General features: G+C 40.0%; 5 protein-coding genes across 16 annotated transcripts in view; 3 read left to right on the top strand and 2 right to left on the bottom strand.

Annotated features, from left to right (window-relative positions):
* Nucleotides 1-22,194, bottom strand: part of LOC123514775 (diphosphoinositol polyphosphate phosphohydrolase 1-like) — a 41,324-nt gene extending 19,130 nt beyond the window's left edge. Inside the window, exon 1 of one of the 2 annotated variants that reach the window (XM_045272935.1) lies at nucleotides 21,075-22,194. In XM_045272935.1, the coding sequence (XP_045128870.1) occupies nucleotides 21,075-21,515 (441 nt within the window). In that variant the 5' untranslated portion in view covers nucleotides 21,516-22,194. The remainder of the gene's footprint in view (nucleotides 1-21,074) is intronic. The other variant, XM_045272934.1, reaches the window with a different exon arrangement.
* Nucleotides 22,195-22,456: 262 nt separating this feature from the next.
* Nucleotides 22,457-28,881, top strand: LOC123514774 (inositol hexakisphosphate kinase 3-like). 8 transcript variants are annotated; one of them, XM_045272931.1, is made up of 6 exons: nucleotides 22,457-22,553; nucleotides 24,421-24,500; nucleotides 24,980-25,242; nucleotides 25,432-25,679; nucleotides 26,138-26,313; nucleotides 26,613-28,881. In XM_045272931.1, the coding sequence occupies exons 2-6, from the start codon at nucleotides 24,450-24,452 to the stop codon at nucleotides 27,297-27,299; spliced, it is 1,425 nt and encodes a 474-aa protein (XP_045128866.1). In that variant the 5' UTR covers nucleotides 22,457-22,553; nucleotides 24,421-24,449; the 3' UTR covers nucleotides 27,300-28,881. The 8 variants fall into 8 exon arrangements, with proteins under 8 accessions (XP_045128866.1, XP_045128860.1, XP_045128861.1 ...); XM_045272925.1 differs by having other exon boundaries at nucleotides 22,458-22,553; nucleotides 25,429-25,679; XM_045272926.1 differs by having other exon boundaries at nucleotides 22,486-22,553; nucleotides 24,418-24,500; nucleotides 25,429-25,679.
* A 7,339-nt stretch (nucleotides 28,882-36,220) lies between these two features.
* Nucleotides 36,221-45,549, top strand: LOC123514991. Of its 2 annotated transcripts, none has more exons than XM_045273297.1 (7): nucleotides 36,221-36,489; nucleotides 38,098-38,248; nucleotides 38,754-38,945; nucleotides 39,370-39,487; nucleotides 39,807-40,135; nucleotides 40,452-40,568; nucleotides 40,862-45,549. In XM_045273297.1, the coding sequence occupies exons 2-7, from the start codon at nucleotides 38,105-38,107 to the stop codon at nucleotides 41,594-41,596; spliced, it is 1,635 nt and encodes a 544-aa protein (XP_045129232.1). In that variant the 5' UTR covers nucleotides 36,221-36,489; nucleotides 38,098-38,104; the 3' UTR covers nucleotides 41,597-45,549. The 2 variants fall into 2 exon arrangements, with proteins under 2 accessions (XP_045129232.1, XP_045129233.1); XM_045273298.1 differs by lacking the exon at nucleotides 36,221-36,489 and adding an exon at nucleotides 36,658-36,904.
* A 2,639-nt stretch (nucleotides 45,550-48,188) lies between these two features.
* LOC123514989 lies at nucleotides 48,189-59,505 on the bottom strand. Of its 2 annotated transcripts, XM_045273296.1 has the most exons (7): nucleotides 58,957-59,505; nucleotides 57,106-57,244; nucleotides 56,388-56,473; nucleotides 55,577-55,681; nucleotides 54,452-54,598; nucleotides 50,562-50,598; nucleotides 48,189-49,294 (listed from the first exon to the last, which is right to left on the bottom strand). In XM_045273296.1, exons 1-7 carry the CDS (start codon nucleotides 59,011-59,013, stop codon nucleotides 49,272-49,274), a joined length of 594 nt encoding a protein of 197 aa, XP_045129231.1. In that variant the 5' UTR covers nucleotides 59,014-59,505; the 3' UTR covers nucleotides 48,189-49,271. The 2 variants fall into 2 exon arrangements, with proteins under 2 accessions (XP_045129231.1, XP_045129230.1); XM_045273295.1 differs by lacking the exon at nucleotides 50,562-50,598.
* A 1,411-nt stretch (nucleotides 59,506-60,916) lies between these two features.
* Nucleotides 60,917-67,052, top strand: LOC123515038 (protein JTB-like). 2 transcript variants are annotated; one of them, XM_045273423.1, is made up of 4 exons: nucleotides 60,917-61,328; nucleotides 62,645-62,799; nucleotides 64,005-64,098; nucleotides 66,429-67,052. In XM_045273423.1, exons 1-4 carry the CDS (start codon nucleotides 61,273-61,275, stop codon nucleotides 66,589-66,591), a joined length of 468 nt encoding a protein of 155 aa, XP_045129358.1. In that variant the 5' UTR covers nucleotides 60,917-61,272; the 3' UTR covers nucleotides 66,592-67,052. The 2 variants fall into 2 exon arrangements, with proteins under 2 accessions (XP_045129358.1, XP_045129359.1); XM_045273424.1 differs by lacking the exon at nucleotides 60,917-61,328 and adding an exon at nucleotides 61,397-61,530.
* Nucleotides 67,053-71,135: the final 4,083 nt, after the last annotated feature.

The raw sequence follows: 71,135 nt of genomic DNA, 5'->3' as shown, positions 1-71,135 counted from the left end.
TTTTTTGTGCTACGCTTTTTGCCTTAGTTATCACAGGTATGGTGTAACTCGGCATACAAAAAGCGGAGGCTGAAGTGAGCTCATCAAGTGTCGCACTATACCAGATGTTAGGAGGAGGAGGAGGAGGAGGTAAGAGAACTCTCGCAGGTGCATAAATTAAGGACATTTTTTCCTACAATTATGAAGATTTATTGGTTCTTCATCATCTACGATACATTCTATCGGCGCCATAAATCAGTGTCAGTCATTGCTGGCACGACACCAGCGATGCAGACAGCGCGGGGCACCTATTCTGAATGGCAGGCCAGCCTCCACCACAGATACTATTGAGGTCACACGCTGGGGTCCGAGGTGACTGCTTCTTGCTGTACCCAGAGCGTCATATGTTTATCCTTTTTTCGAGGTTTATGCCAGTCTGCTTTATAGATTTTTCTTTCCCCTCCCTCCCTCCCTCTCTCTCTCTCTCTCTCTCTCTCTCTCTCTCTCTCTCTCTCTCTCTCTCTCTCTCTCTCTCTCTCTCTCTCTCTCTCTCCGTCTACTGAAATCGTTTGCTCTCTCATCACCCTTTTCAAGGCCAGGTCCTCAAGAAAGCTTCTCCTGTTAATAATCTAAAAATCTTCTTAATATGTCACCAGAACCGTATAAAAACACATTTAAAGAACCGCTTCACTTCAACTATAGTCTGGCTCGAGGTGAGGTACAGAAGCGTTTTAACACATGGATCTTTGTGTTTATCATGGCTATCATCACTTTCCTGAGCAGAGAGAGAGAGAGAGAGAGAGAGAAGCGCTGAGTATCTTGGGAGCACGTGATTCAAGCAAGCGGCCCCACCACCACCACCACCTCCACCACCACTACCACCAACACAGCGCCACGCGCCGCTACTGAAGAGTGTGCAGGCGAGTCAAGGCTTCTTGCAGTAGTGGCGATTCTTTAGTGTAAGTGATGGGGGTCGCGTCGCCAGTCTCCCTCAGCTAACGATTCAAGTCACGCCCTCCCTGCATCCCAGCCTTCACTCACTACTGTTGGCTGTGGCTGGTGGGCGAGGCTGTTTATTTCCTGTTTATGTTTGTAAGTGATGATAGCTGCTGTGTGTGTGTGTGTGTGTGTGTGTGTGTGTGTGTGTGTGTGTGTGTGTGTGTGTGTGTGTGTGTGTGTGTGTGTGTGTGTGGGATCGGCCGCGTGTGATCCTATTTATGGATATTATTTTGGCTGGGGAGGAGAGGAAGAGAAAGAGAAAGAGGAGACAAGGATAAAGTTAGTACCTTGCACACATACATGCGCAGATCAAACAAGAAGAAGAAGAAGAAGAAGAAGAAGAAGAAGAAGAAGAAAAACGAACTACAAAGAAAAAAAAATTTTAAAGACGCTGAAAGAAAGAAGGGATAAGGAGCACAGGAACAAAGGCTTAGGTAGGGGGTTGGGGGAGGGGAGGGGAGGGGTAGGAGGGGCGCACATTTCCCTTCTCCTCCCCTCAGCCACAGCACCTTCCACTTGTCCTCGCAGTCCTTTGCCAATTTGTCCTCCCCTCCCACCTACCCCCGACCTTGCTGTTCTCCCCCCATGCAAGAACTTTTGGCAGGGGGGAGAGAGAGAGAGAATTCTGCACGACAAGGAGAGGACGAACAGCAGGTGGTTAAAATGGAGGAAAAGTAAAGTAAACACATACACACACACACACACACACACACACACACACACACACACACACACACAGAGAGAGAGAGAGAGAGAGAGAGAGAGAGAGAGAGAGAGAGAGAGAGAGAGAGAGAGAGAGAGAGAGAGAGAGAGAGAATCATCAAACCAATACTAGAATTGTGAAAATATCCTTAAAAATTTTGTTCCCTACCTTCTCTCCTGTTTTTTCTTTCTTTTTTTTTTTTCTTTCTTCCTGTTCCTGTGCACTTCCTCTCAATAAATTAACTGAAGCACCACCACGAAGAGGTTTAGTTGGTAATGTAGGAGCTGGGCAGGTGAAACTACAACACAACTATCATAAAAAAAAGTACAAGCGATAGGATTTCAAAGAGCAGCAAAACAACAGGTTCAACTAAGGCTGTTTGGTGACATTACTCAGCATTATTTCTGGCTAGGAGCACAGGGGCAGCTTAAAAGGCTTCTCTTTTTCTCTCTGTGGGTATTTCTCTCGATTGTGGGTTTTTTTATAGCCATTCTTAACCCGTTCAGTACCATGACAAGTCTTGACATTCACTCTGGTTACTATTTGGCAATCTTACACAGCTTCTGAAACTCATGTGGGGATTAAAATTATGAGAACTCTGGATCATTAATCTTCTGACTTCCACAGACCTTTGCTTGTGTAAATAAAATCGTCTAATCATACCGGAAACTCAAATTAAAAATGTGTCACTGTACTGAAGGGGTCTAAATATCTCTGTAGACCTACACGTGACATTGCCTATATAAGAAAAATTCCTACCTATCCCATCCCTATCCATCCATTCATCTAGTCTTCTTCTAGGGTTCTTTATTGGCATGGTGCTAAATATAAGACTGGCGAGGCTATTCCAGTCACCTGCCGCTCTGTTTGAGATACTCTCTGTGAATGGCCATCTGTCTCCCAAGGACGAGTGCTTGCGAGGAGGTGGGGACGCCGAGGTGTCTTGCCAGTCAGGTGACACCGAGGAACACTGCGGAACTCTCTCTCTCTCTCTCTCTCTCTCTTTCTGGCAGTGACCAGTGACTGTACTGCCCAACAGGGGACCCAAACTTTTGATGGGTCTATTTTTGCTCCTTTGGCTTGTCATCTTTGTATTGTTTACTCAACGAAATATTTGTTTTCCTAAGTTCGTCAAGGGACAGTTTTAGTGAAGTGTAGCCGACTGGCGGGAGGGAAGGAAGGCCACCAGCGAGAAGCCAGCCACGGGAGATGGACCTCAGCCACGAGCCACCGCACCCTGTCGCTACGGGACTAGATGTTTTATGTCCCTACACACACACACACACACACACACACACACACACACACACACACACACACACACACACACACACGTTGCGCCACAGTCACGCTAGGCCAGCCAGCCACCAGGCACGCCACCTTCAGTCCGGCGGAAGTAATTCTAACACAGTGTCGTCAGCTGACAACACTTTTTTCTCTCTTGACTTAACGCAGAGAGAGAGAGAGAGAGAGAGAGAGAGAGAGAGAGAGAGAGAGAGAGAGAGAGAGAGAGAGAGAGAGAGAATCGCAACACTATCCATCCGAGACCCATTATGTCAGCACAGTTAAACATTGTGTTGTCCCGGAATAAATCTTCTCCATCTTTGTGACTTGTCGACGCTCGGTGAACTCGTGGTGTCGCCAGAAACCTACTTTACAGGTTAGGCCTAATGGCTTCCTCAGGCTTCCCTTACTCTCTCACACACTCCCCGTACTTCACAATTACTAGAACATTGTCACAAAGACCATTAAATAACTTGTAAATTCAAATACATGTTAATAGAAAAAATAGATGTGACTACTGTATACATTATGTGTTGTGGCACTGTTATAAGTCTTCACGATATTTTTCATCATGTAATAACTTCATCATGTAATACTCAGCAGGTATTCTTAGTAATGATGGGTGTCTCCAGGGATAAACGGGATAAGAGTCAAGCCACACACTGATCCGACACACTGAGAGAAGGATGGACAGCGAGTGCAATAAGACTTTATAACACGCACAGAAAAGACAACATTAATGGAGTGTGTACGTGTTTGGCAAAGAAAATTAATCAAAAAGAAAATATCATACAAGTTTTTGGAAAATAACAGGAAAGGAAAGGAAAGAGAAGGAGGCAAACAGAAGACCCAGGCAATGCAGTGAGAGAGGACACGTGAGGAGAGACAAATATAAAGGCTAGATAGACGTTGGACCAACAAATGAAAAGTATCATCTTGGTTGGCTTCGTCCACAAGAGATAGAGACACGTATTCACAATCGCTTTCCTCTCTCACGACGACTATTTTCAAAGGCCAGTAAAGATGACAAATGCCTAACTAACGCGTAATCCATTGAGCAATACAAACGTAATATTGTTGGAAAGGAATGAAAGGAATTGTAGAAGTTACGTTCGTATTTAGAAACGCTTTGCTCTCTCTCATCACTATTTCCCAAGACCAGGAAGATAATTAGCCGTTTTCTTAGGAGTATTAATCCCTTCGATACTGGAACACATTTTTATTTTGCGATTTATGCAAGATTAGACCATTTTATTGACATTAGGGTCTATGGAGGTTAGAAAATTGATGGCCACAGTCTTCATTATTTTAATCTTTCACATGAGTTTCGAAGCTGTATTATAAAACCACCAAATAGGAAGCAGAATGAATATGGAAATGCGTCATGGTACTGAAGGGGTTAACCAAGCATGTTTCTCCAGCTGAAATGTAGAACTCCCGTTAAAATGTCACTAGAATTACAAAAATAATTGAAAAAAAAAAAACGTGTAACTTTAGCTAGGGCCTTTTTAATGTGGTTACATGAGGTACGACGCAAACATGTTTCAGAATACCAACAGGCCAGAGTGTGACCTCCTTATCACCTCCACGTCACCGACACACACAGCTGCCCGAGTCTCTTACGATCTAATAATCAATAAAACCATCTCTCCTCCACTCATTATCTACAGAGACCAATAACCTTTAATTATTTGCCATTAAATCGAGTCTCCAATATTTTTGCTCACTCTCTCGCTCTTAAGATATTGTAATGAAAGTTACTGGTGTTTTCAAAGGTAGTTTTTATGTCTCCAGTGGTAGTTTAACCCCCTTGAATACTGAGACGCATTTTTACCTTGAGTTTTTGGGTATGATTAGACGATTTTATTTGCATTAGGAAGGGTCTATGGAGGTCAGAAGAATAATAGCCAGAGTCTTCACTATTCTAATCCCAACATGTGTTTTTGAAGCTGTATAAAGTCACCAAATAGTAACCACAATGAATATGGAAACGTGTCATGGTGCTGAAGAGGTTAACAATAATTTTACTCCTCTAACGGGCTTTAGTGTAAGTTGTAGGTGTTTAACGACGTTCTGACAATCTTAACAGCAATTTATTAAGAATTCTACACGTTTCACGGTCTCTAGATACCGTTATTAGTGTTTTGTATAATTTTGATGATTTTAAAGATGGGATTCTGCATGTAAAGTGTTTCTAATATAACTTATTGGATATTTTCAAACATATTTTCATCATTCTAATAGTTTATCTCTCTCTCTCTCTCTCTCTCTCTCTCTCTCTCTCTCTCTCTCTCTCTCTGCTATTGTGGGATTTCGTCTTCTACCGCCAAGTAATGTCATTCGTTCCAGTTCCTGTTACGTGACTCTTCTCAGAATTCCAACTTACTCAACACTCTCAGCAAAAAACCGTCGAAAATAAGCCTTGTCTTTTATTAGTCCACCATGGCCTCTCCGCTCCTCCTCCCGCCAGAAGACAAGAAGAACAAGAGAGTAGAAGAAGGAGAGAGAAATGAGTAGACAGCATATCGGATTTAATCACACACATCTGCTCGCGCCGCTGCCATCTGATGACTCACACCCTCAAATATGTGAAAAAGAAATAAAGAATAACAAATCAGAAATAAAAATGAAAATATAACACAAATACAGCTACTACTACTACTACTACTACTACTACTACTACTACTACTACTACTACTACTACTAACTAATAATAATAAGAATAAGAATAAGAATAAGAAGAATAAGAAGAATAACAAGAACAAGAAGAACAAGAACAAGAAAAAGAAGGAGAAGAAGAAGAAAAAGGAAAAGGAGAAAAGGAGAAGAAGAAAGAGAGAGAGAGAGAGAGAGAGAGAGAGAGAGTGTGTGTGTGTGTGTGTGTGTGTGTGAGTGTTGATCAGGTGAGGGACTGCTAACAAAAAGTGTCCCAAGGCAAGGTTGTTTTGGGACGCAGGTGTGTTTACTCTCTTGGTTGGTTTTCGGTGTTATTGTCGTTGTTGTTTTTCTTGTTCTTTTTTTTCCGTCATCGAGATCCTTATTGTTCCCTATTTCCTTATTTTTTCGTCTCCATCATTATACTTTCTTTTTCCTTTCCTCGTTCTTCTTTTCCTTCTTGTCATTTCTCTCCCTCTCCATAATCATATTCGTTTTCATCATCATCATCATCTTATTCTTCTTTCCCCATCATCTTTTTTCTTCTTCTTTTCCGGTATCATCACCACAGTCTTCTTCCTTCTCCTTCTCCTCTCGTTCTTATAAAACCTTCCATGCAACTTTTTCCAACCACAGCTGAGAAACGGTATAGGTTCAGAAAGGCCTTCACCTTTGCTGTCCTACGTCCCTTAATTAATTAACAACTTGAGCACCATGACGCGTTTCCATATTCATTCTGCTTACTATTTGGTGGTTTTATACAGCTTCAGAAACTTATGTGGGTGATTAAAATAGTGAAGACTGTAGCCATTAATCTTCTGACCTCCATAAACCCTTCCTAATGTCAATAAAATGGTCTAATGGTACGCAAAACCCAAGGTAAAAATGTATCCCAGTATTGAAGTGGTTAGGATAGAATAGATAGCGTAACTTATCACAGCCTATAGACATTATCAACACGTCTGCTAATGATTGCTCTTTCTTCGTGTTTTTATCGATTTGCTACGAAATATTCAACAACACTTATATGTCAATCTCTTCATGTATCTCGTATTCATTATAGGTTTAGTCCATCAGCGAGAATAATTTACGAAAAACCGAATACAGTTTTCTTTTTCCTTAATGCAGTGTACAGGTAATGTTGGTAAAGGAAGTATTTCAGTCATCAAACCTTCCCACCCTATCCATATATTTAGTGTCTGTCCTCGAGGCCACCTTATATGTAAGAGCCAATACAGATTTTCTCCCCTTCATGCAATCGCCATTAATGTCACCCTAATGCAAGCGCCGTCCTTGTACGTCCCTACTCTCCCAGTCCTGACCTCCGTGCAATCACTCCTCCTGTCACGGTATCACAGACATGCCGCTCCCCGCACGGGCTCAAGGTGAAGGTGTAATTGAAGAGACGTGATACTGAGATACTGGCGGAGGAAGTGAAAGTTGAGAGGAAACAGTAACATAAATAGAATGCAGTACAATAAAAATAACGATGGAAATATACAAATGAAGCATCACCAATGGCCTGCGTATCCATTATTCGTTTTGTCTCTTTGCAATTTGTTGGTGAAAGCTTCCGTATTTGTGTAGGAGGCGGCAGTGCAAACCACGCCGCGTCACGGCCTCAGTTGTGGCGGCAGCATGACCGCGCCAGACGAGGAAACCCTTCAAGCTCAAAGCTTACCTGTAAATGGGACGCTGTAACCTATTAACACACACACACACACACACACACACACACACACACACACACACACACACACACACACTGCGTAATGTAGTGGTTAGCACGCTCGGCTCACAACCGAAAAGGCCCGGGTTCGAATCCTGGGTGCGGCAAGGCAAATGAACAAGCCTCTTGATGTGTAGCCCCTGCTCACCTAGCAGCAAGTAAATCGAGGGGCTGTGGCTTCGCTTTCCCGGTGTGTGGAGTGTGTTGTAGTCTCAGTCCTTCCCGAAGATCGGTCTATGAGCTCTGAGCTCGCTCCTAATGGGGAAGGCTGGCTGGGTGACCAGCAGACCACCGTGATGAATTATACGCACGTCACCACTTCTCGCTATCCCACTGTATTTCAACGCCTCATCAAGCAGAATGATGGTGATGATAATGATAATGAGCGGCGAGTCAAGCCAAGAAAGTGTTTAGCATCTTTAGCCAAGACGTTTTGCCTTTCGCAGACATCGCCACGCGCGCCGCCGCCGCCGCCGCCCCTTGAGCTCGCCATGACCCGGCAGGCCTTCACCCCAACACGCTGTCCACCGTCTGGGCTGCGTGTTGTGTGGAGGCTTCCAAATGGTAAATACACTCAAGTATTGACACAAGATACTGATGATGGAAACGATACGTGAGTAGAGAAAGGACAGACTTGCCTCTCCCTCGATACGATTGAGGTCAACTTGTACACATATTGACACAAGATAGGTACTCAGATGTCGAGGGAAGCACCGTAGCGTGCGCTGAATATGATGCAGCTGAACGACACGTGTACAATGGAAGAGATCGCACTGACAGCCAGATATAGACAGACTGCCACACCGGCTGAGGTTCACTCGAACATTGACACAAGATATTGAGGAGATGAACACAGTATCGTGCATTGAATATGACGCACCTTCACAATGCACGAGTATAATGAAGCAGATCACAGGAATACCCACACAAAGACTGTTTCTTCCTAGATACTTGGTGAGTGGGGATAAACTTTCCTCAATACCGTCCTTCCTATAATGCTAGTAATCAGTATACATATAGAACAAAGTAATGGAAGGAGGCTAGCAAGGTCCTGGAGGTCTATTGGTGCCAGTAATCCTTCTGTGACCTTTTGTACGATTGAAGGCAACTCCATTAGGACAGTGCAGTTGTTTAAGTTCGTGTCAGTTACCAATGACGTGAGGGCAGCGAGAAAAATCTGTCTGAAGGTCCTTGGGCTGAAAGGGTATAGGAGGTCACGAGTCCTTGGAGCAGCACTGGAGAGTGTCTGAGCATGACAGATATAGCCCGCCAGGCCCGCCCCTTCACACCTCAGTGTCAATGTATTGTGCCAAGTAGCGCTTTCCGATTTATGGTGGCCGGCTGCTGCTGCTGCTGCTGCTGCTGCCATCCCGCCATGACAGAATGCTGACTGTAATGATGCAAGTGTGTGTGTGTGTGTGTGTGTGTGTGTGTGTGTGTGTGTGTGTGTGAAAAAATTGACAAACAAGAGAGAGAGAGAGAGAGAGAGAGAGAGAGATTTAATCACGATGAATGTATTGCAATTGATGGAGAAAGGATAGTTGAGAATGAGGCAGCTGCTGTCATTATCAAGCAGAGAAGAGAAGAGAGGAGATGTCTCGAGGATAACGGACAAATAACTCTCTGTACTACACAAAGGAATATTACTGATTACTTCAACAACTCTGGAGGTAAACTAAATTTGCTCTTCTCTTCCCTACGTCTCACTTATTTAGTATTATATGGTGAAATAAAAAAATGTAGGAAAGAAAACAAAATAAATGGGATATAATGTGAAAGAATAAAAAATAAGTATGCTCTCTCTCTCTCTCTCTCTCTCTCTCTCTCTCTCTCTCTCTCTCTCTCTCTCTCTCTCATAAGTTGTTTTACGGTTTAAAATAACAAATTACGAGAAAAAAGCTAAAAAATGTACTACATACCATGAAAATACGAAAAAACAGTATATCTCTCTCTCTCTCTCTCTCTCTCTCTCTCTCTCTCTCTCGTTCGCGTTGTTGTCCATAGAAAAAAGTAAATAAATAAGTTGAAAAAAATGAAAACAGAAAATGGAGCATCTCAAGCCTAAAAAAAATAAATAAATAAATAAATAAGTATAAAAAAAAAAGAAAAAAAAAAAAAGTAAGTCGGGCCCCACACGGCGCTCAAATTCCTGGTGGAGGAGGATGTCTTTTGGCGGCCATGGCTAAGGGCAAGACGGGCCCCCTCCCTTCCCTTCCCTCTCTTGCCTTCTCGCTCTTCCCTCGCTGTCACGTGGCAAACATCCATAACTGCAGGATTTTCCCCCACGTCCACCTTCAATGAACCATATTCTTAACACTTTCGGTACTGAGACGCATTTTTACCTTGATTTAGTGGATATGATTAGACGATTTGATTTGCCATGCGCGACTAAACTTTCAAAAGGCTATACACGGGTTTTCAATGGTGCTTTTATGGTTCTAATGACATGTTAACAAGATTTATTTATACCATGTGGGGTTTTTCACGGGAAAATATGGGCTAAAGGGGATACTTTTTGGGGTACCTCCTATCTCAAAGCCCACCCGCTAGGAAACCGTTGCCCCGAGTGAGGAAGCCCAACCTACACTCGGACCGTGGACAGGATTCAAATCCGCGCGCTTGGAGACCCCTCGGATCCACTGTACCACGGCGGCCCCACGATTTCTACATTGTTTCGAAGGAGATACATTCTTGAAAATCCTACAAGAGTTTCCCCACGTGCACCTTCAATAGACCATATTCTTAACACTTTCGGTTCTGAGACGCATTTTTACATTGATGTTTGGGTATGATTAGACGATTTGATTTGCCATGCGCGACTATACTTTCAAAAGGCTTTAGTTGAAGTTATACAAGGGTTTTCAAGGGTGATTTTATGGTTCTAGTGATAGATTAAGAAGATTTCTACATTGTTTCGAAGGAGATACATTCTTAAAAACCCTACAAGAGTTTCCTGACGTGCACCTTCAAAATACCATATTCTGAAACACTTGCCACCATTCACGATTACTTTCAAAAGGCTTTGGTTGAAGTTACACGCAGGTTTTTCAAGGATGGTTTTAAAGGTTTAGTGACACATTGATAAGATTTTTACATTTTTTGAGAACCCGGTTGATCATCTCTGTGGTGCTTGAAAAGAATTGTTGTGAGAGAGCGAAACGTTTGTAAATATGGGGCATGAAGGAAGAAAGTCAGTCTTACTCGGTTTAGGTTGGAGTTAACGGGTTTTCAAGGGTATGTGGACCGATTAACAATATTTCTACATTGATAAAAGAAGATATATTTTTTTGAGAACCCGGTTGATCATCTCCGTGGGGCTTGAAGAGAGTTGTGGCGAGGGAGTAAAGCGTTTCTGAATACTGAGCAAAGAGAAAGAAGGAAGTCTTGCTGGGTAGGTTGGAATAACACGGGTTTTCAAGGGTGTGTGGACAGATTAACAAGATTTTTACATTGTTAAAAGGAGATGCATTCTTGAAAACCCGGTTGATCATCTCTGTGGCGCTTCAAAAGAGTTGTGGCGAGGGAGTGAGTAGAGAGGAGGAAGGAAGTCAGTCTTGTGGGGTAGGTTGGAGTTACACGGATTTTCAAAGGTGCGAGGACAGATTAACAAGATTCCTACATTGTTTTAAAGGGAATACATTTTTTTTTTTTTTTTTTTTTTTTGAGAATCAGGTTGATCTCTGTAGTGCTTGAAAAAAGAGTTGTGGTGAGGGGGTGAAGCGTTTCTGAATACTGAGCAGAGAGGAGGAAGGGAGTCAATCTTGCTAGGTAGGTTGGAGAGTTGGAACAGACGTCTAGACAGTTGACGGAGATGAGCGGGGAACTGAAGGTTAGGGAGCTTTTTTTTCTTTTTCTCCTCTCTTTTTTTTTTTTATTATTTTTGGTCCCGTTCTCTGTGGAATGTGCCGCGTACTTTGAAACGCTTTGTTCTCTCGCCAGGACTATTTCCAAAAGCAACGAAGATAAAGATTGAGATAAAGTTAGAGTCTCGTGAGTGTTGTTTCTCTATTGAAGGTACAAAGCTATTACCCTTTAAGACAGGTAAATAAAAACAGGAAAAAGAAAATTGAAGACAGATGAACAGACAGACAGACGGACGGATAGATAGATACATAAATAAACATATTAACTGTCATTTATCCATAACTATCACTTATTGCCTGAAAATACTGTGTAAAAATTCTAATGTCTTTAACTCCTTCAGTACTGGGACACATTTCTAACTTGAGATTTGTGTACAATTAGAGTATTTTATTGACATTAGGAAGGGTGTATGGAGGTTAGAAGATTAATGCCCCAGAGTCTTCACTATTTCAATCCCCACAAATAAGTTTCTGAAGCTATACAAAATTACCGAAGAGTAAGCAGAATGGATAATGAAACGCGTCATGGTACTCAAGGGGTTAACTATAGTCCGTTAGAAGTGGTCCAGATGAGACCCTGAACGTTTGAAAATAAAACTTTTTTTCAGATAGGTTAAAATTAGCATAAGGTAATGATAAGAATATATATTATAGATTAATTTACGAACAACACTTTAGTATTATTATTACCTTACACAAAAAGGACGAACACACACACACACACACACACACACACACACACACACACGAGGCAGTAAGGAGAGGATGGGCAGTAAATCCAGCCACATTGACACCCTCAAACCTCAGACCTTCACCGCAGCACTGAATGAAGTCACCACGCATCACTTCACGTTGCTGCTTATTATACACCTCGCCCGCACCTTTCCCTCTCCCTTCCTCGCTATTTTGTCTCTGGGAAAGACGAAAATAGCTTGCAGACCCGCGCCCAACCCTGTGTCCTTCCCCCGTCACCACCAAGGGGGAAAAACTTATCTTTCCCCCCTGGAGATGAATGACCCTTGAGTTCCTAGTAGGGCAGCCGGTGAGGGAAGGAAAGTCGGGGACGCGAGCCGCCATCCGTCAGGCTGTCAAGTACGCAGTGCACCGGAGCATGTGTGAAAATGTCCCTAGCGTGAGGCAGAAACAGCCAGTCGGGCCAGGCGACGCTATATTTGTATAGGGAACCGAGCCAGGACGCATTGTTTGTGTAGAACCAGTGAGTACTCTGAGGAGGTACTATACGAGATCGAGATAAACAGCAAGGTATGTGAGACTGACGAAAACAAACGACTGTGAAACCAGCAGCACCTCCTATTTGTTCACGGGCTTACCAACATGGAGAGCGCTTTGGTTAGAGAGCTTACGAGAAGACTGTGGTGTGGAATCGGTCCCTGAAAGCTTGTCCCGTGATCCCTGTGGCGTTTTGAGATCAGTATCACCGTGTAGTACAGTCTGGAGTAAGAGCGTTTCGTCCTTAGAGACATTAATTAGACTAGTCCTTTCACACTGAGTCAGCGAGTGCACATTTGACAGCAGGGAGTTAATTGCTTATGGTGTGTTTTTTTGCTGCAAGGTTGTACACTCGTACCTATTCATATTTTTTGTTAGTTCTGGCGTATGTCCCTCCTCCAGGATCGGAGAGGCTGACAGAAAGTAAGGTGTACGTACGTGTGTGTGTGCGTGCGTGCAAGAACGCGTGTTTCCCAATCTGGTTTCACAGTTTTGCCAGAACAAGTCCCATCTCATCCTCTAACTGCGACACACACACACACACACACACACAGAGAGAGAGAGAGAGAGAGAGAGAGAGAGAGAGAGAGAGAGAGAGAGAGAGAGAGAGAGAGAGAGAGAGTACTTCTAACCATGACACCTCAATAAAGCACGTATACATTATTGCCACACACACACACACACACACACAGTCCTACCCGAAGATCGGTCTATGAGCTCTGAGCTCGCTCCGTAATGGGGAAGACTGGCTGGGTGACCAGCAGGCGACCGAGGTGAATTACACTAAGCAGAGTGTCGCACATGGCTGAGGCCGCCACGCTGCTTCTCGTTAGTCTAAACACTGATGTCAGCACCAAATTCTACCCGTCTTGACGCTTTACCTACCAACAGTCAACCGCCCGCCCGCCCTTCGCCTCTTCTCCTCGTGGTCTGTATTCTTACGCTTAAGACTCTCATAACTATTTTTAACGGCCAGCGAGATCATTAATAGAGTTTTTTTTTTTATGATGTGTTCTCGCACCAGTGATAAAGAATTAGAGTAAACCTGTTGCTAAAGTCACGAAAATACTAAAGCCTGTATTCTGAAACGCTTTGCTCTCTCACCATCATTGTTTTTAAAGGCTACAATTAAAGATACTCGTGATTTTGAGTACTTTTACTGTTCTGGTAATGGATTGGCAAGATTTTTAGTTTATTAAAAGGAGAAACTGTCTTGAAAATCCTGCTAGTTGTCTCTGTGGCCTTGGAAAATTGTCGTGGTGAGAGGGGAAAGCGTTTCTGAATACAGGTGTAAAAGTCCCTTATAACTCACAGACGAGGTTTGAAAATACGGACACAGCTTTCCATCGACAATGACGTGGTGCGTTTGGATGCCGTAAGTCACATACACGAACAGAAGTTGCAGAAATAATAGCACCAACACTAACACTAACAGAAGCGCAATTTTAACCCCTTCAGTACTAAGATGCATTTTTTACCTTTATTTTTGGGTAGAATTATACGACTTTATTGGCATTGGAAAGGGTCATGGAGGTCAGAAGATTAATAGCCAGAGTCTTCACTATTTTAATCCTCACATAAGTTTCTGAAGCTGTATAAAGTCACCAAATAGTAGCCAAAATGAATATGAAAACGCGTCGTTGCACTGAAGGGCTTAAGATCTTTTGGGGAAATTGGCTGGTACCTATAGCGGACCATTTCTCAAGCTTCTCTGTTGCGCATGACTAGAAACACTGCGACTAAGAATGAATGAGTAAATAAAAGTGGTGATGATGATGAGGCTAATGACGACGATGATGATGACTGTGAAAAGCAATGACAGCAATAAAACACAGGCCAATACAATAGATAAATGTGTGTGTGTGTGTGTGTGTGTGTGTGTGTGTGTGTGTGTGTGTGTGTGTGTGTGTGTGTGTGTGTGTGTGTGTGTGTAAAAGTGTGCGTGCTCAACTCTGCGGTAAATAACCCCCAATTTTCCGTCACGTGACTCTCCTCCTCCCCTCCAATCACCTCCCCCTCACCCCACCCTGTCTTTTGAATAATAATGAACTAATTGACTTCTGGCCTCAAACTAACTACTCTCAAACGGCTGAAGTTGAAGTTGTATAGGTTTTTAGGAGTCTTTGTTTATGATTATAGTGACAGACTGACAAGATTTCTGCATCATTAATAGAAGAAACACTCTTGAGAACCCGGCTAGTCATCTCTGTGGCCTTTGGAAAGAGGAGTGATAAGATGGGGAGGTTACGCAGGTTTTTAAGGCTGTTTTTTTTTCCGTTTTAGTAAGAGATTAAAAAATATTCTTGCATTGTTAACTCTTTCAATACTGGGATCCTATTTTTATCATGAGTTTTAGGTATGATTAGACGATTTTATTCACATTATGAACTATCATTGAAGGTCGGAAGATTACTGGCCAGAGTTTTCACTATTTCAATCCTCACACAAGTTTCTGAGGCAGTATAAAATCGTCAAATAGTAAGCAGAATGAAAATGGAAACGCGTCATGGTACTGAAGGGGGTTAAAAGGAAAAACACTACTGTAAACCTGTCCAATCATCTCCGTGAGTTTTGAAAGTAGTTTTAGAAAGCAAATGTATTAATATCTCCTCGCACAGCAACACGTGATCATGAACTGCGCTAATGAAAGGCAGAAGGAAACTTATGCACATATTTCCGCAACGTGAGACCAATAAGTGGAAGTCCTCGCTCTCTCAGCCATATTCAGAATTTCCCAAGGCCACAGAGACGATTAGCCGGGTTTTCAAGGCAATTTCCCCTTATGATAAACTAGAAATATTGCCAACCCATCACCAGAACCATAAAAATACTCTTAAAAATATATTCAATTGGAGCCTTTGAAAAGCAGTGATGGCGAGAGAGCAAAGCGTTTCAGAATACAGGGTTGCATCAAGGCCACTGCAGACTCGGAAATCACGTCACCGCCTCGCTCCTCCGTCCATCTGTTGAGCGCGCGTCATGCAAACACTTCACTTGGCTTGAATCTATACGCCATTTCATAAGGAAATCTTTAATACTGACAGTGCTTCGATGCGGGAATGCCAGGAAGGAGAAAAACAGCGTGCATTATACAGTCAATGTGTGTGTGTGTGTGTGTGTGTGTGTGTGTGTGTGTGTGTGTGTGTGTGTGTGTGTGTGTGTGTGCGGCGTCTCCTTCCGTCACAGTGCCCATGAACCCAAGTTGCCCGACCAGTTTTTGTCATCACTCATACCTTGTTGTTGCGCGCCTATTGCAGGAAGTTTATTTATCCTCCTATTAACATGTTTACTATTAGCTTATCATTTGTTATTTGTAAAGTTTAAATGTCACACTGTTTAATTGAGGGGCTATCAAGATGTTTCCTCTCCTGCCACCAACAAGAACTATAATAATGACAATTACTACTACAGTTTGTTAATGAGGGCAGCATAACAAGGTCTCAGATATGTGCTGGTGTGAGTAGCAAGGCCGGGCAAATACCACAAGGCTTCACCAAACAGGTTCAATCCTTATTCAAATGCTACTTGCAGGGAATCATCACAGCCAGGTGTAATATCAACACTATTTACACACGGTCTTCTCCTGCTGACCTTGCAGAATAAATTGCTAAGTTAGATGTGTGTCTCATACGGTGTTTTTCCTGTTGACAGCTCAAAGGTAATGATCAGCCAATATCTATACACAGTGATTTGCAGCAGTCTCAATGCATACTTATTCACTTAACCTCTTGAGTACCATGACATGTCTCCATATTCATTCTGCTTACTAAGTGGTGATTTTATACACCTTCGGAAACTCATGTCGGGGATGAAAATAGTGAAGACTGTGGCCATTAATCTCTTGACTTCCACAGACCCTTCCTAATGTCAATAAAATGGTCTAATCGTACGCAAATCCCATGGTAAAAATGTGTCCCAGTATTGAAGCGGTTTAACTAATCTTCACAAATCTGAATCTCTTCTTACCACTTATACGTGATCTTATTTCGTTTGCCTTCTCAATACATTCTCTGTTAGTTTGCTTTATTCCACGAGCTGCTCTAGGCAATTTCCAATAAAGTAATCCAACATACTATATTCACTAGTACTGGTTCGTCATTTTTTCCCTTGACCTTTCCATCCCGCTATCTAATGCCTGTGTTGCTGCGGCTTCTATGCACACGTCGCCATACCAAACACCTGGACCATGAGCTCGATCTTATCACCATCCCACTTGCTTCCCTCCATCAGCCGCTATAAAACACTCAGAATCTTAGTACAGGAAAGGAAACCGAAGCTATTGATCCCTTCAGTGTTTCCAGTGTTTCACATTATTCTGGTTACTATTTGTCGATTTTATACAGCTTCATAAACTTATGTGGGGATTATAATAGTGAAGACTGGCCATTCATCTTATGACCTTCATAGATCCTTCCTCCTGTAAATAAAATCGTCTCATCACACCAAAAGTTCATGATAAAAACGCATTCCAGTACTAAAGGGGTTAAATCTATTTCTATTAGAGAAGTGTTGGGTAAGAAGGGATCTGGTAGAGGAAAGTATGTGGTATAGGAATATAAAAAGATGATTAGCACATTTTTTTAGGATAGGACAAGAAACAATGGATTGATGCTTGATTAAGTTTCACCCTAAGAAAGAGATAAGTAACTGGTTCTCAAATGGAGTGGAGTCTCTCATCATCATAGTTATTAGTTACCACACTACAAACAGAGAATAGGACACATACCTATAATGAGATGTCATATTTCGGGAACCGTATACACTACTAGAACACACACACACACACACACACACACACACACACACACACACTAACTAACTAACATTATCTCTCTCTCTCTCTCTCTCTCTCTCTCTCTCTCTCTCTCATTCCATTCCTCATCCACATCCTCTCGTATATTGCTACGTTACTTCCCGTTTCTTTCATCCTTGGAAGCGCTGATGTATCATTAGGCCACCAGGAATGCATGTACCCCGCCCCCTCTCTCTCTCTCACTTTCCATAACCTAACGCTCTTCATGTTCTATATTCTGGTTTTACTCCAAGCTGGAAGGCCCCACCACTACCACTCGTACACGTGCGCCAATCGAACAAGGAAGACAGTGCAAGTGTCAGCCCTCTCTCCCTCCCTCAGGCACCGCCACCTGATCGCCCCGTCCCCGCCCTCGCCTCCTCTTTTACCCTGGGTCTTTGCCAGAGCCTTACACTCGCAAGATGAGAAAGAGAGCGAGGAAAAATAGGAGGATGATTATTTACACAATTACCAGCTGTGCCACCTCTGTACTCAAGTGAGAGCCGGGATATGGGACAGGTGAGGCGAGGTAGTGGAAGGTGTGTGTGTGTGTGTGTGTGTGTGTGTGTGTGTGTGTGTGTGTGTGTGTGTGTGTGTGTGTGTGTGTGTGTGTGTGTGTGTGTGTGTGAGTGTGTGAGGGGCGGGAAGGTCTCTTCACCAAGGCCAGCACCACACACCACGCACTGCACACATTAATATCATTACAATTTCTGCAATGTTTTTCCTCTGTATGAAGTTGATGGACGCCTTTGGGACTTGTGATATTTCACGACTCGACTCGACGTGCTTGTGTTATAGGTTAAATAAAAGAGAAAGGAACACGACTCTCCAGACAGACCTTGGGAAGGAGACCCCATCCAGTGTGGGATGACGCGGTACTTCCTTGCCACTGCTCAATAATAATAGTAACAAACCTCCCCACTATTGATCTTTCTCCCCTTTCAAATCACGGTTTATATATTTTTTTTAGACAAATTTTGTATCTCTATCATGCAGTGTTCACGTTGGTAGTTTGGTGAGCGTCCCGTTAATGGTGAGGCTTCCATGGTGAGCTTCCTGCCCCACGAGGCTCGTTGCTGGACGGCGGGCAGGTCAGGGTGCCCGAAGCAAGGTGTGGCACACTCCACTGTGACCCTCACTCTTACTTCCTCTCTCTCTCTCTCTCTCTCTCTCTCTCTCTCTCTCTCTCTCTCTCTCTCTCTCTCTCTATATATATATATATATATATATATATATATATATATATATATATATATATATATATATATATATATATATATATATATATATATATATATATATATATATATATATATATATATATATATATATATATATATATATATATATATATATATATATATATATATATATATATATATATATATATATATATATATATATATATATATATATATATATATATATATATATATATATATATATATATATATATATATATATATATATATATATATATATATATATATATATATATATATATATATATATATATATATATATATATATATATATATATATATATATATATATATATATATATATATATATATATATATATATATATATATATATATATATATATATATATATATATATATATATATATATATATATATATATATATATATATATATATATATATATATATATATATATATATATATATATATATATATATATATATATATATATATATATATATATATATATATATATATATATATATATATATATATATATATATATATATATATATATATATATATATATATATATATATATATATATATATATATATATATATATATATATATATATATATATATATATATATATATATATATATATATATATATATATATATATATATATATATATATATATATATATATATATATATATATATATATATATATATATATATATATATATATATATATATATATATATATATATATATATACATATTTATTTATTTATTTATCTATCTACCTACCTTGTGTGTGTATTGACTGACTAGCCAGAATGCATGTTAGACTATCACAAAAATGTTCAAAACCTAAACAACTTCCCAGGAGACTGTCAGATGTAAACTGTCGAGATTAGACGTCGAAAGGTTTGAGATTGTGTTCCTATGTAGATTATTATGTGTCGCGCAGCAGTGCCACACCGCCACACCACCTCACCACCAATCCGTAACGAAGAACGCACCGCTGTTGTCATCCCAGCCTGTCTCAGTTGTGTGATTACTCTAGTGTGCATTTGAGAGATTAAAGTTCTCTTGCAGTATATAGGTTGCAATGTGTACCAGTGAGCTCCTACACAAATCTGAGTGATCCATGGTCAATAGAGAATATCACAGCCACTATTGATAACTTGATAATACAGTATTAACAATAAGCAAACTCTGTGACTTTCTACCTACTTCCGTATATTTTCCCCTGTCTCTGACCTGAGCTGTTTCAAGAGGGAGGTTTCCAGACACTTATCTTCAAATTTTGGGAAACTCTTTTGACTATGGTCTTCGGGGACGTCTAGCATCTTCGGTGAGCTTTTCTTTATATATTTTCTTTTTATTTCCCCTGACCAAAGTTTCTACTTATATAGAAAGAAAATGAATAGTTATGTGCTCTACAGTGCTGCCTGTGATGTAGGTTAGCCAGCGTCTTTCTTTGACATCATACACAGATTCCACCATGACGCTTTTAACCTGCAATTATGCAGTTTGGCGTGGCGCGCATGCCAATCCGTGTAGCTTCTTGCTTGGGATTCAAATCACAGCGTGCCTGAACTCCGAGGTCAATTGAAGAAGCCAAAAAAGAGTTGGCAGTAGCAAGGTGAGCTAGTGATGGGCCGTATTAGCAGAGGGCTGAGGTGACAGTAGGCCGAGTGGGCAATGGGTTGAATTTTGTCATGAGAAGCTCGCACTTGTCTGAATTGACTGACAGTAGGCCCCGCGTTGGTAAAGGGTTGAGTCAGCAATGGACCGAAACGGAAGTGGACCGAGTTGGCAATGGGCTGGATTTTGATAGGGCGAGTTGGCAGTGGGTTGAATTGACAGTGGGCCGAATTCACGGAAGATAAAGTCGGCAATGAACCTTGCAGGCAGTGGGACAGAGTTGGCAAAAGGGCAAGTTGTTGATGGGTTTTAAAAATATTGCGGTGTACTAGTGAGTAGTGACGAATACTGTCCTTTCCGGAAGCTGAAGTCACGAGTAGAAAGGGAAGCATTAGGAGGCGATGTCCCACACTTTGCAACTGAAAGCGACGAAGGGATGAAGGTAATGGTTATCCTTGGCATTAGTGAGGTGAATGGGATCAGAACACGGAACACTTCATGTTAGGCAACGTGGTGTGTAGAAAGTGTGTGTGTGTGTGTGTGTGTGTGTGTGTGTGTGTGTGTGTGTGTGTGTGTGTGTGTGTGTGTGTGTGTGTGTGTGTGTGCGTGTGTCTGTGTGTGCGTGTGTTTACTATTAAGATACAACATGCCAGAATTTATCATATCTTCACCATCACCACACTACCATATTTATTATCAAAAGTAGTAATACTAGTAGCAGTAGCAGTGATGGTAACATAAGTAGTAGTAGTAGTAGTAGTAGTAGTAGTAGTAGTAGTAGTAGTAGTAGTAGTAGCAGCAGCAGCAGCAGTAGCAGTAGCAGCAGCAGCAGCAGCAGCAGCAGCAGCAGCAGCAGCAGCAGCAGCAGTAGTAGTAGTAGTAGTAGTAGTAGTAGTAGTAGTAGTAGTAGCAGCAGCAGCAGGAGTAGTAGTACTAGTGGCAGGAGTAGCAGTACTAGTAGCAGGAGGAATACTCACCTGAGACTCATCCTTATCGACACACACACACGCGGCCCTCCTGATGAAGCCCTCCTCGTCTATAAGGCGGCGGCGGCCACAGCACACACCCTTGCTCTTAGAGGTTAGGCTGCCTCGACTGTTGGTGTTGCACTTGCTCAGACTCTTGCTGGTCCAGAGATTGGTGCTCTGGGGCGGCGAGAAGGTGTCGAGGGAGACATCTGTGCAGTTGTTGGCGCCTGTGGTGGTGCCTGACGTGTTGAAGTCAAAGTACTGGTGCGAATCTGAGGAAGTTGCCGCGGGGCTCAGACGATTTGAAATAGCACATGAAGGAGCAGCGGCCGAGTTATAGAGTAATTGAGCAGCATCGAGACAGAGAGATTCAGTACTGTATCTCCTGGGAGCAGTAATGTCTTCTATTGTACTGACGGCGAGGCTGCCCTGAGTGACCTGAGAATGCATCGTGGGAGGCGCCACACAAGTGCCCTCCCTTTTTACCTCGCAAGTCACTCTGTCCTGGGGTTTGAGGGAATATTTCGCTACACAGGTGGGAATTGTACAGAGACGGGGAGCTGCTTACGGAAGTTGGGAGAGAACAGTTACAGATGGATTGAGTTGATGGAGGAGGTGGTGTTGACAGGAGGCTGGAGGGAGTTATAATCTTCAAAGTTGCAGCTCAACCAAGACTGTCTTTCCAGAGCAACAGCGGGCATCTGGCTAGGACATTTCTCTTTACAGGGATATCCAACTGTAATTTGGAAATGGTGTAGGAACTCAAAGGCCGCGGTCTAAATAAGTCACTGACAAAACTGCTGCTTGTCACGTCTGCATGTAAGTATCAATCAGTCTTGAGTGTGAAAGGAAGCCTGAGTCAGTTCATGTTCACTGCTTCCCACTTCAACTCTTGCTTTACTTAATGTGTTACTAACCTCGCTTCTTTCCTTGTGCACTAAAAAGTAGATATCATCATGTATTTACCATGATGAAAACTACAGCGAGGCTCTTTCCTTTGACGGCATAGTAAGACACATTCGAAAAGCAAGGGACCGCCACCACTGAACCACTGGCGCACTAGCCAATATACTCCACCACACCCTGGAACACCACGAAGTGCACTGAACAAATTCTTTATCTCCGAGAGGCAGCCTTGGCCACACTCCCTCGCCTCTAACGTCATGGTCGACACACGCCGCCACGGGCTGGTCGACACACGTTGCTCTATCAGCTGGAACTGTAAACATACTACTGATGCACTATAGTCCTAGATAATACTTTTAATAATCACGACACTATAGTAGGATTACAATAAATGAAAGTTAATTATTATTTATTAAATAATGTAGGGATGAGGTAAAATGATAACTGCAGTGTAGATTGTTGCAAAAGACGGAGTAAGCCTTGCTAGATCTTGTTTTGAGCAAGACTATGATCGTTGCTGATTGGCTGACCAGACCGCCATATTCATTCTAGGAAAGTTCCAAGAGTGTCGCCAATATTAAGGTTTGATATTAAGCTCGCTTATCTCTCTTTTCACTTACAACTTTCTCCTAAGTATCGCCTGGTGACCGTGGGAGCAGCAGCTGGTCAGGGATACCCCCAGGGTCAGGCGGGGCGTCACCACTGCCGTGCAACAAACGCCAACTCAGAGTGGTGTGAACTACTAATACTGCTACTTGATATATCCGTCATGTAGGGGAAATGTTTGCCCTTTCCAGTGTGGTAGTGGTGGAGAGGGTGGCGTGGAGGCGGCCAGTGGTGTGGAGGGGGTGTGGCTGAGGTGAAATGTCCTCAGCAGCGTTGTCTTGTGTGAGGAATGTGTGAGTGGCAAAGTCCATCGGGTCACTGAGGTTAGTGCCAAATAGCCATGCTGACTATTTCATGCCACACCTGCCCTCTGCTGCTGCCTGGGGACACTCGCCTCTACACCATCATTATTTACCACATTCACGTCGCTCTCTCTTATATATTTGTTTTTGGGCTCCTCCTCTCAGCAGTGTTGGACTCCTGGTGGTGGGAAGGCCTGGCTTTACAGTGCAGGAACCAGAAAACTTTGACATTAGTGAAAAACCTATGGATTAGACATTCTATTTAAAAAGACAGGATATTTTTCAATTAGATTAGGCTTATTTTGAAAATTGGATACAGTGTGGCTATGGTTGGTTAGATTATTGTCTTTTTGGGAGAACTAGGGTAAAGAGAGTGTTTAAAGCCATTTTTTGAAAGTAAAGTTGTTGGGCACAATAATGTAAATTAACCATGTGCAATACAACTCAAGATATTTGATTGTGTCTCACAAGTTTAATTATATACAAGAAAATTTGGATATTTAGATTTATTCGTATTGCTAGATAGGAAAGTGTGTAATATATCAAGATGATCTGACTCTACTTGCAGACTTACAAAGCACTTCTCTGACAGAACACTGTTGAATTAGTGGCAAGATTCACACCAGGATTTTAAAAAATTACATGAGGAGACTGTGTGCTGTGTAAGAGTAACTGGTGTTGTACAGAATGCAGTGAGACTGTGTGCTGTGTGAGAGTAACTGGTTTTGTACAGAATGCACTGCAAGATTGTGAGCTGTGTAAGTGTGACTGGTGTTGAATGGAATGCACTGATTCTGTCAGTTCTCATGATGCTCACAAAAGACATTGGGTTGGAAGTATGAGTGCCTCTGGAATTTGAGAATGTGTATTTGACAGCAATGCAGCCTCAATGTATAGAATTATATGCAGAAATCTTTCTGATGTGTGTCCATACCTTTCATATTGATCTAAGTACTGTCTACTGTCTGTATCTTCATAGGTATGTCACTTATATATTATTTAGTTTGATTTCGTGCTTGCATTTTGAATAGAGAAGGATAAGGGTGCAAACAATACCATAGATGGACCTGTTATCATAATAACAATATTGGGTTATCAACTGTTTATTGATTATTTTCCATTATTTTCCTCACATTATCAATTTATAGGTATTGGCAATACTTTTGATTCCAAATTAGTGATAATCAATATTTTTTTTTATTTTAGAACTTGAGCATGTTGAAGTTTTTAAGTGCAGAAAGCAAATAATCAGAGTTTGAATCAATACCAGACTACAATATGATTGATGTTTAGGACAGAAAACATCACTATCAATGGAATATTTCAAGGATGTCAATAGCAAGCAGAATCAGTCAAAGATCATGAAAATAGATTGACTATGTTCTGGAGTCATTTCATGAAAGAATATCTCACTTGTAGTCTAATATTACATTGTACTTGATAGGACCCATTCATACCACACAAAAAAGGGCATTAAATACCAAAATGTTGTGAAACACTGCCAGTAAGGATGTTAAGGTGGACTTGTTCTGTTCCAGCAGTGGTGTGAGGAAGACCAGAGTCCATCTAGATGACCCTCGGGACCATGAACCATGACGCGGACAAAGAGGATCTCATACAGGTTGGCTGTGTGGTGTGGAGCAGGCAGGAAGGCACTTAGCTTTAGTTCCTGCCAGAAAATATGCACTGGTAGTTTTGTAGCAAAATGACATAATTGCAATAGTCTTGAGAAACAAACAAAAATAGTTGGTACATAATCATTATAAGCATTAGTTCTAATAAGAATTGTCACAGAAAAAAAATTTAGACTTGTACTTCAAAATTTTCATCACCATCAGTTCCATATCATAGATACTAAAAAAAATAATCCTTTTGTGTCTGAAAACATAAGTCATTAGTATACTTGATACAGAAATCTCAGATGAAACGTGTTTTTTTCTGATAGATAGATCTTTCAACAGAAAATTTGAATTTATCTAAATCTTTTTTATTGGGTATTGCAAAGTGTTTACTGGGATGTGCAGCATCATTAAGCTTGTCAAGTTTTAATGACAGAAGAAAATATGTTTTTGAATAATAAAGTCATGGTGGTGTATCCAGCTAGAGCCTCTGGTGCATCAAGTGAGTGGCCACTCCTCCATGTTTGTCCTGGACGATGTGACGGTGTGCAAGCCTCTCATCGGCCGGGAGTACATGTTCTACCGCACCCTCCCGCCTGAAATGAAGCAGTACACCCCAGAGTTCCATGGCACCTTACGAGTGGTCCTTCAGGAGGCCCATGATGGCCTCACCTTGGCTGCCTTGCCCAACAAACAGATTCCTGCCCCGAGGAACACTCAAGGACCTCAGCAGCAGCAGCAGGGGTGAGTGTTTGCTGTGAAGAAAGGTCTTGCTGCAACACTGAATTTCTTGCTTCTTTACTAGTTTAACTTTCCACAATTTATCATGAACAAAAAAAACTTGTGTGATATAATTGTAACTTTTACTGCAGGTCCATTTTATAGTTTTTTTTTTTTTTTTTAAAGATTACATTTCGTGGAATTTTTCAGAAGGTGTCTGCGTCAGGTGTGCTCAGGTAGTGTAGAGGTAGAGAGTGAAGGAGAGGAAGAGTCTCCCTGTAGTCCACAAGATTCCTCTAGCCTCTCCTGCAGAGCTTCCACCACCACCACTACCACCGCCACCACCACCACTACAGCTTTGGCACCACTCCCTCCTGACTCACACAATCCTTGGCTGCAGCAGTGTCACCAAACAACACTTCATAAACTCAAGCAGAAGTCTGACTCCTCCAATGTTGTTGGTGAGTTGTTTGTCTTCCACAGCAGAGGAAGTAAGGTGGAGGTACAAGTAGTTATGCCTGCATTCTACAAAGTGTAACATGCTAAAATGTTGATCAAACTGAAATTTGATAAAATATAATTTCATATACTAATTGTAATATCTCTTGATAAAAATTATGTTTTGTTTTATAGTATAGTTGTATAATATGAGCTTTAAGAAAATTGTTTTATAGTTTTTAATGTATCCTAAGTTTGATTTATTGTTTTTCTCATTACATATTCCACCATACATTGTCAACCAAATAGGACAGTGTCAAGGACTGGTAACCACTTCCCCTGTATTTTTATTTGTGTAATAAGGCATGGATTGCCTTGCCTGCCCTCCAAATTATTGGATGAAGAGTTGGTGCTTATATGCCAGAGTTAGGGAGAGAAAGGGGACTAAGCTCAGTCATTGATTTCACGGCTTACTTCTCAGAATGCATTATGCTGGAGAACCTCACCCACAAGTTCAGATATCCCTGTGTGTTGGATCTGAAGATGGGCACCAGACAGTATGGGGATGATGCTCCTGAAAGCAAGCGCAAAAGTCAGACTGCCAAGGCTGCCAACACCACTACTATCACCCTTGGTGTCAGACTGGCAGGGATGCAGGTATGTGAACTCTACCCTCTAACTAACTTCTCCATGTCAGTTTTCAACTAACTTGAAAAAGAAATAGGTAGGATAAAGTACAAGAGTACTTGTAGAGATGGAGCCCTTGAGGCAGCAAGGAAGTCATGTTTTAAATAGAGAGAAAGAGAAGTGGAGACTTCTCTATCATGGCCAGCACCTTTAGGAAACATTCCTCTAACTAGGGATTGAACCATCATAGAGAATGAATTATGATTTTGTTCACTGAGTGAGATACAGTACTGCATGGTGATGAGTTTGTTTTCTTGTATTGTTGGCAGGTTTACAACAAAGAGGAGAAAGGTTACCACTGCAAGAACAAGTATTATGGCCAGCAGCTTTCAGAAGAAGGTTTCAAGGAAACTCTTCTGCGTTTTCTCCACAATGGCCATGGACTTCGTCTTGACATTGCAGACAGGATTATTTCAAGATTAGAGGAACTTAGTTCAATAATATCAAAATTAGACTCAGTAAGATTCTTTACTTCATCTTTATTGATTCTTTATGATGGGTTTGACCCAAGCGGATCAATTTTTAGTCAGCCAGACTGTAAGACTGAGAGAAAGAGAGAGCCTTCAGATCACACCAGACTGAGCCAGTGGGCAGACCAGCAGGGTGAAGGCTCCAGTCTGCCTCAGGACAAGTGGTCATCCAAAGATTCCTGCCTGCCACCCATCACAGTGTCTCATCCGGCCTACATTCATGAGAGGCCAAGCCCTGGAAGAGGGAAGGCCTCCAGGGAGCAGGTGAGCAGGTGTGAGTCTGATGCCTCGAGTAAGTCTCAGGGCTGGCACAGAAACAAGCACCACCGGCCGCCCATTGATATCCGCCTCATAGACTTTGCCCATGCCACCCACAAAGGCATGGGGGACTCCAAACTGTACAGTGGGCCAGATGAAGGGATCTTGTTAGGCCTTAACAGTCTCATCAAAATTTTTACTGACATTAGAGATAGATATAAGCACTGACCTGTAGTGGACTTCTATCTTCGTGTCTGCCCATCACTCTCTCTCTCTCTCTCTCTCTCTCTCTCTCTCTCTCTCTCTCTCTCTCTCTCTCTCTCTCTCTCTCTCTCTCTCTCTCTCTCTCTCTCTCTCTCTCTCTCTCTCTCTCGTGTGTGTGTGTGTGTGTGTATATAATCATTATTGTCTATGTTAGACACCATATCTCACATTCAAATTCATCACTTCATAAGCATTTCAGTGTGTTGTGTATGTAAAATATGTAGTTGTATATTTACTATTCCATGTGAAAAGTTGTATATAAGATGTATAAATTCTATATTCCATAATCAGAGTATAGATTTAGCTGCCTATGACTTAGGCATTCTTGACTCATATTAAGTTTTACGATAAAAATCTCACATGTAAATATTGTGTTGTATATTACAATATAGTGCCAAAGCACCACCAATCCAAATATCTGTTCCATAAAGAGGAACTAAAATCAGCATGGTAGTTTCAAGTGACACTGAATTGGGTAGTGAAATATTCACCAAGTCACAAAGGGTCAAACCCTTTGAGGAAAACCTCCCTTGAGTTGTAGAAATGTAAGATGAACTTTTCAGCACATCAATTATCTGCTTTCACCTCCAAGGTCAGCGTTGTTGCTGACAGGAGCGTACCCAGCTTTGATGTGAATCCCACTACGTACAAGAGAGAGAAAGAGAGATTGTGTACACACGCTCTCTCACACACACACACACACACACACACACACACACACACACACATTCACATACTTAAGGAAGAAGTTTAATTATTCCTACAGTTGCTTGATGTGCTGCACTATTTTATCAGAGTTAATTTTACAATATGAATGAATATTTTATGTCAAATTACTTTGTTGCATTTTTACCTTTGTATACAAGGAATGCAAGCCTCATGTATTGGTGAAAAGGATTTACTCCTATTAGAGAGAATGTGGAATGTCATTGTCATGGAGCAGGTGCAGTATACTGGTGTGGCAGTGTCATGGAGCAGGTGCAGTATACTGGTGTTGCAGTGTGGTGGGATCAGTGAGGCACACTCTCCTGGCTCTGCCTTTCAAGATTGTCACTTGGTTGATGACAAGTCTTAGATCAGGTATGTAAAATGAAGTGTTTAAGAGCAAGTAGATTTTGTTAAAAATCAGCTTGTCAACAATCTCCACCCTGCTTACTTTTCTGCATGGACTTTGTCATGATCAATGAGTCAGTTGTTATTAACCAGAGATCAAATATAACTAAGTTCATGGCCGTGATTGAATCCTACAGAGCAGCAGCCAACCCTCTGAGAAGGGAACAGCTTGAAAAGTTAGGTAGATTTTACCAAAAGAAGGCAAGCTAACATGAATAGGTATGTTACAATAACATACACAAACTGGTGGTCAGTGGGTGGCTGAGTAAGACATCTCAGCTGTCCAACAACCAAAGCTAGCAACTGTTACACTTTTCTTGAGATAAAATTTGGTGTTTCAACTCAAATATGTATTAGACTCAAAGACTTGATACATGATTCAAAGATCACACACACACACACACACACACACACACACACACACACACACACACACACACACACACACACACACACACTGTGGTTTCTAAAGTATCAGTATATGTTAGTTAGAATCATGATGCAAGTAAATGCGAAATGATTATGAAGAGTAAGTTGGTGAGGTATGTGACTTCTTCACAGCCACTAGTCTGTGAGGACTCAGTGCTAAGAGAGTAGTGCCTGGGAGGTATGGAAATGTTCTTTCAATAGAAATTATTGAAGTATTCCTATATTAGGCAGGTGTGCACTGTCCTTCCAATATCTACTTTGTCTAACATTGTATCTCGAGGATGATTGTTTGAATTTTAGAAATGTACATAGAATCTTAACCATGTGAGTTTAAAGTACGAGTAGTAGGTAACTGATAAGAAATTATCCTTTTGTCAACTAGAAGATTGAAGCTGTAGGCAGTAATCAACATCATATTATCCCTATCTATCTGATAGATTCAATATAAATACATTAGAAAAATGTGTGAATAAGCTCAAAAATGTTTTATATTTTTGTATAGCATCGTATGGGCTTCATAGAATATCTGTGAGAACTTCACTCCTATGTATCTCATGCAGTCACTTGACTTTCCTCCTTTATCAAGTTAGATTTTTCACTTAGATATAACTCTAGTGTGTCAAGCCAAATTTGCAATTGCTTCTAAATTCACCTTGTCATAAGATAAATCTCAAGAATGCATTGCATGTTTTGTTTTAAAAAGTTGAATGCACTAGTAAAGTTACCTTTCAACTTTTTTTTTTGTTCATTGCACACCTTCAGTGTTATGTGGTGTCCTCAGGCTGCTGCAGGCCACATGTACGTACAGTGCAGTGTTTATCTCCCTCCAAGTTTGCAAAAATAGTGTTGTATATGCTAGTTCATGATACATAATGTGCACATGGATAAAACTGAACATTGCTGGTTGCTGCATATTGATTTTTTGTATATGAGAAGTGACAACCCAGTAAGAATCTTATGGCTTGATGCTGGGCCAAGACATGTGTCTTGAAGAGCATTGCTCTAGAGTGGAGGGATGTGACAGTATCATTTATATTGTTTTGTGGTTTTTACATATGTAAGTTCATTAGTACTTCAATCTGTGTTGGAGTGACTACTGCTCCTAAGTTATTGTCTCAGTTGACTTGACTTCATTGTTTTGAGAGATGTAAGTGTTTTTCCCTAGGAGTATTTGTCACTTCATTACAGGTGTGCCTCAAGGCTGTCAGAGATAAAGAATTATGACATACATGCATACAGTTCGGTAATGAAAATATTCAATGAGGCTCTGAGATAGAGAAATAATTTGTACCATGGCTCAATGTAATTCTGAAAGCATCATAACCCAAGGTTTTAAAGTACACTGATTATGTTTAATTTAACATTTATGAAGAAAACATTAAGTAACATTGTCTAGAATTTTAGATAACCATGCTTAGTATTTTTAACTAAATCTGGTTAACAATTAATTGCTTGAATGAAAGTCAAGAGAGTACTTGAATGCTTCTTGCAGTGGAATTCTATCATTCATTATTCATATATGAAGAACATACAAGCTCAGAAGGAAATCATAATATAGTACAGGTAACTCTTGATTTACGCGTATTTAATTTACGCGTTTTTGTTAATATGCAACCGAAAAAATATTACAATTAAGCAAATTTGCACGATCGGTTTGCTTATACACGATTTGGACCACATCCCGCATCCCCCCTATTATGTATTGTTCTTATGAGAATTACAAGTTTGTTTTACGTGAATTTTGAAATACACGATGCCTCTTGGAACGCATCTATCGTGTAAAGCAAGAGTTACCTGTACTGCAGGGGGAATTCATTATAGAGGACATGGAAGAACTAGCAGAACATGGGATGCAATTGATTGATTGATTGATGGTGTCACAACCTCACCACACTTGAGATACAAGTAACTAAACATCTTATAAGATTGCGTTAAAGTGAGGAAGGAAGAGCACAAGAATGTTTCTTTGATGCCCTGATCTGCTGATATAGTGCTTTACTTAAAAGAGGATAACTAACAAGTCATAAACAAAGCAAGGAACTCAAAAAGGAGGGAAATTGTAAAGCACAGTGGAAGTTAGTACAAAAGTTCTGACCACAACTGTACAATCACATGCCTATCACATTTTATTCATTCTTTATTATATCTTGTTTGTTGGGTGCTCATTGAATAATAAGTATTCTTGTGTTTTTAGTGGATTACTATGTGTGCAAACCACCTGTTATCATGTAGGTATGGTTTCTTCTGTTAGGTGATGTGCTACTTGCAGAACTAAGACTTTTTAACAATGAAAGATAAGAAATAGTCTGTGAAAGTATACATGTAAATTAAAACTGACACCAGTGACTTGAAGAACAGTACTGATGGCAGGCTAGTGTTGAACGTACCTTTGGGTAATGCTGGTGTAGACTTGAAGAGCAGTACTGATGGCAGGCTAGTGTTGAGTGTAGCTTTGGTTAATGTTGGTGTGGCTCTGTAAAACAATGATACTTTCAGAAAATGAATGTACGAGTATCTTCAAGGGTCACAAAGACATGTTGTTGAATGTCTCTTTCTTATTAATATTTTGTATGTTTTTTTTTTTATTATTATTATTATTATTATTATTATTATTATTATTATTATTATTATTATTATTATTATTAATGTTATAATTGTTGTTGTTATTATTATTATTATTATTATTATTATTATTATTATTATTATTATTATTATTGTTGTTGTTGTGCATCTCCACTTTCTGATAAATACTGAAATGTTTTTGTCCAGGATTGCAAATCTCTTAGATATCTTGTGGTTTGCAAAGAATTGATAATGATGAATATATTTCCTGTATTGGTTTCGGTTAGTGTTGTAAACAACACAACTTACAATGGAAGTTGTGTTGTGTTATGCTTTATTTGATACATCAGACATCACAGTTTTGGGAGTGAATGGGAACAAGAAGTTAGAAAAGAACAAAGAAATAAGCAAAAGCAATAAAAATGACAAACAATAATGAAATAACTAGATCTACAAGTATCTTCATCAAAATGTGCAGCACTGATAAATAAAAGATATTTGATCATATGATATGAATAATTTCTTTTTATTCGTCAGTGGTGCACCTTTCAGTGGTGAGAGCTGCCATTAAGATCTGCCATTGTCTGCACATCACTTGTTACTGTCCATGGTGAGCATCACAAGCTGGTGGGTTCAGTGAGCTGGCTCATTAGTTTTTGTCTCAATGCCTTTGGAATGTTTGGAATGTAGCCAAGTCAGTTTTTTTTAAAGAACGGCTGATAGGAAATAAGCTGCCTGAAATCTTTTAGCTTGTAAGTCATTTGCATTGTGTATGTACTAATACAGCTTCAGTTTCCCTTTTTGGTGATGAGTGTTCTACTTCAGCACAGCGAATGCCTTTCCACTCACAGACTTGAAAAGAGACACTTACAGAAGACTTGCAATAAAATTCGAATTTAATTCATCTTGATTTGGGACCAAGACATTTTTGTTTACTAAACTCAAACACTAAAAGATATCATTGTATTCTTTATTCTAATCATTTCTTCCCAGTGAATATAAATTTTGCACAAACTGTTATTCTAGAAATTAATTCCCACAGTTATTACTTCTGTCTTGTTGTCATTATTATTATTTTTACTCTTGTTTTTATCATTATTATTATTATTATTATTATTATTATTATTGTTATTATTATTATATACCAATAAAATGCTGAGATAATACACTACAATGTAATAATGATGTCTGAAAAGCTCACAGAGGAATTCTCAGCTCTCTCTCTCTCTCTCTCTCTCTCTCTCTCTCTCTCTCTCTCTCTCTCTCTCTCTCTCTCTCTCTCTCTCTCTCTCTCTCTCTCTCTCTCTCTCTCTCTCTCTCTCTCTTTTTTTCCCATGACTTGTATTTTCTTTGTGTGCTAAACTTGAACAGGGTTTTGTTTACTTGCTTTGAAACCCCAGTGATGGCTTCCTACTGTGAAGTAGCAAGCAGAACCATTGTTTTAAGGGATAGTACAGATAAATGAGTGCATCTAGCTGTTCATCCTTGTCTTACTTAAGTCTTCCCAGGTCAGATGCTGAGCTTGTACTTAAACCAAACCATAAAAGTAACCACTACTAAGTGCTAGAGTATTTGAAGCATTTTACCTGAAATAGGAAAAGAGTGTTGGCAGCAGCCGGCAGTGAGGAGAGGCAGTGAAGTGTAAATGAAACCCAGGATTCATAAGAGGCGTAGGATTGTTAATGGTGTAGTATATATACAGTATATTTCCTGTGTTGTGTTACATGAGGATGGTGTTTGTAATGCCTGGTGCTATAGATTAAGCCGAGTGGAGAGGGTGAAACACGTATGCAGCTGTAAGTCAGGTGTGCCACTTCTGTAATTAGCCATTGTTAATCCAAGCTGTTCAGGGTTATTTTTAGGAGGATTTTATTGTAAATTTCTTGGTAACTTGTCATAAAAACTATACATACATGATATTAAGTACTGTCTCAGCAGAGTGCAAGTTCTTACTAGGTCTTACTGTGTCCTTTTGTTCCTGATAATGAGCGCATTTGTCAAAGCATGATTGATATCAAATCCAAATACTTGATTCAGTGAAGAAAATTTATCTGTTCCCAATCATCATCATTGTCATCATCATCATCATTATTGTCGTCATCATCATCATCTTCATCATCGTCATCATCATCATCATCATCATCATCATCATCATCATCATTTTGAGCATCTCACATTTACTACATTGAATTGGGTGAATAGTGTGAATCCAGGCTCAAGAATAGGAAATGTCAAAGAAGACACACTATTGCTGAATTGTTTGGACTACACAACACAGTAGAGCTGTAGGTATGTGCCTTCTTCATCTTACTTGGCCCTGAGCAAGCACAGGATTGATTGCTGATGTTTCAGTAATATTTGTTTAAGTATATTAAGTATGTATTTCTTATAATATTTCTTGTATCACAGCAGCTGCAGTTTGAATTCCTAACATGATTAACCTACACATATACTATCTTAGGGAAATCAGAATTTGGAACAGTGAAAAAATTGATCTCAGAGATTAACAGTGAGATGGAAAGAGTGTGTGTATGTATTGTATTTGCTTGTTGAGTAAAGGTATAGGTTAGTGGACACTCTTCAATATGATGCTTAGGTGTAGCAACCTTGTTGTGCACTTATCACACAACTAATCAGTCTATAGAAATGGAGACTATACTAAAGTCACAGAATATTATTATTATTATTATTATTATTATTATTATTATTATTATTATTATTATTATTATTATTATTATTGTTGTTGTTGTTGTTGCCTGTCGTTATTTTATTATAAAACAATCATTGTAGATTTTGTTGCAGTGTACAGCACCATGAAGGCCTGTCTTGCTCAGGACTGAGTGATGGTTACTGGCCACAGCACAGTGTACTACAGCCACTAAACTATCCCTCCAGCCATCTAGCTAGGATTAGTGAGTGGATGACTAGTACATTGAGGGTAGCAGTTATTTAAGGCAGCTGGAAGATGCCATGGTCCAGTTCTAACATGATAAATGTATACATATGGTATGCCACAAGGTCAAAGACCCAGAAAACAGGTGAACTCTGCATGTATATACATTTTCACATTCATTCCAAGTGAATGCTGCTTCTTGTATGACCTACTTTGAAATTGAGATTTGACTGTAAATAAATAAAAGAAAAAGGACAAATAAAAAAGTGTACCAGTGTGATGTAGTAACTGATGGTTAGGATGGTGAGTGAAGCTCACTTGTGACAGAGCATGTTGCAGTGACTGTAAAATCATGAATATTTAGTACAATCTTGTTTTGTGGAGTTCTCAGTGTATATGATTACAGAATATTATTTAAAATACAGTTACATGTAGTGTAAGCTTTAAAGGTACAAAGGGTTGCATTTTTAATGATGACCAGAGTTTCTTTCAGCTGATTTAAGGCGTTTGTTGTAATATTTAGTTTGTTGATTATTTGAGGATTATATTGTGGTGTGCTATTCAAAATGGAAATAAATGCACTTGAAAATCTTTCCTTAATGTTTACATATCATTAGTTTAAAATTCATTATGTAACTTTGGACAAGCTTATGAGAAGCTGTGCTTCAAACACCTGTATGGAGCTACCACTTCAATGTGTAGTCTCTCTCTCTCTCTCTCTCTCTCTCTCTCTCTCTCTCTCTCTCATAGTGATTAGAAGTTGGGTAGAAGAGAGAGGCAAGAATGGCATTGCATGCATCTACATTTGCAGCAGTAGAGATTTTGAGAGATATGGGGAAAAACAGACGCCATCACGTCTACTTTGCCAATCCTGGCCATATAATTTCTCAGCAACCCTCAGTAGGTAACCCCAGAAGCCTAGATGAGGAGAGAAAGATGGCAGGCAGGCAAGCCAGACGGCCCCGTCTGGCTTGCCTGCCTGCCAGTGGCAACTGCCATGAAAGAAGGGTAAGTGATACTCGCTCAGGAAAAGTTTTGGTACCACTGCTCTATCCTCTCGAGTATGAAAAGAAACCGCGATGCATGGCTCACCCTTATAGAAATCTCTCATACAGCCTACCGATCTTTTCATGTTGACGAGTTCCCTTAATTACGCACGCACACACCGCGTAGTGTAGTGGTTACCACGCTCGACTCAATCGTGAGGGCCGGGTTCGAGTCCCGGGAAGCGGCGAGGCAAATGGGCAAGCCTCTTAATGTGTGGCCCCTGTTCACCTAGCAGTAAATAGGTACGGGATGTAACTCGAGGGGTTGTGGCCTCGCTTTCCCGGTGTGTGGAGTGTGTTGTGGTCTCAGTCCTACCCGAAGATCGGTCTATGAGCTCTTGAGTTCGCTCCGTAATGGGGAAGACTGGCTGGGTGACCAGCAGGCGACCGAAGAGGAGAATTACACACAAGTTTTTGGTTAGTATTTTTGTTATATATATATATATATATATATATATATATATATATATATATATATATATATATTTTTTTTTTTTTTTTTTTTTTTTTTTTTTTTTTTAGACCTCCAGGTTGTGAAGGCCCGTGGACAGCTGACCCACGGCTCTTCAGGGGGCCGTGGCTGACCTCTTTGCCCACGCTTTGATCCAGCCCTGTACGAAATCCTGCAAGTAGTGCTGACGAGACTGGAGCATTTCAGAGGGGCGAAGAAAAGAAGGGAATAAAAGTGTGAAGAGATGAACGAAACGATGACTGAGGCTTTGTAAGAGAAAATGTAGTGTGCTAGATGTTTTAACTAGTGGTGTGATGGATGATATCCTCTGTCTGTTCTCTCTCTTTCTCTCTCCCTCTTCATACATGGCTCAAAAGGTGGAGCGCTCGAGCCAGCAGTACTATCAAGATTAAGATCATCAACAACATAATCCTAGTCTTCTCCTCCCTTCAGATATATTAGTCAAAATTGTGCCGTGGAGTTAATCTTTCTGTCCGTTTTATACCTCTCATCAGTAGACACATCGCAATGCCTTATTCAGTGTGGTGGCTGCCTCTTCAGAATGGAATGGGAGTGAACAGTATTAGTGTGTGAACGTGAACACTGTACGCTGACTGACGGGAAATTGATCGACGCTCGCTCGCTGGACAGGAATTAATGGTAAGGGTGAATGAAGTGTTGCTTGTGTTGAAGCGGGAAAGACTAAGAGAACAGTGGAATGGTGGTAGCTTGGTAGGGTCCGTGAGTGGAGGAGAACAGTGTGGAGTGGTGCTAAGGAGTGAGTGGAGGAGAGCAGTGTGGAGTGGTGCTAAGTACTATCAAGATTAAGATCATCAACAACATAATCCTAGTCTTCTCCTCCCTTCAGATATATTAGTCAAAATTGTGCCGTGGAGTTAATCTTTCTGTCCGTTTTATACCTCTCATCAGTAGACACATCGCAATGCCTTATTCAGTGTGGTGGCTGCCTCTTCAGAATGGAATGGGAGTGAACAGTATTAGTGTGTGAACGTGAACACTGTACGCTGACTGACGGGAAATTGATCGACGCTCGCTCGCTGGACAGGAATTAATGGTAAGGGTGAATGAAGTGTTGCTTGTGTTGAAGCGGGAAAGACTAAGAGAACAGTGGAATGGTGGTAGCTTGGTAGGGTCCGTGAGTGGAGGAGAACAGTGTGGAGTGGTGCTAAGGAGTGAGTGGAGGAGAGCAGTGTGGAGTGGTGCTAAGGAGTGAATGGAGGAGAGCAGTGTGGAGTGGTGCTAAGGAGTGAGTGGAGGAGAGCAGTGCAGTGGAGTGGTTGCAGGGACAGTTAGTGGAGGAGAGCAATGCTTGCCTGAGTGATAGTAAGAGACAAGAGTTAATACTCCTAAGGAGCAGGATTGCCAGGTCTGTTCCAACAAAATATGCCAAATTATGCCAACCTGTCCACTACCTTATTCTTATTCTCATTCCACTCCCTGCACCTATATATATATATATATATATATATATATATATATATATATATATATATATATATATATATATATATATATATATGAGGGAGATTCAAGCACTGAAATGGTATACACACACACACACACACACACACACACACACACACACACACACACACACACACACACACCCGGTAGCTCAGTGGTTAGAGCGCTGGCTTCACAAGCCAGAGGACCGGGTTTGATTCCCCGGCCTGGTGGAGATATTTGGGTGTGTCTCCTTTCACGTGTAGCCCCTGTTCACCTAGCAGTGAGTAGGTACGGGATGTAAATCGAGGAGTTGTGACCTTGTTGCCCCGGTGTGTGGTGTGTGCCTGGTCTCAGGCCTATCCGAAGATCGGAAATAATGAGCTCTGAGCTCATTCCGTAGGATAACGTCTGGCTGTCTCGTCAGAGACTGCAGCAGATCAAACAGTGAAACACACACACACACACACACTGCATAATTTCAACACTTTTAAGATTGAAACATCTTGTATATTTAGCATGCCTCTCACTACAGCCTCATTAATCTTCAATCACAATTTTGGCCTTTCATTTCTTGTTTCCAATGAAAGACTGTCCACTCCCTCCTTTGTCCATGGTGCCCCATCACCGATGCCCCTGCCCTGTGACTGTAATTCTGTGTACTGCAGCACTGAATGATAAGACACAGAGGTGTTCTTCAGCTCAAAAATCCAGCACATACCTAATTGTGAATTTATTCATTATAGATACTTGTATGTGTGGTGAGTGATTTTTTTGATACATGCCATGCACGCAACTGAACAGGTGTGCAATGGAGCAGGAGCAGACTTGGCCTCGGAGCAGACACAGCAGCTGGAGTAGTGATGGCAGAGATGGGGGGAGCCCTTCCCCTAGAAGGACGCCTCACACTGGTTCGCCTTCCCACAAATTCAGATCCACTAAACCTGTTTGGGATGTAAGTACATGCTTTTTCATTTGTTATGTAGGTATGTTATGATTCTGAAATGGTAGTTTCTGAAGATATGATTTTGATATTTGCCTAGATGTCCAAATGCAGAATATATTTTTGTTATTCTTTTCTCACAAAAATATTTGAAGTGCATTAAATTGGAAATGTTTAAAATTTGCAGTTGATAGTGGTGATTCCTTGTCCTGGTCATGCCCAAGGAACACTGTTGAAAACACCAGGCAGTATTGTCTTAGTGTTAGGACTGGTGTGTAGATCTCTCACTTTTAGTTCTTTCTTCAGGACAATCAAAATGTTTTAATTTTTTCACAGATACTGTTCCTTATTTCAGGATGTTTGATGTGCCTCACTCAGTGTTTGTCATGCTTTCCCTCCATAGTGCTAGTGTCAGTAGCTTGCCTTTGGTCATCTCATCACTGATGCTCTTTAAAGAATGAAAATAAAAAAATATAAACATTATTATGACCATTATTAAAGTCATTATTGTTTGTAGGACACAGTTCAGGACCTGGCCTCAATGCGGCTGACTCCGGCTGAATTGGCACGCAAGCTTGCGTCAAGGCAGTCCACCAACATGATGTTGGCCAGAGCCCAGCTTCTGGAGAAGAGTCGGCGGTCAGGCTCCCAGGGACCCCTTTCCCTGCCTGCCAACTTGGCCACCAGGCTTCAAGCTGCCAGACAGCAGGTCAGTAAGTTATCTGTCCTATGTTTCTTTGGGAACAAATTTGGCAAGCAAACACTAATATTTTGAAATTGTATTTTAAGACCTATGCAGTTCTTACAGAATATGAATATCTTTTGGTGCAGTGACAATGTTTTCTGTTTCCTTGGCTGGTAGTAAGTCTCCAACAAAATTCTGAGGTGTTATTTTGGCATATGGGATTGTCTTGTCATTATCTTATCACCACCTAACATATCCAGTGCCTACCAGACCTTTTTCCTTTGTGTGTATGTCAGAGCTTTCTCCAGGAAAGGGAAGGCTTATTTTTTTCCAATAGAAGAAAAAAATATTTCATTTTCTGTAGTATTAATCAAAATGATGGCAAAGTTCATTGCTTCATTGTCCTCTTTCTGCATGGAGAAAATGATTTTTACTATTTTGTGCATAGAGTGTGGAATCCATCCTTGCTCAGTCCAGCACCACACTGCTTGCCTCCCAGAAGGTGCGTCAGGCGGAGGCTGCTGCCGAACAAAGGGAAGAAGGACCAGATCACAACATTCATTCTGGTAATAATCCATTGTGATGCCTGTGATTTATTTGTTGATTGAATTTTATTTTTTTTCAAACTGTTATTTGAAATTCATTCTGATCAAGTTTTGCTTGTGGCAGTCACCCAATGAATTTTGATAGCTGTGTGTGTGTTTATATTATTCTGTTTGGTCAGCTTTTCTTTGTGGTTTGATCTTTTCAATTGTTTTTTTTATCAGTACATTGGCATTTATGTGTGAAAGAATTAACTGAAAATAGATAGATAAATCAAGAGAACTTGGCTGTGGTGAAATGTAAAAGCAACTCCCTTCTTTATCATTGGGTTTTGATTTGAAGGGAGCATGAGAGAAGCTGTGCTGAAGGACAAGAAAGAAGAAGCACATTCCAGCCCTCACCCTCAGGAGAGAGACCAGCCAACTGCAGGTGACAGTAGCAGTACCAGCACTGGCAAGGCTGGTGATGAGGCAGGCAAGGGAAAGACAGTCAGCAGCCAAGTCTTGAAGGAAGTATCTGACCAAACAGGAAAGGCAGCCAGTCAGTCTGGATCACCAGGAAAGGCTGTTGAACTCCGACGCTCAGAGGTGAAGGCAGCCAAGGATGCTCCAAGACAAATAGACTTGAGTGAGATAGCTGCCACACGGACCAGTCTTGACCACACAATAAATGTTAGTATATGTTTATAAGACATTATTTATGCTCATACTGAATATGCACCTTGTATTTATGGTATGGAAAACATCAACTGTAGGACATGGTGTGTTATTGGTGTGGTTGGGTGTGGGAGTGCCATGTGTAGGCCTTGCGGCTTCCTGCAGCTCTCTTTGTCTTCTCGTGTTGTCATGTTCCCATTTGACTTGTTATGATATGACTAGATGTGTGTAGCGTGTCACTGTCAGGGTGTGGCTGTCAGTGGTTAGTGTGTTACAGTGTTATGGGATGAGAAGTGAATAGTTGCTAATGGTTCCTGCTCACTCCTTCCAGATGGTGGTGAACACATGCAGGGAACTGTGGCTCCAGCTGGAGGAGGAACGCTTGACGAGGGAGCATCTTCAGCGCCAGCTGCAGCTGCAAGGCAATGTCATCACCACACTTACTGCTGTGAGTTAGAAAAAGAACAGCTTTGAAGAAATGCAATATTCATTCTACTTATCATTAATTGGTGGATCATTTGTGAAGCAGTGTCATCACCTCACTGACCACTCTGAGTGGTATTATGAAAAGAATTTGTTCCCAGAAATGTACAGTTCATTCTATTATGATTTGGTTTATTGTTAGATGTTAATGTTTGTTGTGTAAGACTGATTATTGCTTGGCTCTGTGTTGAACTGGTTGTGGAAGGTTTCATACAAGTTTTTTGTATGATTTGAAATATTTGGTGGCAATGTTTGCAGGAGCTGCTGCAGATTCAGGACCAGCAAGAAGCCATCCTACAGGAGGTGAGTGACGCCCGCGCCTCAGGTCTGTGGGGGACGGGGGAGCTGGAACTTGGGGAAGAGGCAGCTGAGGAGTTTATGTTGAGTGGTCACATAACTCCAGGAAGAGTCCACAGCTCCAGGTCCAGCCACTACCAGCCCCAAGGTCGCCACCCCCAGAGGTCCATATTAAGGGCAACACGCACTATACACACACCACACCAGCGTCAGCCTCCTCAGTCCATGGGGAGGACTCACCAGGCAAACCATGTCACCCTCCCCATGCCCCAGCGAACACCCCACTCTCCACGCCCCCATCAGCCTTCATCACGTTCTCACACACACGCCCACGCCCACGCCCACACTCACCCCCACAACTTACAGATGCACCGGCCATCACCTCCCCCTGAAGCTCCTCTTTCTCCCAGGCCAGACTCTGCCTCCCTCAACAGCTACAAGGCTTCAGTATCTCGCCAGATCAGAGATGCATTAGTTAGTGAGCAGTCTGTGCCTGGTGCTAGGGAGAGAAATTCTTCTGCTATGCCTCATGGCTATTCTAACATTACTCAGGATGCTTTGCAGAAAGACATGAGGGAGCAGGATGATCATCAGGCTGCAGTAGTGCCTGCTAATAAAGAGAGCCTTCATCTGATGAGTGGAGATCTGGCCATGGATTCTACTCTGCCAGAGCATCAAGAGAGGATGAAGCAGTAAAAAAAGAGATATTTTGATATTATTTTGTGTTGGGAGGAGCCGTCTCTCTCTCATGTCCTTGCTGTGGTTGACATATTTGGATCTTTTCAGCCATATCATAAGACATATCAGAGCCGTGAGAGGCCAGCCTGTACTTACTGTACACTTTCTGGGACCATTTTGTTAGACCTAAATGAGACTCATAAATTTCTTACTAATCATATTATAATCTAGTCAATACTTGAAGGGTCAAGTATCTTTGCCTTCACTGAAGTTGGCTGAATGTGAATACCTTTTTTTGTTCAGGCTATGAGGCTTGCCAAGTCTCTGTCTAAAATATATATCCAAATCCTTGAGGCTAAGGTCTTTAGGAATGGTTATGGATGTGTGTGTGTGTGTGTGTGTGTGTGTGTGTGTGTGTGTGTGTGTGTGTGTGTGTGTGTGTGTGTGTGTGTGTGTGTGTGTGTGTGTGTGTGTATCTGCCACTCCCCATCTCCAGGGGTGCTGGCTGGGTATGTAGTTACTTACAGAGACAAAAAGATCACATTTTCCTTCATAAGATTTGCTGTCTTAGAAATGGAATAGAGAAATGTAGTTGCTTTTTGACATTGGGAAAAAAAATGCACTTGAGCCAAACTTGTGTCCCTCATATTACATCAGACTTGCAGCTCTTGTATTGGGATTTTTAAGATTGATTTTATTTTTCTTTCAATCTAATCTGGAACTTAATTTAGTATGTTTTGTATCAGCTCTCTTAGGTCATTCATAAAAAAAACATGCTTTATGCTTTGCCTCAGAGCTTGCCCATTGAGAAAAAAGCTAAACATGATGAAGGGCAGTTGAGGGCAGTCTGTGTGATACAATCTACCCCAAAAGTGACCATCAAGTCGGTCTCAAGTACATTTTTTTTTTATCAGAGAAAAGAGTAAATAAGGAGTATATACTCTTCAACAGAACTGTATTGTTCTGACCTCGACTTTGCTTTACTTTTTGCCACTACAATAGTAATGATGGTGCTATCATTATTGTAGGCACTCACATCAATGGATTGGCTTAGAGCACTAGCATTACAAAATGTTTAGGTCATGGATCTTGCTCATCAAAATGCTTCATATAGCCAAGAACACCACCATTCTCTTAGCACACACTCACACTGCTTCTTAGATTAATGAACTGTGTGATCTCTGGATCTGGTACCAGTCCTCTTTTACTCTGTCTTGAGAAAACACAAGAAAAGTAAAATTATCTCTCCACTTCTGTATTGCAGCAACACACTGCTTGTCTGTTCTCAACTCATGACACCAATAGTGCCATCAGGTGACAAGGTGTGATCCGTGGAACCATAGAAATTGCCTTTCAAGATGCCAATAGTAGTCAGTTGACTATTACTTGTCAATGCTTGAAAACCTTAAAGAGCAGAGTAACTGGAAAGCCATTATGTTTGTAGTCTGCAGAATGAATGGTGGCAGCTTATTTAAGCTGCATCAGACTTATTGAATAAGTCCAGTTTCTGTTCCATATTTTGCTGGAAATGTAGTCACCACCATTTTCTGCAACCAATTCTCTCAACTTCACTTGATGCCATTGCACTAAAAAACTTAGATTTGCCTGCTGATGTCAAGGTCTAGTCACAACTCAAGCTTGTGCCTGTTATGGAGTCATTTGCTGATTGTGATTTTTGGGCATTGAACACTGCACTTTGTGAATAATGAGCTTGTATTGTGGATGTTGATGTATTTTTTAAAAACAATGATCACAACTTGCCTTGAAAATTTTACAGATTCTTTTTCCTTTGAGGTTGTCAGTTCTTAGAGGCTCTGCCTGCACTGGTAGATTTCATCAACAGTCAATGATGAAAGGTTAGCTTTAAGCTGAAGAGAATATGACAACAGTCCATATCATTCTAGTATTGGATATTGTGTTTTGTTTCTGTAGGTTTGTTTATGAAGTAATTTATCACAGTCAAAGATTTTATTCTGCATTACACTGAATCTTTATGTTTTCACTGGAGTGTACTCAAAATATCAAGTTTAAGGCTTTAAAGTTTTCATGTTGCTATATACACCAGAATGCTGGTTGTGTTGACTTTTGGCTGCATGAATATTATGCTTGTGTGCATGCATACACATGGTATTATGCATCATGGTGCTGTCATGCCACTGTCCTGCCCTGTCACTGTACCAGTAGTGCAAAGTTTGAACCTGCATTATTTTTTGTGGAACCTTTTTTAACTTAATAGCTCTGCACAGCTCTCCCCAACAGACAGAGAACATCGAACATGATAACATAACAATAATGATAATGAAGTAGCAATAACTTTACATGTATGTATTGCATATTTATTATAAGGGTTCTGATTCAAAGCCTCAAATGTGCCTCATGATTAAATGCATTAAGAGTAACCAGGAAGGGACAATCATCTCTCATAATACATGTGTTCAAGTTAGAGTAAGCAGTAGCCTTGGTACAGTATGGTGCCGGTGGTTTCTTGCCGCAGAGTTTTGTTACTATTTCACATGAAGTGGTGAGAGGCAGGGGAGGGAGGGTAACTGCTCATACCATGTGCATGTTTGAAAAGTCCCAAACTGGCACCTACTCGTGTACGATTGAAGCATTGCCGTGAGAACTGATTTTTGCTTGATATGATGTTATGCTGTAAATGTGATTTCCAGTGCATTGAAAGGATATGTATTGAGCAGATCTTAAGGTACTCTAAGTGCAATATGTATATGTATTATATTACAACCATACAACAGTTTGAATGTACAAGTACGAGTATGCTTCAGTATTGTACATATTGTATTTTCAGTACCGTCTTCTTTCATCTTGGCACACTGAAATGCTTCTGGCTGTAACTTAACATCTGACACCAAAATGATAATTTCAACAACTGCAGACATCATAGATACTTCAATAACAAATTACAAATCACAACAATGCACATTGATATTTATATTGATACATGTTATATACTATAGAAAAGCATTATCAGTATTTAGAGTATATTAATATGAAGGCATTAGGGATCAGTGAAAATTTTTGTTATATAGGTGTTGAATAGTTTAATGTATGTACTGGTAAATGAAAAACCTTCACTGCACAGACCATACTGCCAGTTTCCACCATTTGTTATCATTGCCTTTCACCAATCCTGAAAAGAGTGAAAGTTGTGATAAGTAACAAATGTGTGTAAACAATATGAACAACAAGGCACAATAGTAGTAGCTACGTACAGCACAATACTTTAAGTGTTGGGACAGCAAAGATTACTGTCAGCGATGTGTGTCCCTTTTTAATTTTGCATTCACAGCTGCCAGTTTTTGCACAACTTTTACTCGTTTGAAATGACAAGTGTTTTTGAAGTCAACTGAATCTCAAACAGAATAGTTTGGTGCCAAAGACAGTGTGATGAATAATTGATTTTGTAGAGACAATGAATGATGTGGTATTTCAGTCCAGTTTCTGTCCTTAATTCAAATGAACCAAGTAAGATTACTTTTATATATGTGAAGAAGAAATATGCAAATGATATTGTGTGACGTCATACAATGAAGTTGGAACGTCCAGAGTGAATAGCAGCCTTTGGACCGTTGACTGCTTGAGCTTTGTGAGACAGAACAGAAGCCACAAGCAAACACTGTGCATTATTCATATGATATATGTAACTTATTATAACATATCTGTAAATTTAAGACAAATTTGGTGATTAAAATCTTTGTTGCATAGCACTTCTGTACCAAGTACTATGAAATGCTTATGATTGTTTTCTAAATTGATTACAACAGGTAAACTTAAAGACACTCTACATGAAGCATAGAACATCCTGTAGAATTATATAATACATGTACCAGAGTACTCTATTTAGAGTCAATCCCTTGTTTGAGAAATACGAAAATGGAAACTTTTAACACTGCCATTTCATGAACTTGCATTATGTATCTCACGACAACTTTCTTATTTTGTCAATCAATTATTGGTAAATAATATATATATATATATATATATATATATATATATATATATATATATATATATATATATATATATATATATATATATATATATATATATATATATATATATATATATATATATATATATATATATATATATATATATATATATATATATATATATATATATATATATATATATATATATATATATATATATATATTTAAGCATCTATATATATCAGCATCTAAGATACCCTGTGTCTTAGATGCTGATTTCCAGTTGCTGATTTGAGCTGTTTCAATGACAGTGGTGAGAAAGCTTTCCAGTATGTGTGTAAGAGTAACACTTGTGTGTTACATGGAGCAAGTTTGTACAAAGCAGTCAACAAAAGTTTTAATGGTATTGTACCATAATCCCTCCAACTGCAAGATGCCATGGAACTTTGAGACATTCTTGTTTGATCAGAAATGAATTATATTTTACCTGCTTTTGATTGACATTCATATTAGTACACATTCCATTCAGCAGCATAGACCAAGGAACTTTTCTTTCACACTTTGTGATCATACTTTTTCATTACAAGTATTGAAGTATAACATTTCCTTTCTTCTGGAATATATTTGGTCAGGTGGCAGTTACATGTATGTGTTAATTAGCATGTTGGCAAATAAGAAATCGTTGTTCAGAATTCCATAATATCTTTGGAGAAGTAAGTTGCCTTGCTGTAGCAATAAAGAAAACTAGGTTATAAGTGACCACATTACTTCCAGCAATGTATCACGAATTACAGCATGAATAAACCTTTAAAGTAATAGATAACTTCATTTGACATTGTATAAGGGGCTCCCAGATTACCACTTTTGCTCTGATGATATTTTGCTTTTATGTTGAATTTTCTCACTTATCACTGCAATGTTACCTATATTGTACTATTTCATCAGAGACATTGCCTTGTTGACAACTAACTCTCTCTTTTCAAGTGGCTCTGTTGCACAAGGCTACTGCACTTGTTTTATATGTATGTTATCTGCTCTCTTGAAGTTAGTCAAGTGGTGCATATGCTTAGTATGTGCATTGATCCCTGTTTAAAGAAAATACATGCTTACACCTTCCTTTTGACTTCATATATATATATATATATATATATATATATATATATATATATATATATATATATATATATATATATATATATATAAAGGTATCCTGATTGAATAAATTTTCATTAAGGTGAGAGAGAGAGAGAGAGAGAGAGAGAGAGAGAGAGAGAGAGGAGACAACACTTTTTTCATATGAATTTATTATTTTCCATCCTGTTTGTGTGCATAGGAAATAGATACATTCAAAAACCATTCTCAGTGTACTGTATATTGTACATGTACTGTCTGTGTATGCATCTGTAACTTGTGCTCTACTCTATTGCTGTACACCTTTTATTGTTGTTGAATGTATGCATCTAATAAGAGTATTTGAGAAAACCTGAAATACTTTACTGCTATTATGGAAATAGATTTTTGGTGCAAGATTAAGCATTTTGCAATTAATGCTGGAATTTGAAAGTATACATATAACTGTTTAATTGATCAAAATTGACAGATTCTGAATGTAATGGTATTAACATGAAAGGTGTTTGTGTATATGTATGTATATACAAACTGAAATGTAACTGAAATTTAGTACAATATGCATTAAAAGAATGTTAAGACTGAAGCAGTGATGGACTAAGCACGGTGTTGTCGTGTCCTTAATGGTGAGTGTTGTGTTGGTTGGCTTGGTGTCCCTTGGTCTGTGGCGTGTCTGTTGTAGGTTGGCTATGTCTTGTATGTTCATGATAACTAAAGATCAGTTTTAGTTTTGTGGCATCTTTTGTTTCATGAGAGTGACCTCATTAATATAAATTCTTATTCCTATATTGTAAAACATGATCTTTCTTTGTATTCACTTGACTTGCAGTTTGTTCCTCACTGTAGTGTAAAAGTTGATGTTTATTGTATTCCCAGTCCTATGTAGTGCTTTGAAATTTTGACTTCTTGTACTTGTGAGCATTGCATATATTTTATACTTTTATGGTACAAAACTGTGTATGAGTTGTGTGAACGTCCTTGTCACTGATTTTATTCAGGTCAAGTGTGTGAAACTCTTTATGTATATACTACTATGTGTGTTTTTTGGTAGTGAATCTGCAATCATCACCATCATGAGGACTCTTTTATTCAATTCTTTAAATAAACATGAAAATGTCTTTTGCCAATTTAGTTACTTATTTTTACTATTTATGCAAATATGTATAATACTAATCTTTCTTATCCTATGGAGTGGTAATGTCTTGCTTTAGTCAAGTGCCAGACTGCTATCATTGTGCACATTGTATGTAATAACCAAGTAACCTACCCGTTTACAGCACTCCTGCATTAAGTGTGTCTTAAGATGAAACAAAATAACAAGGACTTTGCTGCTTACAGGCATCATGTATGTAGTCTGACCAGCACAGATACTTCACCTCAACAATATACAGTAAAGTACAGTTTTGCCATGTCAGATGTGTACTGCCTCTTGCAGCTGCAGACTGATCAGCTGACACATTGAGTGTTGTGGATAATTGCTATACTTACAGAAAGATGCTATGAATAATGGAAGGATTAAAGAAAGCAGCAGAAAACAAGAGAAAACTGTTTTTTTTATTGTAATGTATATGATAACATATTCAATTTCATTTATAAATGTGATTTCTGTGCACATTGTGAGACTCAATCTTACTTTTTCTTGATGCATCTAGTCAATCCTGAAAACAGGATGAATGTATTTACACCTACAGACATCATAGACGTCAGATCATTACATTACTATTACCTATTTACATACACTGTCTAGTACAAAATACACACACGCTCTTGGTACACATGAAGCTACAGAGATGACACATACATACAACAGTTGGGTGACTGCAAAGGAAAAACTCATAACCTACTTAGTTCCATCAGGTTCAAGAAATATATGTTAGCAAAGAGAAGTTATAGTATTTCCACATGAAGGTGTTTGGTGAAGAGCATTAACCATGATCTTCCAGAGAGAGAGAGAGAGAGAGAGATTATTTGCACTTTTGATATTTTTCAGTTACATATGTACATGAGTATGCAAAAGGCAAATAGAATGAAAATTTACTACAGCTGTATGAAAGTTGCAGATCCTTCTTGCTCTATTAGTCTTCATTTTGTAATACACGAATTTTTCTACCAAGACACGTTTTCATGTCATTTATCATAACATAATTACAGATAAATTACAAAACTGACTGTGTATTTACGGAGCATGTTTTTTTTTTTTATTACTAACAAGAATAGTGCTAATAACACCATACAATGAAAAAATAAAGTAAAACAGTAATAATAATAATAATAATAACAATAATGACAGTAGCAATGATAATAATAATAATAATAATAATAATAATAATAGTAGTAGTTGTAGTAGTAGTAGTAGTAGTAGTACGATCTCTCCTCAGTCAAGGAAAGCTTGCACTGGCTTGATTTATGACTAAGGAAGCTAACAAATTATTTTAAGTCATATTGTACGTTTGCAATGCACAAACATCTTTAAAATGGGTCAGCTGACAGAGACGTGTTGATGTGTTGATGAGGCGACATTGAGACCTGTACCTGGCGATGTCAGTCAGTGGTGGTGCTGGTGCTAGTCCATCTCAAAAGCATCGTTGTCCCACGCGTAAGTGCCAAAGTCATAGTTAGCCATATTTCCTTTCTTGTACTGTAAAAATAAAAGAAAATAGTCAGACTTGGTGACACGTACGTTGCCGATAGAAAAAAAAAAAATTCATTAGATTTTCTCGTTTTTTTTTTTTTTATTAAGTGCTTCTTGCGTTGCTTACTTGAGAAAATAAAAAACAAGAACATTTTAACGATGATGGTGATAATAAAGCTAATAATAACAGTAATATGGATAATAATAATAATAATAATAATAATAATAAAGGCACACACACACACACACACACACAGCACGCTCGACTCACAATCGAGAGGGCCGGGTTCGAATCCCGGCGCGGCGAGGCAAATGGGCAAGCCTCTTAATGTGTGGCCCCTGTTCACCTAGCAGTAAATAGGCACGGGATGTAACACGAGGGGTTGTGGTCTCGCTTTCCCGGTGTGTGGAGTATGTTGTGGTCTCAGTCCTACCCGAAGATCGGTCTATGAGCTCTGAGTTCGCTCCGTAATGGGGAAGACTGGCTGGGTGACCAGCAGGCGACCGAGGTGAATTACACACTGATAGATACAAAAATACATGGGCTGATATAAAAAAAAAAAGGAAAGCTCTTTTACTGAGGAATGATATCTTGAAAAATAAAAGAAAGAAAAGAAAAGATGAGATATGATTGAATGACAAAAGTGTGGCAGCTACCTCGGCGTGTACGGAACTCCAGTCATTAAAGGATGAGCTGGATCTCACCCTTGGCAACAGTGTATGAGAGAGAGAGAGAGAGAGAGAGAGAGAGAGAGAGAGAGAGAGAGAGAGAGAGAGAGACCGCATTCAGAAACGCTTTGATCTTTTATCGTGACTATTTTCAAAGGCCACAGAGATAACTACAGTAGTTGGATTCTAAAGTGTTTCTCATATGAGTCAGGTAGAAATGTTGTTATTGTTTATAAAATCCTGAAAAAAAACAACATAAAAGTCCATGTGACTTCGACGAGAGACTTTTGAAAAAATATTCAAAATATTGGCATTAATATTTCAGAATATGGTTCTAAAGGAAATTACGTATATTGAATAGTTTGCGAGTCAGCGCGTGAATCATCGAACCCAAATCACCTCTATCTATCTTTATCTGTACACTACAGTGTTGGGTCGCAGCACACCAACCACCATCTTGCTTTGTAAAGTACAGGAAAATTTTGATGAAAGTTGATGGAAAGTTATGGGGTATATTATTGATTCTTGATACAAAGTCGCTGAAAGGCTAGAAAGAATCGTGAAGCTGAAATAAAAGTGTTATTCAATATAGACGTTTACTTACACTCATAACTGCCCATTGTTGAAGAGTGAGGACCAACCTGCGGGTAAGAAAGGTTTGCAGTGTGGTAAAATCATTCTGGCTCATCTGGGTGGCTACTGATAGACAGAGTTTGCCGTTAACTTAAGATTGTCATTGTTTTCATTAATCCCTTCAGTAACATCCAAGTTATCACGACGCGATTCCATATACATTCTGCTTACTATTTGGTGATTTCTTACAGCTTCAGAAACTCATGTGTGGGACTAAAATGATGAAGACAGTCCATTAACCTTCTGATCTCCATAGACCCTTCGTAATGTCAATAAAATGGTCTAATCCTACACAAATCTCAAGGCAAAAATGTGCCCCAGTATTGAAGGGGTTAAGAATGTTGCTGACCACGCCATCCACTACTCACTAAAATGATTCACATTCCCAAGACAGTAAGTAGTTAGTGGTCTGTTCCCAGGGGAGTGAGCAATAGTAGCTCTTTTTATCTCCCTCTTTAGTCTGTTGAAGATGATAATAGTTGATACAAGAATCACCCACTCACTTCCTGCCCACTCATACGTGTAATGAAGAGTCACCAGCCCGTCACATTCCTTTGGAGGTTGATAGTGTAGTGCTCCAGTCATGCTATCTGCTACAGTTAGATTAGATTTGATCAAGAGAATCCGTAAACATGTGCTTCTGATTAACAAAGGGAAAGAAAATTGATCAGCATATAAAATAGTTATCAAACATCCCAACACGATGATCATAAGAAAAATATATCTTTATAATCATATATACGTACAAGATATGAAAAAGTATAGCGTGATGGTAACACAAGACTACACAAGAGCTTACTATAACGCTGCGTGACCTCATGAAGTGTTCCGACGCCAAACATTAAAATTTCACGAATCAATTGATCAATTAAACAACCTGTTGGCTGTTGGGCTTGACAGCTCCGAGTCCCGGAATTCATAAATTTAAACAGACTTGCTGTATTTTGATTGGTTTCTGTTGTCTTTCAAGTAAATGGTAACGCTTTATGCAGGTACAACATTAGAACTCTAACTAAGTGTAGCAGCCTGAATGGACAGAGCTATTTATCAGTTTGTTTGTTTATTTCATCAATTTATAGTTTCATAGAGATAAAACTTTCCCATGCTGTCAAAATGTTTCACCAGTTTTCAGTTTTATTTTTTTTCATGCATTTCTTATATCAGGTTAGAGTGTTCCCAGTAGTACGTACAGGATCGCAACATGGGGAGGAGAGCAGCTCATGGAGGCAGTGTCAGTGTCAATTCTGGATTGAATGGTTAAGATCGAGCAGTATAAATCAGTCAGGGATAATCCTGCAAAAGGGACTGACAACGTAGTGGGCCTTCTTTTCTTGTTTTATGTTACCCTTGGCCAGTTTTCCGCTCTTCTATATAAAAGAAAATAAACACGTTTTCCAGTGACTGCAATCTCAAACGTGTACCGTCATAATTAGAATTTTCCCAGGCTTATGCATGATTCCTGTAGATGAGTACTAAGAAAAGATCTTGCAACATCAGAAAAAAAACTGGACTATAATCTTCGTACGTTTTCAAATGTTCTCATAAGAATACATAGCGTTTACAGATACGGAATACTGTTAATATTATTCTGATTTTCCAGCTGTCTACATCTTTGCCCCTCCAGTACCATGCCACGTTTTCATATTCATTCTGCTTACTAGTTGGTGATTTTATACAGCTTCAGAAACTTATGTGGGGATTAAAATACTGAAAACTTTAGCCATTAATCTTTATACCTCCATAGACCCTTCCTAATGTAAATAAAATGGTTTAATCATACCCAAAACTCAAGGTAAAAATGTGTCCCATTACTGAATTAAGGGGTTAACTTTGCAACAGGTTAATAAACATGCTTTGGTACTCGCACACAACACCGAGGCGCCATAGGTGTGAGTAACGTTTTATTGTTCATTGTGGTGTTATCAGGCGCGGCGATAAGCTCCTCATCAGTGGGCGTCACTCTGGGATAATTGTGTGTCCGCCTCTGATTGAGACCATGAGCAGTGGAAGGAAAGGGAGGCGAGTCAACTCGCCACTTGACTTGAAAGTATGTAACCTTACAGAGTATTGTAGTTAGAAGCTTTTTACTTTCTCATCACAATTATTATCAAAGGCCCCAGTGATTATTTATCAGCCGGATGCTCAAGATCGTTTCATTTGCTGATTATGTGGAAAATCTTGTAAATTTCACTACAACCATGAGAATACAGTAAGCGTCCTCAAAAACCCGTGTCACTTTTGAATGTAATGGAGGTACGGTCAGATTATCGAAAGTTTCAGTTTATTTATTTTCTTTTCTTATCTCTATTACCTTTAACCCGTTCAATACCATGACACGTTTTCATATTCATTCTGCTTAATATTCTGTGATATTCTACAGCATCAGAAACTTATGTGGGATTAAAATAGTAAAGACTCTGGCCATTAATCGTCTGACCTCCATAGACCCTTCCTAATGTCAATAAAATGTTTTAATCGTACACAAATCTCAAGTAAAAATGTTTCACCAGTATTGAAGGGTTAATGGGTTCTTGTGAAGGATATTGAAATGGAGTTTTTCAGAGGTAGCTTTCACAATATAAATCATGAATGGAAAAAAAAGAAAAATTCCATGTGAACACGACCAATCACTTTTTTGCGCCTTTGAATACTTCCAGTGAGAGAACAGAACTTTCCAGAATCACGAGTCTGTCACATCACATCACTTCTATGACACACACGAAAAGCGAAATAGTAACACGAAGCCACATACATAACCATTAGTAGTATTGACATGGCAATGCGTTCATGTCTACACACACACACACACACACACACACACACACACACACACACACACACACACACAGGCTGATAGATCAGTGGAACATATCAATAGTCCTTTGTGCATTAAAAAAGAAAAAAAAAGTTAAAAGGTGAAGCATGACGAATTTAACTCAGTTCTGTAAAGAGACGATTAGACAGATATGACCACACACACACACACACACACACACACACACACACACACACACACACACACACACACACACACACAGTATCATATTAAGAGCATTAATTAAAGTACTCACAAAAGAATAAAGAAAGGGAAGAGAAAGAAAATAAGTAAATAAACAAATTTTTCTATCCCTTTCCCCAATCATCATCATCATCATTATCATCACCATCATCATCATCATCATTAAACGTTACTGATATCTACAGGGACGAGTACAGTAACCACAAGCTATAATATAATACAACTTTAAGTATATGTACACACACACACACACACATCAGAAAGCTCAGTGGTAAGAGCGCTGGCTTACAAGCCAGAGGACCGGGGTTCGATTCTCCGGCCGGGTGGAGATATTTAGGTGTGTCTCCTTTCACGTGTAGCCCCTGTTCACCTAGCAGTGAGTAGGTACGGGATGTAAATCGAGGAGTTGTGACCTTGTTGTCCCGGTGTGTGGTGTGTGCCTGGTCTCAGGCCTATCCCAAGATCGGAAATAATGAGCTCTGAGCTCGTTCCGTAGGGTAACGTCTGGCTGTCTCGTCAGAGACTGCAGCAGATCAAACAGTGAAACACACACACACTTGCAAATATATAAATAAATCCTACAGCTTAATTAACTTGCAAATACCTAATTATTTTTCTTCTTTTTTAACTGCATTGTTTATTTTTCAGGCCCCATTACTATCATCATTATTGCTATATATACACACAAGCTCTCCCCCCCTCCCTCTCCCTCTCTCTCTCTCTTGATATGGCGGTTGTTATCATCACCCACATATATTCTTCCGCAGAGATAGGATTGTGACGTGGCCTCATTACCTTTTGTCTGTACTCACTTTCTCACTCCTTTCCGTCTTTGCACTTACCATATGCGTGATGATTGACGCTACGGGAATGGTCACCAGCAAGAGCAGACCGTAGCAGCTGACGGAGGTGGTGACGGTGATAAAGAAGTAAGCGTAGTCTTGATCAATGAATTCGTCCCAGAACTTGCTGTCTTCAATGCAGTCGATCTGAAAGGAAAAGCACAGCGTGAGGTGAGATATGCAAGCTCTCTCTCTCTCTCTCTCTCTCTCTCAAGATCATGCAGTGTTGTCTAAGTGTATTCACTTTTTCAATCTCGACTTAAAATTTCAAACAGCTGACTTGCCGCAGCCTCCTCCCTTCACTCTCCCCGTCCCGCCCCGCACCGCTGGGCCAGGCAAGGCGTCAGCAAGCCTATTATTTAATCTACCACGTATTACAGTCATGCTTACATTGTGTAATGTTTATCGGTAAGTCACCTATCCATTAATACTACTTATCTCATTACAGGCTACTGCAATACCCCCAATACTTGTAGAAATTATGTGTTGACGCGAAATGTCTTTAATATGAAATTATGATAGCTATTCGGCCGTTTTTACAAGTTTTACAGTATTGCAGTATCCAGTGACGAGATGAGTAGTCTTGACGGACAGATGATTTACTGACAAGCATTACGCGATGTTAGTATAGCTGTAATTAACAAAAAAATTAATAATAGGCTGGCTGACAAGTACTACCTTGCCTGACCGTGCGACACAATATAATTACAGACGCTGACTCAGCCGTTGTATGTGAGACTCTGCCACATTCGAATTTCACCGCATGGCTAAAGATAGCCTCAAAATGTATATGTGTGGAACATTTTCTACTTGTGACTTCACCTGATGCAGTATTAGCAGAAACTCGTGTTACTGTGTTTATTACAGCCTGTAAGGTGTAGAACTGTAGATAGTCGGGGATTGGGCTTTTTGCCGCGAGCCATCCACATAATTGTTCGTCGTGTAAACTGTAAACTTTACAGTTTACAGACCCTCTCTGGTAGTGAAGAGCGAAAATCCAGGAAAGTCGGAGACAATAGAGTTAAGAACCCGGCTGATCATCTCTGTTACTTTGGAAAGTAGCTGTGGTGAGAAAGAGAGCAAAGCATATCTGAACGGAATATAGGTTAGGTATGTTGTACTCACCGTGAAATCCTGTATGGTGGTAAAGTAGTCATAGATGCAGTATGCGTTATAAGCGGAGATGCCTAGCGCCCACACCACCCACATCCAGATCAGAGGCAGGTTGATCTTTGGGAGAAGGGGAGAAAGAGCGGTCATTAGAGAACACACACACACACACACACACACACACACACACACAGGCCTATCCAAAGATCGGAAATAATGAGCTCTGTGCTCGTTCCGTAGGGTAACGTCTAGGGCGGCTGTCTCGTCTGAGACTGCAGCAGATCAAACAGTGAACACACACACACACACACACACACACACACACACACACACACACACACACACACACACACACACATCAACAAAGAAACTCAATATTATGACACTGCAGCAAGGAACTAAACTAACATAAGGAGAGATGAGAATATGCAGAAATCTGCCTAGTTTTGAAACAAAGCAATGTCATGTAGATCAACAGTATACATTAAAGGATTAAGTGATATATGCAACTGATATAATAAAAAAAATCAAAGTATATTAGGTAATTTGGTTTAAAGATGGACATTATTATTATTATTATTATTATTATTATTATTATTATTATTATTATTATTATTATTATTATTATCATTATTATTATTACTATTATTATTAATATAATTTTCAGTAATAGTAGCAGTAGTAGTAGTAGTAGTAGTAGTAGTAGTAGTAGTAGTAGTAGTAGTAATAGTAGTAGTAGTAGTAGTAGTAGTAGTAGTAGTAGTAGTAGTAGTAGTAGTAGTAGTAGTTCTAACAGTAAGTAAAGCAACAGAATATGCATACTTACAACAGCAAATCCAATAATGAAGCAGATGCCAGCGACAGTCCCTATGATGCCTTCCACTAGGCCTATGTAACTGCGAACCTCCAGCTCTGAGGAACAAGCAGACAACCTTGCAGTCAACACACTCAAGGAGGAGCCTCGGTAGGAATGCAGAAAACATTATAGGACAATTACTTTTTGACCATCTAAGGATACAAGAGAAGAAGGAAATAGTGTATGAAATATGGAAGAAGAGAAAAAGTCAGCGGAAGAACTTGATGGAGAGAGCAGAATTAAAAGATAAGAAACAACATCAGGGAAGCGCCGATACAAAGGTCAAGCTTCTCGACCTACACTTGACCTGATCTAACCTGACAACTCGGATTAAATAACGAAGACAAGTATGGAATATAATTGATTCACAGCTGTTTGAGATGAAAGCGATCATTGACCAACATCTTATCATAAAGCTTGCTGGGCTGGCGGATGAAATTATTGGTATTATTAATCGTAGTACACTAAGTTTTTGTTGCTTTTGTTGTTGTTGTGTTGCTAGAAGGAAAAAAGAAGGTGAAGACTGGTAGTTGTAGTAGTAGTAATAGTGGTTGTTGTGGTGGTGGTATTGATGTTGTTGGTGATGGTAACAGTGTACTAATAGTAACAATAGAACTAACAGCATAACCCTCATCATCCTCACAACAGTAGGTCGAGGACTGGCCTGCACCACGTAACACTTACGCACCTTCATGGTAACACACGTCAGACTGGTTTCTCAGGTCCAGGCAAGGCTCGTAGTCGAAGTCCAATTGGGTGACATTGACGCAGTGGTCCACCTCGTACACCTTCCAGGCGTAGAACCCCTCCGTGCCCAGTCCCACCAGCTGCAGATCAAACAATAAAAGTCTGGTCACCTCACACATATCAGAGAGAGACAAAAGAAAAAAAAAAAAATAGACTTAATTAAGCCATAGCAAGATGAACTACCCACCAACTGTTACTGCTATACTGTTTTTCATTATTTCGATCTTTGTCCATCTTCTGTCCAACCTCTTAATATCTTCCTCCTTTTCTCAAGAATAATAGAAAAAAAAAATCAAGGTGAATCACAAGGGGGAACACAAATTTCGGAGGAGACAAACATCACCTCACACATAGCCTACCAGGTATTGCTATTGATGCTTTCCTTCTTTTTATGTATTTTGTGGTTTAGTCTATTGTTATCTTTTATCATTGATATGAATTATATCTATTTGATCCGAGTCTATATCAGTCTAGCATACGTGGACATACCAGGTGCTACTGCTACTACCTTCTGAATCCCTTTGTGTGTGTATCCCTTTGTGTTCTAAATTTTAGTCAATTGTTATCTTATCAGTAGTATGAATAATATCCTAGCTGATCTATACAAGACAGTCTCAGCGTGGCACTAGCTAGCACTTCACATACGGTTCATTTCTCTCCTTGCTGTCATCACTGCCAGGATACTCGTATGAATTACAGTCCCATCTGGAGAGCGTTTTCTGACTACAAATATAATATATTCTCCATGTTGACAGAACTCTTGTGTAGCGTGAGGGAGGAATGTAGCCTCAATACACACAAGCTGCAAAAAACGTGCTGCATCTATCTTTCCAGAAATCGTTGTTGTGATCGCTTGCTCATATACTCGTGGCAGACGTAACGTTGCCCCATATCAGGGGTAGGCACATTTTTCAGTGTTAGGGCCACATTAAAAAAAAATCACAATTTTATACAATCTTATAGGGTCGCATAGTATATCAATTCAAAATCATTAATATTTCAAATACATAATTAAGGTTTGTAAAGAAAAAGCCACTCTCACACGCATGCGCACACTTGCGGGAAGAAAATTAAATGCTCGCAATACTATTTGGCGTTGTTGATTATTAACTTCCTCGCTTAAATTCACATTTGTCGGGCCGCATGAATTCCTTTGACTGGTCGCATGCGGCCCGCGGGCCGTAGTTTGCTCACACCTGTGACGTATATTATGTAGGTACTGTACCTAGAGCACGGCTGCTTTAACTCTTGCTTGAACAGGCGCTTCTTCCATTCCCATAACTATAAGGATACTACTTAAAGACTTAAACAAAAAAAATCTCCAGACTATCACGGGTAGAGTGTGAGAACAAACAGATGTCTGATAAAATCACTCAACAGCCAGGCTTTGTAGGAAGAAAATTTGTTTTTAGAGAAGTGAAAAGCAATACTTTAGATAAGTGAACATTTTTTATAAATTTTTTTTATGAAAGAGACGAGGGTAAATATAGTTTAAAAATTGTATATTTTCAAGAGAAAGAAGGAAAATAACCTTAGGATCTGAAGAGTTTTAAGAGTGAAAAATATTGTTTCCAGACTCCAGTTTGGAGAACTCTCTCTCTCTCTCTCTCTCTCTCTCTCTCTCTCTCTCTCTCTCTCTGACTGCTGGGAATAGTCAATAAGGATTCAAGATTTCAACGAGAAAGAGTGGAAGAGTGGAAAACAGACATGATGATACTTCGTGGATATCCCTACAACTGCACACACACACACACACACACACACACACTCCAAGACGCCGTGAAACACTTACCGTGGCAAAAACTGCCATAGCGATACCCGTTGCCTGCAGCGCCTTTAGCCCACACATTTTGCCGCACGTCAGTCACTTTCCCGGTATAGTTGTAAACTATATGGCGCGGTTTCCCAAGAGCGATAGCTATGCTGGTAATCTTATTTCCTGCGCTACACTGCTCGGCGACCATACCATGCACCATCTACGACCCACGCTCTTATTATCACAACCAGCAATTGTTATCTTATCTATGACACTCATTTGTCAACCACGATGAAAGAGGCGATAAAATACAGAGGCGGCAAACAGGTGGTAGGCTACACGTCACAAGACTCTGCTTGGCGTCAAAATCCAACACTCTTCCTGAAAGCCACTTCCACCACCCTAAGTAGGTTGGCACTCAGACGCAGCTACGCTTGACATAATTGTTAATCCAAATAATATATCATATTCACAGCTCTGCATAGGCACTTATCATCTTTACTTGCGAGAGTGTCAAGCGGAAATAGCCATGTATATCACTGGTATCGAGTGAGTGAGTCAGCCTGCTCACCCAGCCCAGCCCAGCCCAGCCCACTGAGCCCACGCAATGAGATGAAACGGAGACTTGTCGCGGCGGACAGCACGAATGTTTTGTCTTGATGTGGGGTTACGAATATTCTTGTATGCGATACGTTAAGCTACAAAAATCCGTTCATTTTTCTCTCACAATTCAGGGAGTATCTCTGACGGAGAAAGTGGAGCTTGAGCTAAGAGGCAGAGCGGTGGAGGTTGTTAAAGGGTGGGATCATGTATGTACAGTAGGTATGTGTGGACTCGTGGAGTGCCGACGCTGCATTTCCTGTATGGCGTAAAATCAACTGATCATATACTGCTGACGAAAACAATCTGACTTGACGGGCTGTGTAGGAGGAAGGAGCCGTGCTTGAGAGACTTCCACTACTGCCTTGTTTTCATGTCTAGAAAGAAAAAAAAAGCCCCAATGTTTCCACGCTTATCTTCTTGTCTAGATGTTACCGCACACCGACATTACTAAACAGTCAAACCTCTACAGAAAGTCCGTATACACACTCTTTTTCCTCATCAACAGAAAGATAATGATTCTCTGTTACAAATGCTTGCTACACATCGAATTATGAACAGAGAGATAAGCGTTACTGTGTTTATCCATGTGCGTCACACAAACCTCAACCAAGCCGAGTTGCTATTGTACACACTTCCAACTGTATGCATGTGTAAACAAACCGTCATATGACTTTAGCGGTATCTGATAACCGTAAATGAGGAAACAAGCAATCGGTTTCACACACACACACACACACACACACACACACACTCAATAAACTATTGGTTTTTACAGTAACATTGGCGAAGCCTCATCTTGTAATGCTTGTTTGTATATTTCAAGGTACATATTTTATTAGACTATGAACACCTACTTGGGACGACATCATGTAAAGAACGCTTAACCATTAATTCATTAATTTATCCACTAGCGGTGATATGATACTTCGAAAAAAAATACTATTATCTTCTCCAAACTATACTTGAATTTCATGCTACGGCTCAAAATGCATGTGTATAGAACATCCGGCAGGACATGTTACTACACCTGTGAATAAAACATTGCCAAGATATACAATACTACTAAGGAGCGTCGCGTAGAAAGGTTTGAGATCCACCGGCTGTCTAATTAACATTCCTTATAGAAAAGTGCTTATCGTAAGTAGCAAGCAATGGAGAAGGAGGGAAAGAGGAAGAGGAAAAGGAGAAGAAAGAGATGAAGCAGAAAGGAGTGAGGCACAACTGTCATTTCTTTCTGAGGCTTTGCGCTCAGGAGTTCCTTGAGAGAGAGAGAGAGAGAGAGATGGATGACGTGGTGACACTGATCGGCTGAGTTTTCGAGATGGCTGAACCAATCAAAGGAAAACTGAATCCTTCACCTGATGTGGGGCTACTGTTATTGAGAATCATATGGCAAGGAATCTCTACATTGCAATCAGTACCAAAAGAAGTCATAGACCATTGAAATAGTTTTTTTGCATTTCAGAAGTGAATGAATTTTACCCGTGTATGGAGACCAAGGAAACTAGACCCATGATAGAGACGGAGATGAATAACTCATAGAACATCCCTCAGTAAAAAGAAGAAAAGAAGAAAAAAAAAAAGACTTAAAAGCAATAGAAAGAATGACAGGCAACCACACAAGAAGAAAACGTCACCTCTGAATGTAAACAAACAGCGGAAGGAAGCCGAGCGGAGGAGAGAAGGAATCATATGTGGCCTTATTATTGCACCACTTTCTCACCGCTGAGTGGCTAAATTTTCGCCAATATGATCGAATCGTGCTCCAAGAAGCGAATGATCATTGCCATTGCGTGTCTCATCGGGTGAGTGACCTGATACTGATAGTTCTGCCACGTCAAATAAGTGACTGACAAACTGATCTGCTTAGGGTACACAACTCAGTCTTTTTTTCTTAGAATTCACCGCCTCCAGTAACTTCTTCCCATTATAGACTGGCGTACCCGTAAAATTGGGCTATCGCATGTCTTGTCTGCCTAACCATAGCAATAAGGAAGAGCCAACCAGGTGAGTCACACAGCTGAGGTCAGGCCGATTGATGGGTCTTGCTCCCTGCCTGATTCGTTGGTGTCTGGCGGCCCAACCATGTCACAAGCCCTGTGTGTTGGATTAAGTACGGGATTATTATGCTGCATTGTTTTGTGTTGTCTTTATTGTTAGCTTTATTATCTCTCTCTCTCTCTCTCTCTCTCTCTCTCTCTCTCTCTCTCTCTCTCTCTCTCTCTCTCTCTCCTGCCATACTGTTTTGTGCCCATTGTATTGTAAGCCGTCCAAAGATGTGTAAATCGTCTTATGAGGTTAAATAACTTTGAGGAAAAGTGTCGATTACTGTTGTCTTTATGAAATGTGTCAAAATCATCTATTTCACAATGTTATTTTACTCTTTTCCTAGTTTCAACATGACTTTTCTTACTCTTTTCATCAGTTGAAGCTCATTCCAAGCATTTTGAACCCTAATGTATATAAGCAACATATATTATAATGATGAAAGGAATTTTTTTTTTAGTTAGGTTAAGTCACTGATAAAGTTAGGTTAGCTTAGATTAGTTTAGCTATGGTCAGATTGAGTTAGGTTAGTTTGGTTTGGTTAAAGTTAATTTTGTTAGGTTGGGTGACGTGGTGGTGGTGCGTGACAGTTAACCACCACCAGCCACAGACCAGCTGCCGTCAATCTTCTCTTGGGAACACTGCCAATGATTGTTAATGCTTCACTGTTTATTTGTCAGGATGAAGCTTTTTTTCTGGTAGATTATGGTCTGTTTTGCATTAATTTTGATTTTGCTTGTATCGCAAATCATTAGTTCCTGATTGATGATCAGCCAGGCCTCATAGAAAATGTAGTTTACAGAAAGAACAAGCAGATTACTTCATTTATCTATTTTCTTTTCTTTTTTTCTTGAATATAGAGACAGATGAGAGAATAATTTTTCCTTTTTCCTCCACATTAAACCTAACAAGGTAGTTAGTAGGAATCGGAGGAGAAAATGTCTGATAAAATTGCAGTGTAACTCAATATAGCCTATCTTCTCCATATCTAACAGCTTTTCTAGTATCGTGAAGTTAATTTTACCAGCATATGTGAGATGGCAGTTCCAAACATGTGATCGTTTTTTAATTGCAGTCTGTCTGTGCTGGTCCTCATTGTGGAGAATGAGCTGACACCGTCTGACACGCGGCCCCACACACACACCACAGAGCACCCAAACACCACACTCAGGGAACTCTGCTGGATGAGAGAGGAGGTGCAGGAGTTGGAGGAGTGTCAGCCATGTACTGGTAAGGGAGCAGTGTTTAGTAAAGGGTGTAGTTGCTATACACTTCTACAAAGCTACAATAATTGGAGTACTGCCACATATCCTACACAAAGGTGGTCATATTTCCTACTCAAAATTAAAGTTTCCAGCATATTTCGTATGCAAGAACTTACTACCAAACAGTGCACAGCTCCTGTAGGAAACATGTCACTACTCTAAAAATGACTGAATTGGTAGATGTGTCCTGTGGGAAATGTGGTGTGCTTCCTTTAGTGATGGTGCGGTGGAGGAGAGTGTACTGATGACACTATCAGGTACAGTTGGCTCTAAGAATTATGCAGCTTTTCACAGCATTACCATGGAGATATTTCCTGTTTCAGTGGGTCATTAAACCTTCAACTTGCTGTAACATGTTGTGAAACTTTTAGAGCCAACCATATGGTGTCTGGTTCATGTTTTTGAGAATGTAAAAGTGTCTTGTATTGGAGAGCTTTGTGTGTGTGTGTGTGTGCTTGCATGCGTGCGTGAGCTTGCTTGCGTGCGTGTGTGTGTTTACTTATTATTTTTTTGGCTTGGTATCTGGCTTGTACAGATATCCCTTGTGTTGATAAGCTTTGACAGATAAAAAAGAGGAGTGCTTTACATGGGAAGAGATGTTCTTATATGTAGGCATTGAGAAGTGTGTTTGTGTTGAGTCTTGATAATTAGAGAAGGAAGCAGATGTTATCCTCAAACATTTGAATATTTTATACATTTATTTCACATTTTAAATGTGCACAGGAATATGTAGGTGACCAAGACATAGTGAAGAGTACAAGACAGGCTGGCAGGTTTAATCTGAATGAGGAGTGGTGTCTTTTCTGTCTCCCACACTGCATATTTCAATATATTCCTCATAGTTCTCTTGTGTTGTGTCTTGTTATTGTGTTTGAACAATTTTATTGTAGCTATATCATACCTCTTGTGGATTTTTTGAGAGATGTGTGGGAGAAATTGATGTTATGTGTATCTGATCATTAGTGGAGAAATTTTTAAGGTTATAATGGGGATATGATGAATGGGCCTCACTCTTCACTGGTGTCCATTCTTGCCTTTCCAACAATGGTCAAGATAGAGATAATAATATATTTAAATCATTATATATTTTAAGAGCAAAAATTGGTAGATTCCTATGATATTCTTTAATATCTAGACTTAGTTTTAATTTTTGCCTTATTCACTTTGCAGCTTTTGAGACGACAAGTGGTAATCCGTCAGTGTGCAGCTCAGCAAAGTACCGCCAGAAAATAAACTGCAGCAAAACAGGAGAAGTCTTCCGCAAGTAAGAAAACAGATGTGTTGTGTTGCTTGTGCTTTTTTCCTTTCATTTCACTGTTCTACCATGGATCTAATCTTTCAAAATATTCTTTTTCTCTTTTCTTAACATTAATTTACCAGGAAAAGTGGTCTAGTCTTCCTATCCTCTCAGTGTTTGTTGCAGTCCTGTCCCTCACTCATGATTCATTGCTAGCACATCAGTAGAGGAAGTGTTGCTTTTCATCTTTGTCACTCGCTAGTATTTGTCTCTGGTCTTCATTACAATTTCATAACTGGAAAGCTGAACAAAACAACAACTATATGTACCAGAAATGCAAGCTTAACCCCTTCATTACTGGGACACATTTTTACTTTGTTTTTTGTGCATGATTAGACCATTTCATTGACATTAGGAATGATCTTTGGAGGTCAGAAGATTAATGCCCACAGTCTTCACTTTTTTTTATTCCCCAACATAAGTTTGTGAAGCTGTATAAAGCAATCTAATAGTAAGTAGAATGAATATGGAAATACGTCTTGATACTTAAGAGGTAGACATATATACAAGTTAGGTAGAGAATGGGGATGTAAGAGGGATAATCACTACTAGCTTATCTCCATTGGTTTGATTTACAGGGAAGTTCCGTTAGATGAGCTTCCATTACACAAGAAACCAATGATGGGAGGTGTGTTAGTCAGAACTCTCTTCTTTTATGTACATGGAAAATTCTGATGATACAAGCTACAGTGTGAGGCGAGTAGAACTGCAAAGTTTTAATCATGTGCCTTCCTGCACTATCCCACTGACTCATCTGAGCTTTGTGTTGATGTATTTTGATTTAGACATGAAGAGACGTGTTTGTGAGGACTGGAAGGCAACCACACACCTATCCCTTGTCTCTATAGTTCATTCATTCCCCCTGTCAGTCATATTTTAAATTGGACTTGATTCTCAAACTCTCACTATTACAGCCTTACTGCATGTTATTATACTTGTTCTCTATAGTAATTTTGCTTGCAAGTGCTATATTTAGAATGCAGTACAGTGCTTTATGCAATCAATCAGTGCTTGGATGTGTTACAGTGTCACTGCTGATGTGTTCTTTCATTCACTGTCTATAGAGTGGTGTTGTGTGTGTGACTGACTAGATGATGTATAGATTGTGCCTTATTTTGCCTTTCAAGTGCTAACTGTGCCTTTCAAGTGGCTGATGAGTTCTGATGTAGTCATAATAGTAAGGCTAAGTGAGCTGGAGTACCAATAACATGAGTGAAGAAGGTAAAAGTTGTTGAGAGAGACAGGAGTGGTGAGCCAGTTGCCCTCACCGTCACATTAACTATGCATTGGTGAGTGTTTTTGCACATTTCATATGTTTAAATTATGCAAAATGATGGTCTTTGTGTGGTGTTTTCTCTTTCAGGTTACTTTATTGATGATTCTGTAATAGTATAGACATATTTGTTGTGTTTGGCATTATATGTTTTAGCATGAAAACTTAACTTTGACAAGGATCACAAAACTTACACTTTTTTCCATTAGTTTCGTATGTGTTTTGTTATATGAGAATTTGCTATAACGAACAATTCAAATGGAACGTATCTGCTCATATCATTGGGACCTCTCCGCAGTGTTTTAAAAGGTGATCAATGCATATGTGGTATGGCTCCAGCAGGTATGATGGTCTGCTTTAGAGCATCTTGGAAATACTGAGAAATTAATCTAAAGTCAGGATAGATTAGCCAGGAATCAAACCAGGACATTGACAAACACATGTCTTGCCACTTGCAACAACTGCCTTGCCACTCAAGTCAAGTTCAAGGCCTGAGTGTGACTTGGCTGGCTGTGACAGTTCTGTTGCTACATTGGTTCATCTGTAGTGTAATGACGGCCACCTTTAGGTGCTGCACCACAAGATGAACCCAGGCAGTCATGGTTGCTCCACGTGTCACTGCTTTGGGAATCAACCTGCTGTGTGATTCAAGTCATCAAAACCATTATGATTTCCATTTGCTGTCTTTTGTATTCTTACTAAATGAGCTTGTGTGTGTGGTTTGCCACCTCTATGTCAGCAACTCTTCTTCTGACTTGCTTATGTTTCACTAAAATCACCATGTCTCAGTGGAGTTTAGTCACAGCTCTGTTAAAAGCAATGGACCTTTTTTTGTTCACCTCCACTACACTCTAAGAATTGTTTGCATGGGGACACAGGAAACCAAGACAGAATAGGAGGTAAGATTTGTATTTTGTGGACTAAAGTAAATGTCAAAAAAGTTGTGGATAATTGAAGGAGAGATAGTCCAGCAGTTAAATGGTAATTAAAAGAAGTAGTATTGAGTACATGTTGTTAACTACAGGTGTGACCGTGTTGTGTGGCTGGAGGAGCGGCACTTTTGGATCTTTGAGGCGATGATGGCACTTTTGGGAATGGCCGCTGGCTTGGCCACCATGGCCAGGCAGAAGATTCTTGACCACAGAGTTGTCCAGCGGATACAGCGACAAGTTGCAGCAGGAGTTTGATTGTAGGCTTTGATGATAGAAGCAAGTATATAATATATATATTGTGGTATTTTGTATATTCAGAGTTGTGAGATTTAGGCATTGTGTAAATTGAAGCATGTATGAAGAAGAATGCTAAAATTCCATCTATATTACATAGTTTCACCTTCATTCATCATCATTACTCTGAGACATGTATCCTAATGTTGCTACTATGATGAACTCTTCCTCTTCCTCATCACTGCCGCCACATACTCACAATCATCTAGTCACACATGAAAGCTTTCTATCTACTCCTAGTTACTGGACAGCAATGGGTGGATGCATTTTCAAGTGGGGTATACATTTATGTTATGGGTATAGTACAATCATAAGTCATGCCTCATCAAGTGATATTCCTGTGTTATGTGTGTTTGTTGAGACTCCTGGAGTATTGATGCTTATTTTACTGATGGAATGAAACATGCTTTATATATAATAAAGATGCTTTTACTGTCCTATCACTTCCCAGGTTCAGTCATGTGACTACTGTTTTAGATTTACATGTATGCATGTACGTGATACCCTATACCATGAATTTTATGTATTACTGGTGGGGGTAAGGGGTGTCTGCCAGTACCAAAAGTCTGTTAAGTTGAATTTAACAGAAGGATTATTTATTAACACTACATGTTTCTGTATTTTCTGCTTTTTGTATGTCTGCTCCAGTTGAGGTGCTTATCAAGGCTAGAACCAACATAAACAAATGGTTTTAGTCAGTTGTTACAATATGGATGGGTGAATCACAGTTTATCAGTAGGGGAGACTGATAGAGATTGTCTTAGTTAGAAAACTTCAAGCTGTGTAAAGGTGAATGGTGAAACTTCAAATGTTAGAGATGAAATAATCGTTGATAATTGAGTAGCAGTGGTAATGATGAATGTCAGCATGGGAAGTACCTAGCTTAAGGGAATGCAGCTGAAAGAGGAAGCACTGAAAGGAATGAGCACAGTGGAAGGTGAAGGCAGTTCTTTTATCATCTCTTCTCTAAGACAGACATGTGTTTACAAGGAGGCTTAGCTCAGTGCAGCGCTGGATTCAGAATTATTGAGAGTAAGCAGGATTCTTTAGCAGCTGTCAGAAATACAAATGCCTCCCTTCCCCTCTCTCTCTCTCTCTCTCTCTCTCTCTCTCTCTCTCTCTCTCTCGTTTCTGAAGAAGACATCGAAATAGTAGTAAAAAATTACTTAGTGAAAATTCTCGATACTTTCCTCTTGAAAGGGTTAAAGTCAACGGCAGAAGGAAATACAAAAGCAGGCAGGAAGTTTGAGAGTTTAGTGTGTGTGTGTGTATTTACCTAGCTGTATTTATCTAGTAGTTTTACAGGGCCTGGGGTTTACGCTCGTGTGGCCCCGTCTCCATATCTACACTTATCCAATTTTTCTTTAAAGCTATGCACACTCTTTGCTGACACCATTTCCTCACTCAAACTGTTCCAAGTCTCAACACATCTTTGTGTGTGTGTGTGTGTGTGTGTAATGAGCATGTTGTTGCGGATCAGTGGTGGACAGGTGATGGCCAAGTAAATCATCGGGAAAGGAGCAGACCGAGTTCCTGGCAGTGCAATAGGCTAGGGTGGGCAAGGGGCAGAGGGCGAGATGCTGCACGCCCGTTACAGCTCACACTCGTTGGTCGTGGTTAGCCAGCAGTGTGCAATAGGTGATTGCTTGTCACTCTTGACATTAACATCATGGAGCGTTGGGGAGTTTATATAATGTCGGGTAACGCTTTGAGGTAAAGTATGAGCGAGACTTACGAGTCTGCTTACATAACGTGTGTGCACATATACAAATAGTAACTTAGATTATTGTTTCCAACCAAAGCACAACTGTCTTACAGGCTGACCTCCACTCTGAATATAAACAATATCACGTGGAAGGGACGGGAAGGGTAGCGAGTAGCCAGTGGTGTCTTCCCGCGGCCTAGCAGTGTCCGGGAGACCGTCTTCCCAATCTTCCTTCATAAAAACTGGTCCTCTAGAATTCCCGGGTTACACATCTGCCGCTCCCTCATCCGTGTAGTATATTCTTGCTTTGTTCACCGTGGCAGCAACTTATATCTTCCCAGGTGGTTCAACCTTCATGCCTGATTTAACTAGAGTACTGATCGTGTGCGAGATATCTCTTCTGAAACCACGAAAAGAAATGGGTCCAATGGGTAATGGTCAGCTGTGGCATTCTCAAACATTTCGGTGTCTGTTTTATCTCGGCTCTTGTATTCACTGATTGCAGCAGGGGTTCCAAGAGTCTTCAAAAACGTTTTCATAATTCTGGACAGTCAATTCAACATAAATCATGAAAAAAAAACTAATTATCTAAGAAGCCTTCGTAAAATAAGTCTGAAAGGCTGAATGAAGAAAGGACGAGTTGGCGCGCGCGGGGAGGAAAGGAGAAGAGGGACCGGTGCCAATGTAGTAGTATAGGTAAGGGACCTTCACCTTCCTTGCTAACCAGGTAGACCTTGATTGAGAGTCCACGAGTTAGGTCAAGGGTGTGGCTACCTGTCTGGGTGGTGGGTGGTGGGGGGAGGAAGGCTACACCGGGAAAGGGAAGGCCGGCAACAAACCCGGGTGTGTATCGTGTAGCTTCTCTCTTAGTAACGTGCATGTAGTGTCGGGGAGTTTTACGACTCACGAGTACTAGAATGAACAGTAGAAGTAAAAATTAACCCTTCATTACTGAGACGCATTTTTATCTGAAGATTTGTATACCATTAAATCTTTTTATTGACATTAGCTACAGTCTATGGAAGACAGAAGATTAATCGCTTGAGTCTTCACTGTTTTAATCCCCACATAAGTTTCGGAAGCTGTGTAAAATCGCCAAATAGTAACCAGAATTAATATGAAAACGCGGCATGGTACTGAAGAGGTTAAAATAAATTCAGAAAGAAAAATTAAAACATAAGATAAGAGACTGGGATAATAAGAAATGGCGGAAGGAAATAGCGGAAAAAAAAGTCTAACAATATATAAAAACCAGAAGAAAGAGATGGCGGAAGAGTGTAAGACAGTAGGCTAGCACCAATATTGTTTTTTTTTTTTTCAAAGCTAGATCTAACAACCTGGAAGAGGAGAGATAGCAGGACTGATAAACGCTCCCAGTGGACTTGTTTTTCGCGGTATTTATTGTTTTGTTTATGTCAAGGATACTGGCGCCATTTGACTGAAGCATGAGAAGTAAATATGTAGACTATGAATGTAGTCATGTGACTCTCTCTCTCTCTCTCTCTCTCTCTCTCTCTCTCTCTCTCTCTGATGTCTGCGCACACATGAGAGAGAGAGGGAGAGAGAGAGAGAGAGTCAAGTATGGGGGTAAAAAGAAATAAGCCACATGCATCAAGATAGCTTTTCTACAATTTCCTTCCTTCAGTCTTATGATTACAAGCAAAAAGGATGTCACCATTTCTCTCAGTTTTCTATTAATGCTAAACAAGAACAAATAACATTAGTCTCGAGGTAAATAGTCTTTTTTCTCTTCGTTTCGATTACTCCCCGTCCCCCCATGCCCTGAACGTTCTCAGCCCTTAATCCCTTCAGATCCGCGACGCGTTTCCATATTCTTTCTGCTTACAACATGGTGATTTTATACAGCTTCAGAAACAAGTGTGAAGGATTAAGATAGTGAAGACTGTGGCCATTAATTTTCTTCCTTCCATAGATTCTTCCTGATGTCAATAAAATGGTCTAATCGTACACAAATCTCAAGGTAGAAAATGTGTCCCAATATTGAAGGGGTTAATGTTATCCTGTAGAATTTCGACATCAAGGTTTGTCTGTCTGTCAACTTGGCCGTCTGTCCGTCACTGTAGAAGGGGAACCATCGATGGATTTTAAACAAGGACGCGTTGATTTATTAGGAATGAACTCTTGGCTTCTGAAACACGCGTGGTATTCATTAGTAGTATCATGTTTCACCTTCCACAGTTAATCTCTTCCGTAAAAGGACACGTTTTCATATTCATTCTGGTTACTATGTGACAATTTTATACAGTTTCAGAAACATATGTTGGGATTAAAATAGTGAAGACATGGCTATTAATCTTTTGACCTCCATAGACCTTTCCTTATGCAAATAAAATCGTCTAATCATACCCAAACTCAAGGTAAAAATGCGTCTCAGTACTGAAGGGAGGTTAATCTTTTGACATCCACAGACCCTTCCTAATGCCAATGAAATCTACCAAGACCTTCCTAATGCAAATAAAATTGGCTAATCATACCCAAAACTCAAGGTAAAAATGTGTCTCAGTACTGAAGGGGTTAATCTTTTGACCTCCATAGACCGTTCCTAATGTCAATAAAAATCGTCTAATCATACCCAAAACTCAAGGTGGAAATGCGTCTCAGTAATGAAGGGATTAATGAGTTCGGTGTGGCTAGACGAATTAGCATGTGGGTTGCACTGTTACCTTACCACTGACATTGATAAGGTGAACTAAGAAATGCGTGTGGCAGCTCCAGCGTCGTTACAATACCACTATTTTTTCTTCCTTTTTTTGTCAAGCCTTTGTTCCTCGGTGTGATG

The sequence above is a fragment of the Portunus trituberculatus genome, chromosome 38 (assembly GCF_017591435.1).
Source record: "Portunus trituberculatus isolate SZX2019 chromosome 38, ASM1759143v1, whole genome shotgun sequence".
NCBI classification, from domain to species: Eukaryota; Metazoa; Arthropoda; class Malacostraca; order Decapoda; family Portunidae; genus Portunus; species Portunus trituberculatus.
This window is presented reverse-complemented; position numbering and strand designations above follow the sequence as displayed.

What these genes read in the sequence shown, in the direction of transcription:
- LOC123514774 (XM_045272925.1), top strand. Translation starts at nt 24,450, where the DNA reads ATGACCCTCGGGACCATGAACCATGACGCGGACAAAGAGGATCTCATA. An exon ending in TGACTCCTCCAATGTTGTTG is followed by an intron (nt 25,680 to 26,137) that starts GTGAGTTGTTTG and finishes CTTACTTCTCAG; the next exon opens with AATGCATTATGCTGGAGAAC. An exon ending in TCAGACTGGCAGGGATGCAG is followed by an intron (nt 26,314 to 26,612) that starts GTATGTGAACTC and finishes TATTGTTGGCAG; the next exon opens with GTTTACAACAAAGAGGAGAA.
- LOC123514991 (XM_045273297.1), top strand. Translation starts at nt 38,105, where the DNA reads ATGGAGCAGGAGCAGACTTGGCCTCGGAGCAGACACAGCAGCTGGAGT. An exon ending in CCACTAAACCTGTTTGGGAT is followed by an intron (nt 38,249 to 38,753) that starts GTAAGTACATGC and finishes TATTGTTTGTAG; the next exon opens with GACACAGTTCAGGACCTGGC. An exon ending in TCATCACCACACTTACTGCT is followed by an intron (nt 40,569 to 40,861) that starts GTGAGTTAGAAA and finishes CAATGTTTGCAG; the next exon opens with GAGCTGCTGCAGATTCAGGA.
- LOC123514989 (XM_045273295.1), bottom strand. Translation starts at nt 59,013, where the DNA reads ATGTGTGGGCTAAAGGCGCTGCAGGCAACGGGTATCGCTATGGCAGTT. An exon ending in TGACGTGTGTTACCATGAAG is followed by an intron (nt 56,474 to 57,105) that starts GTGCGTAAGTGT and finishes CTTGTTCCTCAG; the next exon opens with AGCTGGAGGTTCGCAGTTAC. An exon ending in TCATTATTGGATTTGCTGTT is followed by an intron (nt 55,682 to 56,387) that starts GTAAGTATGCAT and finishes CTTCTCCCAAAG; the next exon opens with ATCAACCTGCCTCTGATCTG.
- LOC123515038 (XM_045273423.1), top strand. Translation starts at nt 61,273, where the DNA reads ATGATCGAATCGTGCTCCAAGAAGCGAATGATCATTGCCATTGCGTGT. An exon ending in GCCATTGCGTGTCTCATCGG is followed by an intron (nt 61,329 to 62,644) that starts GTGAGTGACCTG and finishes TTTTAATTGCAG; the next exon opens with TCTGTCTGTGCTGGTCCTCA. An exon ending in ACAGGAGAAGTCTTCCGCAA is followed by an intron (nt 64,099 to 66,428) that starts GTAAGAAAACAG and finishes TGTTAACTACAG; the next exon opens with GTGTGACCGTGTTGTGTGGC.